We start from the raw sequence: 54,892 nt of genomic DNA on the forward strand, positions 1-54,892 counted from the left end.
AAAGATAAATTGATGTTTTAAGTCCACAACAATGCTTAAAAACCACATCAGGAGACAACTTTTGAGGTCTGGGAACAATATACAGTGGGGAAAAAAAGTATTTAGTCAGCCACCAATTGTGCAAGTTCTCCCACTTAAAAAGATGAGAGAGGCCTGTAATTTTCATCATAGGTACACGTCAACTATGACAGACAAAATGAGAAATAAAATTCCAGAAAATCACATAGTAGGATTTTTATGAATTTATTTGCAAATTATGGTGGAAAATAAGTATTTGGTCAATAACAAAAGTTTCTCAATACTTTGTTATATACCCTTTGTTGGCAATGACACAGGTCAAACGTTTTCTGTAAGTCTTCACAAGGTTTTCACACACTGTTGCTGGTATTTTGGCTCATTCCTCCATGCAGATCTCCTCTAGAGCAGTGATGTTTTGGGGCTGTCGCTGGGCAACATGGACTTTCAACTCCCTCCAAAGATGTTCTATGGGGTTGAGATCTGGAGACTGGCTAGGCCACTCCAGGACCTTGAAATGCTTCTTACGAAGCCACTCCTTCGTTGCCCGGGCGGTGTGTTTGGGATCATTGTCATGCTGAAAGTCCCAGCCACGTTTCATCTTCAATGCCCTTGCTGATGGAAGGAGGTTTTCACTCCAAATCTCACGATACATGGCCCCATTCATTCTTTCCTTTACACGGATCAGTCGTCCTGGTCCCTTTGCAGAAAAACAGCCCCAAAGCATGATGTTTCCACCCCCATGCTTCACAGTAGGTATGGTGCAACTCAGCATTCTTTGTCCTCCAAACACGACGAGTTGAGTTTTTACCTAAAAGTTCTATTTTGGTTTCATCTGACCATATGACATTCTCCCAATCCTCTTCTGGATCATCCAAATGCACTCTAGCAAACTTCAGACGGGCCTGGACATGTACTGGCTTAAGCAGGGGGACACGTCTTGCACTGCAGGATTTGAGTCCCTGGCGGCGTAGTGTGTTACTGATGGTAGGCTTTGTTACTTTGGTCCCAGCTCTCTGCAGGTCATTCACTAGGTCCCCCCGTGTGGTTCTGGGATTTTTGCTCACCATTCTTGTGATCATTTTGACCCCACGGGGTGAGAATTTGCGTGGAGCCCCAGATCGAGGGAGATTATCAGTGGTCTTGTATGTCTTCCATTTCCTAATAATTGCTCCCACCGTTGATTTCTTCAAACAAAGCTGCTTACCTATTGCAGATTCAGTCTTCCCAGCCTGGTGCAGTTCTACAATTTTGTTTCTGGTGTCCTTTGACAGCTCTTTGGTCTTGGTCATAGTGGAGTTTGGAGTGTGACTGTTTGAGGTTGTGGACAGGTGTCTTTTATACTGATAACAAGTTCAAACAGGTGCCATTAATACAGGTAACGAGTGGAGGACAGAGGAGCCTCTTAAAGAAGAAGTTACAGGTCTGTGAGAGCCAGAAATCTTGCTTGTTTGTAGGTGACCAAATACTTATTTTCCACCATCATTTGCAAATAAATTCATAAAAAATCCTACTATGTGATTTTCTGGAATTTTATTTCTCATTTTGTCTGTCATAGTTGACGTGTACCTATGATGAAAATTACAGGCCTCTCTCATCTTTTTAAGTGGGAGAACTTGCACAATTGGTGGCTGACTAAATACTTTTTTTCCCCACTGTATATTGTTCCCAGACCTCAAAAGTTGTCTCCTGATGTGGTTTTTAAGCATTGTTGTGGACTTAAAACATCAATTTATCTTTTAGTTTTTCTATAAAAAGTGTGATTTTGAGTGAAAACCTCAAACAACTCGGAAACCTTAAACAAAACTGGGAACTGATTTTATAGGGCCATACAACTGTAGACTAACAATAACACGCTTTTTGAGATTATTCCAAACAATCAATGTAAATATGATATCGTCAAATTGAAATGTCATTTTTTGGTGTATGGATTTGTATTTAGTATGGATCCCCATTAGTTCCCGCCAAGGCAGCAGCTACTCTTCCTGGGGTCCAGCAAAATTAAGGCAGTTATACATTTTAAAAACATTACAATACATTCATAACAGATTTCACAACATATTAAGTGTGTGCCCTCAGGCCTCTACTCTACTACCACATATCTACAATACAAAATCCGTGTGTGTAGTGTGTATAGTGTGTATGTTATCGTGTGTGTGTATGCATGTGTCTGTGCCTATGTTTGTGTTGCTTCACAGTCCCCGTTGTTCCATAAGGTGTATTTTTATCTGTTGTTTTTTAAAATCTGATTCTACTGCTTGCATCAGTTACCTGATGTGGAATAGAGTTCCATGTAGTCATGGCTCTATGTAGTACTGTGCTCAGGCTCAGCCTGCAAATTAAAGATGTGCGCATCATCCGTTTTCCCGGACCAGTATTCTTTTCAATTGGGACAGTAGTTTAACGTTGCCACTGGCAAATCTACTTAGTTAACATATGGAATTGTTTTAAGATGGGGTGGCAGGTAGCTTAGTGGGTAAGAGCGTTGTGCCAGTAACCGGAAGGTCGCTGGTTCTAATCCCCGAGCCGACTAGGTGGAAAAATCTGTCGATTTGCCCTTAAGCAAGGCACTTAACCCTAATTGCTCCTGTAAGTCGCTCTGGATAAGAGCGTCTGCTAAATGACTAAAATGTCAATGTAAGATGGTCATTCAAAGGATCATTTAGCTATTTGATTTATATATATATATATATATATATATATATATATATATATATACAGTGCCCTCCACAATTATTGGCACCCCTGTTTAAGATGTGGTCTAAGACTTCCAAAAATTATCCTTTTTTTTAAAACAACATAGAACCCAAATGAAAAAAAGAGAAAAATTCAACCTTTTATTTAAGTACATTACTTTGGTGTAAAAAAAACAAATCACACATTTAGAAAAAAAAAAAACTTGAAATCATGTGTCCCACAATTATTGGCACCCCTGATGTTAATACTTTGTACAACCCCCTTTTGCCAACAAGACAGCACTTAATCTCCTCCTATAACATTTCACAAGATTGGAGAACACAGAGAGAGGGATCTTTGACCATTCTTCTTTGCACAATCTTTCTAGATCATCCAGTGTCCTGGGTCCTCTCTTATGCACTCTCCTCTTTAGCTCGCCCCACAGGTTTTCGATTGGGTTGAGGTCTGGGGACTGAGATGGCCATGGGAGGACCTTGAGTTTGTGACTGCTGAACCATTTTTGTGTAGATTTTGCCACGTGTTTTGGATCATTATCCTGCTGAAAGACCCAATGACGACCCATCTTCAGCTTTCTGGCAGAGGCCATCAGGTTTTTATTTAAAATGTCCTGGTAGTTCAAAGCGTTCATAATGCCATGCACCCTAACAAGGTTCCCAGGGCCTTTGGAAGAGAAACAGGCCCACAGCATCACAGATCCTCCACCATACTTCACGGTGGGCATGAGGTGCTTTTCGGCATACTCATCTTTTGTTTTACGCCAGACCCACTTAGAGTGTTTGTTGCCAAAAAGCTCAATCTTAGTCTCATCTGACCAAAGCACACGATCCCAGTTGAAGTCCCAGTGCCGCTTAGCAAACTCCAGACGTTTACGTTTGTGAGTGTTAGTGAGAAAAGGCTTTTTCCTTGCATGCCTCCCAAACAGCTTGTTGGCATGTAGAGATCGTCTGATGGTTGTTTTGGAGACTTTGTGACCCCAAGATGCCACTCTTTGATGCAATTCTGTGACAGTGAGTTTAGGACTTTTTTTTACTTCTCTTACCATCCTCCTCACTGTGCGTTGTGGCAAGATAAACTTGGGACCTCTTCCAGCCTTGTTTGTCACTGTTCCAGTTGTTTTAAACTTCTTAATGATTCCTCTGACTGTAGATACGGGCAAGTTAAGGCGAGTGGCTATTTTCTTGTAGCCATTGCCTGACTTATGAAGGTCGACACAAATCTGCCTTACTTGAATGGTGTGTTCTCTTGTCTTTGCCATGTTGACAAATGGGTAAGATAATTAGTCCTCTGTGTCACGTCATATTTATACCCCAGGGAAACAGGAAGTCATGAATTACTAATTAAAAGTTCCTAGATACCCTGACCAACTTTAGCAACTACAGAAAAATATATTTAAAAAAAAAATCAATTAAAATTTTCAGCGGAATTGTTAGGGGTGCCAATAATTGTGGGACACATGATTTAAAAGGTTGGATTTTTCTCTTTTTTTGCATTTGGGTTCTATGTTGTTTAAAAAAAATAGGAGAATTTTTGGAAGTCCTCGACCACATCTTAAACAGGGGTGCCAATAATTGTGGAGGGCACTGTGTATATATATATATATATATATATATATCTAAATCAAATAGCTAAATGATCCTTTGAATGACCATCTTACATTGACATTTTAGTCATTTAGCAGACGCTCTTATCCAGAGCGACTTACAGGAGCAATTAGGGTTAAGTGCCTTGCTTAAGGGCAAATCGACAGGCACTGTGTGTATATATATATATATATACACACACACACACACACACTACCGGTCAAAAGTTTTAGAACACCTACTCATTCAAGGGTTTTTCTTTATTTTTACTATTTTCTACATTGTAGAATAATAGTGACGACATCAGAACTATTTAATAACACATGGAATCATGTAGTAACCAAAAAAGTGTTAAACAAATCCAAATATATTTTATATTTGAGATTCTTCAAATAGCCACCCTTTGCCTTGATGACAGCTTTGCGCACTCCTGGCATTCTCTCAACCAGCTTCACCTGGAATGCTTTTCCAACATTCTTGAAGGAGTTCCGACATATGCTGAACACTTGTTGGCTGGTTTTCCTTCACTCTGCGGTCCGACTCATCCCAAACCATCTCAATTTGGTTGAGGTCGGGGGATTGTGGAGGCCAGGTCATCTGTTGCAGCGCTCCATCACTCTCCTACTTGGTAAAATAGCCCTTACACAGCCTGGAGGTGTGTTGGGTCATTGTCCTGTTGAAAAACAAATGATATTCCCACTAAGCCCAAACCAGATGGGATGGCGTATCGCTGCAGAATGCTGTGGTAGCCATGCTGGTTAAGTGTGCCTTCAATTCTAAATAAATCACACAGTGTCACCAGCAAAGCACCCCCACACCATAACACCTCCTCCTCCATGCTTTACGGTGGGAAATACACATGTTGAGATCATCCGTTCACCCACACCGCTTCTCACAAAGACACGGCGGTTGGGACCAAAAATCTCCAATTTGCACTCCAGACCAAAGGACAAATGTCCACCGGTCTAATGTCCATTGCTCATGTTTCTTGGCCCAAGCAAGTCTCTTCTTATTGATGTCCTTTAGTAGTGGTTTCTTTGCAGCAATTCGACCATGAAGGCCTGATCCACACACTCTCCTCTGAACAGTTGATGTTGAGATGTGTCTGTTACTTGAACTTTGTGAAGCATTTATTTGGGCTGCAATTTCTGAGGCTGGTAACTCTAATGAACTTATCCTCTGCAGCGGAGGTAACTCTGTGTCTTACATTCCTGTCGCGGACCTCATGAGAGCCAGTTTCATCATAGCGCTTGATGGTTTTGCGACTGCACTTGAAGAAACTTTCAAAGTTCTTGAAATTGTCCGTATTGACTGACCTTCATGTCTTAAAGTAATGATGGACTGTTGTTTCTCTTTGCTTATTTGAGCTGTTCTTGCCATAATATGGACTTGGTCTTTTACCAAATAGGGCTATCTTCTGTATACCCCCCCAACTTTTCACAACACAACTGATTGGCTCAAATGCATTAAGAAGTAAAGAAATTCCAGAAATGTACTTTTAAGAAGGCACACTTGTTAATTGAAATGCATTCTAGGTGACTACCTCATGAAGCTGGTTGAGAGAATGCCAAGAGTGTGCAAAGCTGTCATCAAGACAAAGGGTGGATATTTGAAGAATCTCAAATATAAAATATATTTGGATTTGTTTAACACTTTTTGGGTTACTTCATGATTCCATATGTGTTATTTCATAGTTTTGATGTCTACACTATTATTCTATAATGTAGAAAATAGTTTTTTTTTTTTATAAAGAAAAACCCTTGAATGAGTAGGTGTGTCCAAACTTTTCACTGGTACTGTGTGTATATATATATATATATATATATATATATATATATATATATATATATATATTGTGATGTCACGAGAGGCTGTGTCCTGGAGGGACGTTACATCCCCCTGAGGTGGCTGCAAACCCAGACAGCTATGGCTCCATCTGCTGGTATGGTCGGGAACTCCACCCCTCTATGGCCAATCTTCCCACGCAGCTGAAACAAATGAGGAGCTGATGAGCTGAAGGTTTGGGAAGGGAAGAGACACTGAGGGAGCGTGTGGGTGGTGAAGAAACACAGTCTCCAACCTGGGCTCTCTGGAGGACAAGAGTGCTGCACGTCCACTTCCATGAGGAATATAAGGATTTGGAGATACTTACCTTTGGGAAATACTCACCTTTGGATATATGCACCTGTGGAAATAAGTGAGAGACATTTGGAAGGACTTTTTGCTGGGTTGGCCACTAGCTGCAACGTGGACTACAGTAAGGCTGGGGAAAAGTTATCTGAGCGAGTGAGAATTATGATTCTGGATGTGGAAGAGACATCCCTGAACTGTTAACCCTTAAAGAGCCACAAGAGAACAGAATTTTGTTATATTTTCGTTAATTTCCCAAGACCTATAATAAAATCCTTGTTTTGTTTGAACCTTGTCTCCTTGCACTACTTGAGCAATCCCGCTGAAAGCTGTGTAGCCTCTCGTGACGTCACAGATGGTGGAGAATACAGGCACGCTCAAGCGTTAATAGTGCATGTCAGAGGAGGATACCGAAGGTTTGATCACCCAGTTTTCCAAGTTGGCCGTAGGCTCCCCGCCGACTGAAATGGAGGACATATTGAAAGCCCTTGTTGCTGGCCAGCAAGCCCAGATGCAAGCAAACGTGGCTCTCTTGGAGGAGCAAAAGAAAGCCAACCTTCTGAAGGCAGAGGAATTGCAGTTGCAGAGACAGAGGGTTGTCCAAAATACCCGCCCAATAAAGGCAAGTGACTTTATATCTAAGATGGGAGCTACCGATGACATTGAGGCATACCTGCATGCATTTGAGGCCACGGCCACTAGGGAAGCCTGGCCCAAGCAACAGTGGGTTGGTCTGTTAGCCCCCTTTCTAACCGGGGAATCGCTGAATGCTGTCCGGGACCTGGGCCCTGACCAGGTTACTGACTATGATGCCCTGAAGTCTGAGATCCTCAGCAGATATGGACTCACAAAGTTTGGTATGGCCCAGCGCTTTCACAGCTGGACCTTCCAACCAGACCAACCTCCTCGGGCGCAGATGCATGAACTTGTCCGATCGCAAGGAAATGGCTGGATCCGCAGAGGAATACAGCAGCGGCGGTGGTGGAGGCCGTTGTGGTGGATCGTTACCTACGCGCCCTGCCTTATGAGGCAAAACGGTTCATCAGTCAACAGGCCTTGACCACGGCTGATCTGACCGTGGAAGCTGTGGAAAAGTACCAGGCCACAGCGGAGATGCTGAATGCTTCCCGAAAAGACCCCAGGAGTGCGGCCCCACCACAAATGGGAAGAACCCGTCCAAAGGACCCCCAAGGTCTCGAACCCAGCCACGTCAGGACTTATCCCGGCTCCAGGGGGAGCCAGAAACCAGGCGGGTCCAAGAAGAGTACACCAGGAGGGGGAAACTCGACAGTGTTACCGGTGTGGGGAGATGGGACATATCTCCTGGCAGTGTGGGAAACCAGCCGATGAACCTATGCCCACTGCGGAGTCCTCCAGCTCAGCACCCACACACCGTTTTGCCTCGCTCTTGGGAGTCGTAGATGGCGGCCCAGATCGACCCCCCACCTGCCCGGTAACTGTGAATCACCATGATGTGGAGGCCTTACTGGATTCTGGTAGCCGGGCCACCCTGGTGCGTAAGGATTTGGTGGGCCCAACGTGTCTGACCCCGGGGAAAGTCCTCCCAGTTTCCTGTGTCCATGGGGACACCAGAGAATACCCCATTACTGAACTTACAATGACCAGCACACGGGGAACCATACACACGACGGCGGGGGTGGTTGATTCCCTCCCCGTCCCTGTCCTAATTGGACGAGACTGCCCAGCCTTTTACCCACTCTGGAGAGAGTCTCAGGAGAGGATAACCCGAGTACCTCGGAAACGGAGAGGCAAGACTCATCCTGGGAAGGCTCCGGTGCAATCCTCCGAGTTACTCACTCCCGCCCGGGCTCTGATAGGGATGGCAGGTGCCCAGACCGACACAGAGACGGAGCTACAGAATCTGGACAAAGAACTGTCTGGTCTGAAGGGGACCGCTGAGAGGTATCGTTTGTTAAAGCAACAGTTAGACATGAAGACAGAAGAGTTAGATATCCTCCAGGCTAAACTCCAACAGAGCTCCTTCCATAAGCAACAGGAGGAGCTGGAGAGGCTGCGCAGGACCATCGAGGAGTGGGAGGAGACCCTGCGCAGTAGTAAGGAGGTCCAGAAGAAGGCAGAGGAGAAGTACAAGGTGTTGGAGAACAAGATGAAGAATGCGGAGGCAGAGAGAGAGAAGGAACTGAAAGCTGCTCAACAGAAGCTAAACTCTGCTAAAACCAAGGCTGATGCGTTCAGTAAGAAACTCAAGGAGAGACAACAGGAGGCTGAGTCCCTGGTCCTAGAGGTGGAGGAGTTGAAGAGAGAGCAGGCTGGCAAGCACCACGGCAATGCGGACGCCCTCTCCCGGCGTGATGCCTTCTTCGCTGCCTTTACCCGACGAGGACGTCGGTCCCGAGGAGGGGGATGTGTGATGTCACGAGAGGCTGTGTCCTGGAGGGACGTTACATCCCCCTGAGGTGGCTGCAAACCCAGACAGCTATGGCTCCATCTGCTGGTATGGTCGGGAACTCCACCCCTCTATGGCCAATCTTCCCACGCAGCTGAAACAAATGAGGAGCTGATGAGCTGAAGGTTTGGGAAGGGAAGAGACACTGAGGGAGCGTGTGGGTGGTGAAGAAACACAGTCTCCAACCTGGGCTCTCTGGAGGACAAGAGTGCTGCACGTCCACTTCCATGAGGAATATAAGGATTTGGAGATACTTACCTTTGGGAAATACTCACCTTTGGATATATGCACCTGTGGAAATACGTGAGAGACATTTGGAAGGACTTTTTGCTGGGTTGGCCACTAGCTGCAACGTGGACTACAGTAAGGCTGGGGAAAAAGTTATCTGAGCGAGTGAGAATTATGATTCTGGATGTGGAAGAGACATCCCTGAACTGTTAACCCTTAAAGAGCCACAAGAGAACAGAATTTTGTTATATTTTCGTTAATTTCCCAAGACCTATAATAAAATCCTTGTTTTGTTTGAACCTTGTCTCCTTGCACTACTTGAGCAATCCCGCTGAAAGCTGTGTAGCCTCTCGTGACGTCACAATATATACATACAGTGAGGGAAAAAAGTATTTGATCCCCTGCTGATTTTGTACATTTGCCCACTGACAAAGACATGATCAGTCTATAATTTTAATGGTAGGTTTATTTGAACAGTGAGAGACAGAATAACAACAAAAAAATCCCGAAAAAAACGCATGTCAAAATGTTATGAATTGATTTGCATTTTAATGAGGGAAATAAGTATTTGACCCCTCTGCAAAACATGACTTAGTACTTGGTGGCAAAACCCTTGTTGGCAATCACAGAGGTCAGACGTTTCTTGTAGTTGGCCACCAGGTTTGCACACATCTCAGGAGGGATTTTGTCCCACTCCTCTTTGCAGATCTTCTCCAAGTCATTAAGGTTTCGAGCCTGACGTTTGGCAACTCAAACCTTCAGCTCCACAGATTTTCTATGGGATTAAGGTCTGGAGACTGGCTAGCCCACTCCAGGACCTTAATGTAATTCTTCTTGAGCCACTCCTTTGTTGCCTTGGCCATGTGTTTTGGGTCATTGTCATGCTGGAATACCCATCCACAACCCATTTTCAATGCCCTGGCTGAGGAAGGAGGTTCTCACCCAAGATTTGACGGTACATTGCCCCGTCCATCGTCCCTTTGATGCGGTGAAGTTGTCATGTCCCCTTAGCAGAAAAACACCCCCAAAGCATAATGTTTCCACTTCCATGTTTGACGGTGGGGATGGTGTTCTTGGGGTCATAGGCAGCATTCCTCCTCCTCCAAACACGGCGAGTTGAGTTGATGCCAAAGTGCTCCATTTTGGTCTCATCTGACCACAACACTTTCACCCAGTTCTCCTCTGAATCATTCAGATGTTCATTGGCAAACTTCAGACGGGCATGTATATGTGCTTTCTTGAGCAGGGGGACCTTGCGGGTGCTGCAGGATTTCAGTCCTTCACGGCGTAGTGTGTTACCAATTGTTTTCTTGGTGACTATGGTCCCAGCTGCCTTGAGATCATTGACAAGATCCTCCCGTGTAGTTCTGGGCTGATTCCTCACCGTTCTCATGATCATTGCAACTCCACGAGGTGAGATCTTGCATGGAGCCCCAGGCCGAGGGAGATTGACAGTTATTTTGTGTTTCTTCCATTTGCGAATAATCGCACCAACTATTGTCACCTTCTCACCAAGCTGCTTGGCGATGGTCTTGTAGCCCATTCCAGCCTTGTGTAGGTCTACAATCTTGTCCCTGACATCCTTGGAGAGCTCTTTGGTCTTGGCCATGGTGGAGAGTTTGGAATCTGATTGATTGATTGCTTCTGTGGACAGGGCTCTTTTATACAGGTAACAAGCTGAGATTAGGAGCACTCCCTTTAAGAGTGTGTTCCTATTCTCAGCTCGTTACCTGTATAAAAGACACCTGGGAGCCAGAAATCTTTCTGATTGAGAGGGGGTCAAATACTTATTTCCCTCATTAAAATGCAAATCAATTTATAACATTTTTGACATGCATTCTTCTGGATTTTTTTGTTGTTATTCTGTCTCTCACTGTTCAAATAAACCTACCATTAAAATTATAGACTGATCATGTCTTTGTCAGTGGGCAAACATACAAAATCAGCAGGGGATCAAATACTTTTTTCCCTCACTGTATATATACACAAAATATTTGATGACACATTGAATTTGGCCTTACTGCTATTAGCCCATAGAAACACATTGAATAACAGATTCATACATGGATAAACAGATAGCCCGTGCAAAAAACAGATCTCTAGCTTAAACTGACAGATTTATATGGGGATTTTTCATTAAGCTAATAAGATTCCCATGTGGCTGCGGCCATCGACAACATTTTTTAAAGACCCTACCTGTGGACAATTTGTATGTCTTCAGTTGTAGATCAGCATGCTGTAATAACTGCTTATGTATGTAATATTCTGCTTTATCTTCCTCTTTCATCAGGGCTATTCCACCAAATCCAGACTAGGTTTCCGTCGTGGGAAAACTGCCAAGGACCAGCTCCAACAGGCAGCTTTCGAGCCAGCCACTGACACTGCCATCAGAAGTGAATATAATGACTTACTAAAGCACTTCAATCTCACCTCACAACACAAACATCTGCGTGCCGGGGGGCGGGGAATTATGTACCTCACGTGTAAACATAGCTGAAATCAGCATAGGCCCATCTCACCCCCCCACAGTTACATAATGAAGTCAGGACCCTTACATGTGCTAGTCAGCACCAGGTTTTAACTGGTATGTATGTACTATGTATTCCTTCCAGTGGATAACATGGGCAGGATGTTCCTGGCTGGAGGGGCTGCTGTAGGCCTGGGAGCGCTGTGTTACTACGGACTCGGCATGTCCAATGAGATCGGTGCCATCGAGAGAGCAGTGTAAGTGCAGCTGCTTCCATGGTAGTGTGTGTGTTGTACTGGTGTTATCCCATGGTAGTGTGTGTGTTGTACTGGTGTTATCCCATGGTAGTGTGTGTGTTGTACTGGTGTTATCCCATGGTAGTGTGTGTGTTGTACTGGTGTTATCCCATGGTAGTGTGTGTGTTGTACTGGTGTTATCCCATGGTAGTGTGTGTGTTGTACTGGTGTTATCCCATGGTAGTGTGTGTGTTGTACTGGTGTTATCCCATGGTAGTGTGTGTGTTGTACTGGTGTTATCCCATGGTAGTGTGTGTGTTGTACTGGTGTTATCCCATGGTAGTGTGTGTGTTGTACTGGTGTTATCCCATGGTAGTGTGTGTGTTGTACTGGTGTTATCCCATGGTAGTGTGTGTGTTGTACTGGTGTTATCCCATGGTAGTGTGTGTGTTGTACTGGTGTTATCCCATGGTAGTGTGTGTGTTGTACTGGTGTTATCCCATGGTAGTGTGTGTGTTGTACTGGTGTTATCCCATGGTAGTGTGTGTGTTGTACTGGTGTTATCCCATGGTAGTGTGTGTGTTGTACTGGTGTTATCCCATGGTAGTGTGTGTGTTGTACTGGTGTTATCCCATGGTAGTGTGGGTGTTGTACTGGTGTTATCCCATGGTAGGGTGTGTGTTGTACTGGTGTTATCCCATGGTAGTGTGTGTGTTGTACTGGTGTTATCCCATGGTAGTGTGTGTGTTGTACTGGTGTTATCCCATGGTAGTGTGTGTGTTGTACTGGTGTTATCCCATGGTAGTGTGTGTTGTACTGGTGTTATCCCATGGTAGTGTGTGTGTTGTACTGGTGTTATCCCATGGTAGTGTGGGTGTTGTACTGGTGTTATCCCATGGTAGTGTGTGTGTTGTACTGGTGTTATCCCATGGTAGTGTGTGTGTTGTACTGGTGTTATCCCATGGTAGTGTGTGTGTTGTACTGGTGTTATCCCATGGTAGTGTGGGTGTTGTACTGGTGTTATCCCATGGTAGTGTGGGTGTTGTACTGGTGTTATCCCATGGTAGTGTGTGTTGTACTGGTGTTATCCCATGGTAGTGTGTGTGTTGTACTGGTGTTATCCCATGGTAGTGTGTGTTGTACTGGTGTTATCCCATGGTAGTGTGTGTGTTGTACTGGTGTTATCCCATGGTAGTGTGTGTTGTACTGGTGTTATCCCATGGTAGTGTGTGTGTTGTACTGGTGTTATCCCATGGTAGTGTGTGTGTTGTACTGGTGTTATCCCATGGTAGTGTGTGTGTTGTACTGGTGTTATCCCATGGTAGTGTGGGTGTTGTACTGGTGTTATCCCATGGTAGTGTGTGTGTGTTGTACTGGTGTTATCCCATGGTAGTGTGGGTGTTGTACTGGTGTTATCCCATGGTAGTGTGGGTGTTGTACTGGTGTTATCCCATGGTAGTGTGTGTGTTGTACTGGTGTTATCCCATGGTAGTGTGTGTGTTGTACTGGTGTTATCCCATGGTAGTGTGTGTGTTGTACTGGTGTTATCCCATGGTAGTGTGTGTGTTGTACTGGTGTTATCCCATGGTAGTGTGGGTGTTGTACTGGTGTTATCCCATGGTAGTGTGTGTGTTGTACTGGTGTTATCCCATGGTAGTGTGTGTGTTGTACTGGTGTTATCCCATGGTAGTGTGTGTGTTGTACTGGTGTTATCCCATGGTAGTGTGTGTTGTACTGGTGTTATCCCATGGTAGTGTGGGTGTTGTACTGGTGTTATCCCATGGTAGTGTGTGTGTTGTACTGGTGTTATCCCATGGTAGTGTGTGTGTTGTACTGGTGTTATCCCATGCTAGTGTGTGTGTTGTACTGGTGTTATCCCATGGTAGTGTGTGTGTTGTACTGGTGTTATCCCATGGTAGTGTGTGTGTTGTACTGGTGTTATCCCATGCTAGTGTGTGTGTTGTACTGGTGTTATCCCATGCTAGTGTGTGTGTTGTACTGGTGTTATCCCATGGTAGTGTGTGTGTTGTACTGGTGTTATCCCATGGTAGTGTGTGTGTTGTACTGGTGTTATCCCATGCTAGTGTGTGTGTTGTACTGGTGTTATCCCATGGTAGTGTGTGTGTTGTACTGGTGTTATCCCATGGTAGTGTGTGTGTTGTACTGCTGTTATCCCATGCTAGTGTGTGTGTTGTACTGGTGTTATCCCATGCTAGTGTGTGTGTTGTACTGGTGTCATCCCATGGTAGTGTGTGTGTTGTACTGGTGTTATCCCATGCTAGTGTGTGTGTTGTACTGGTGTTATCCCATGCTAGTGTGTGTGTTGTACTGGTGTTATCCCATGCTAGTGTTGGTGTTGTACTGGTGTTATCCCATGGTAGTGTGTGTTGTACTGGTGTTATCCCATGGTAGTGTGTGTGTTGTACTGGTGTTATCCCATGGTAGTGTGTGTGTTGTACTGGTGTTATCCCATGGTAGGGTGTGTGTTGTACTGGTGTTATCCCATGGTAGTGTGGGTGTTGTACTGGTGTTATCCCATGGTAGTGTGTGTGTTGTACTGGTGTTATCCCATGGTAGTGTGTGTGTTGTACTGGTGTTATCCCATGGTAGTGTGTGTTGTACTGGTGTTATCCCATGGTAGTGTGGGTGTTGTACTGGTGTTATCCCATGGTAGTGTGTGTGTTGTACTGGTGTTATCCCATGGTAGTGTGTGTGTTGTACTGGTGTTATCCCATGGTATTGTGTGTGTTGTACTGGTGTTATCCCATGGTAGTGTGTGTGTTGTACTGGTGTTATCCCATGGTAGTGTGTGTGTTGTACTGGTGTTATCCCATGCTAGTGTGTGTGTTGTACTGGTGTTATCCCATGGTAGTGTGTGTGTTGTACTGGTGTTATCCCATGCTAGTGTGTGTGTTGTACTGGTGTTATCCCATGGTAGTGTGTGTGTTGTACTGGTGTTATCCCATGGTAGTGTGTGTGTTGTACTGGTGTTATCCCATGCTAGTGTGTGTGTTGTACTGGTGTTATCCCATGGTAGTGTGTGTGTTGTACTGGTGTTATCCCATGGTAGTGTGTGTGTTGTACTGCTGTTATCCCATGCTAGTGTGTGTGTTGTACTGGTGTTATCCCATGCTAGTGTGTGTGTTGTACTGGTGTCATCCCATGGTAGTGTGTGTGTTGTACTGGTGTTATCCCATGCTAGTGTGTGTGTTGTACTGGTGTTATCCCATGCTAGTGTGTGTGTTGTACTGGTGTTATCCCATGCTAGTGTTGGTGTTGTACTGGTGTTATCCCATGGTAGTGTGTGTTGTACTGGTGTTATCCCATGGTAGTGTGTGTGTTGTACTGGTGTTATCCCATGGTAGTGTGTGTGTTGTACTGGTGTTATCCCATGGTAGGGTGTGTGTTGTACTGGTGTTATCCCATGGTAGTGTGGGTGTTGTACTGGTGTTATCCCATGGTAGTGTGGGTGTTGTACTGGTGTTATCCCATGGTAGTGTGTGTGTTGTACTGGTGTTATCCCATGGTAGTGTGTGTGTTGTACTGGTGTTATCCCATGGTATTGTGTGTGTTGTACTGGTGTTATCCCATGGTAGTGTGTGTGTTGTTCTGGTGTTATCCCATGGTAGTGTGTGTGTTGTTCTGGTGTTATCCCATGGTAGTGTGTGTGTTGTACTGGTGTTATCCCATGGTAGTGTGTGTGTTGTACTGGTGTTATCCCATGGTCGTGTGGGTGTTGTACTGGTGTTATCCCATGGTAGTGTGTGTGTTGTACTGGTGTTATCCCATGGTAGTGTGTGTGTTGTACTGGTGTTATCCCATGGTAGTGTGTGTGTTGTACTGGTGTTATCCCATGGTAGTGTGTGTGTTGTACTGGTGTTATCCCATGGTAGTGTGTGTGTTGTACTGGTGTTATCCCATGGTAGTGTGTGTGTTGTACTGGTGTTATCCCATGGTAGTGTGTGTGTTGTACTGGTGTTATCCCATGCTAGTGTGTGTTGTACTGGTGTTATCCCATGGTAGTGTGTGTGTTGTACTGGTGTTATCCCATGGTAGTGTGTGTGTTGTACTGGTGTTATCCCATGGTAGTGTGTGTGTTGTACTGGTGTTATCCCATGGTAGTGTGGGTGTTGTACTGGTGTTATCCCATGGTAGTGTGTGTGTTGTACTGGTGTTATCCCATGGTAGTGTGTGTGTTGTACTGGTGTTATCCCATGCTAGTGTGTGTTGTACTGGTGTTATCCCATGGTAGTGTGTGTGTTGTACTGGTGTTATCCCATGGTAGTGTGTGTGTTTTACTGGTGTTATCCCATGGTAGTGTGTGTGTTGTACTGGTGTTATCCCATGGTAGTGTGTGTGTTGTACTGGTGTTATCCCATGCTAGTGTGTGTTGTACTGGTGTTATCCCATGGTAGTGTGTGTGTTGTACTGGTGTTATCCCATGGTAGTGTGTGTGTTGTACTGGTGTTATCCCATGGTAGTGTGTGTGTTGTACTGGTGTTATCCCATGGTATGTGTGTGTGTTGTACTGGTGTTATCCCATGCTAGTGTGTGTTGTACTGGTGTTATCCCATGGTAGTGTGTGTGTTGTACTGGTGTTATCCCATGGTAGTGTGTGTGTTGTACTGGTGTTATCCCATGGTAGTGTGTGTGTTTTACTGGTGTTATCCCATGGTAGTGTGGGTGTTGTACTGGTGTTATCCCATGGTAGTGTGTGTGTTGTACTGGTGTTATCCCATGGTAGTGTGTGTGTTGTACTGGTGTTATCCCATGAAGTTACTGTGGTTTAACGATTCACTGGTATCAAGTACATGTGTCTTTGTCATTACTGTAGCTATTGCTGGGTAGTTCCATGGGTATACCCACAACTTAAAGGAAAGGGTTACCTTCCCTGTCTCCCAAATGGCACCCTATTCCCTACATAGTGCACTCATTTTGACCAGAGCCCTATGGACCCTGGTTGAAAGTAGTGCACTCTGTTGGGAATAGGGTGCTGTTTTGGAGGCATATCAACAAGCGTTGTCCTCTGTAAAAAATGTTTCTGTTCTTTTCCCTGGGTCTCGGCCCAGTATCTGGCCCCAGTACGTGAAGGACAGGATCCACTCCACCTACATGTACTTTGCAGGCAGTGTGGGCATGACAGCTCTGTCGGCTGTAGCAGTCAGCAGGACCCCAGCCCTCATGGGTCTCATGATGAGAGGATCCTGGCTGGTGATACACCTTTTTATTGAACCTTTATTTAACCAGTCAAGTCAGTTAAAGGTAGACTCAGCGATATGACGTTGCCACGAGCAGCACCGCAGATATTGAGATGAGCGAGATGCAAGACTTCGCTCTCACACAGTCACACACAGATCTGCACATTTGCATGGGTTTGCTTCACGCTGTAACAGTATGGTAGCCACCGGGGACCAAAACAGCGGAGAAGTTGAGCCTCACGATTCAACGCTTTTAGTTGTTGCGGAAATGGACCCACTATGCTGTTTACTTTCTGCATCTACGTCATATCGCTGAGTCTACCTTTAAGAAAATATTCATATTTACAATAACCACCGCCACCGGGCCAGTGACTTATGACTAAAATGTGCTTCCAGTATTCTTCAAGTATATCTGCATCCACTGTATATTATTAACCCTTTAAAAAGGAAATTAGTCATTTGAGGGCCCACCAAACCTCAGGGTTTTGTATTGATAAATATGGTGCTGATTTTCAATGGCAAACCATTGTGTATGATTTGGAGACACTTGCATTACACCTCAATAGCCACATTAGACATTTTTTTTTAAATAATACAGAAATGTGTACATTTTTCACCAGGCAATTGGAGCTACCTTTGCAGCCGTGATTGGAGCAGGCATGCTGGTCAGATCTATCTCCTATGACCAGAGCCCAGGAACCAAACATCTAGCCTGGATGCTACATGCAGGTGCTGGACTGCTTTACCTGCTCACTTTACCAAGCGTTTGTCAATTGAAATGTCCCACTTGCTTATTTTCACCACTAGAGGGCAGTACTATAGAGTTTCAGAATACCAACACTATGCAGCAGCAGTTTACATGAATGGATCAGGTTTTTCTAGTGCTTACAACACTGGTGCTGTGCCTGGGAGAATATTCAGAGCAGACTGTTAAATACCAGATCCTTTTTCTTTAAATATAACATCTTGTGATATATAACCGCTTTATTTGGACCTCAGATGAGAAATAGCTGTGTAGCTAAAATCTGGTGCTTTTTCACGTTTGGGGTACGTACATGGTCCCTTTTAAACTAACCGAATAAATAAATAAATCCAGTTTGTTCCTGTTTTTCCAGGTGTGATGGGAGCGGTCATAGCCCCCATGACTCTGCTAGGTGGGCCCCTGATGATGAGGGCAGCCTGGTACACAGCGGGCATCGTGGGGGGTCTGTCCACCGTGGCCATGTGTGCCCCCAGTGAGAAGTTCCTCAACATGGGAGGACCCCTGGCGGTGGGCTTCGGAGTAGTCTTCGCCTCTTCCATCGGTTAGTACGTTTAGATCAATAACCCTGGCTGTGGGCTTCGGAGTAGTCTTCACCTCCATCAGTTAGTACCTTTAGATCAATAACCCTGGCTGTGGGCTTCAGTGGTCTTCACCTCCTCCATCGGTTAGTACCTTTAGATCAATAACCCTGGCTGTGGGCTTCAGTGGTCTTCACCTCCATCAGTTAGTACCTTTAGATCAATAACCCTGGCTGTGGGCTTCAGTGGTCTTCACCTCCTCCATCGGTTAGTACCTTTAGATCAATAACCCTGGCTGTGGGCTTCAGTGGTCTTCACCTCCATCGGTTAGTACCTTTAGATCAATAACCCTGGCTGTGGGCTTCAGTGGTCTTCACCTCCATCAGTTAGTACCTTTAGATCAATAACCCTGGCTGTGGGCTTCAGTGGTCTTCACCTCCATCGGTTAGTACGTTTAGATCAATAACCCTGGCTGTGGGCTTCAGTGGTCTTCACCTCCATCGGTTAGTACCTTTAGATCAATAACCCTGGCTGTGGGCTTCAGTGGTCTTCACCTCCTCCATCGGTTAGTACCTTTAGATCAATAACCCTGGCTGTGGGCTTCAGTGGTCTTCACCTCCTCCATCGGTTAGTACCTTTAGATCAATAACCCTGGCTGTGGGCTTCAGTGGTCTTCACCTCTTCCATCGGTTAGTACCTTTAGATCAATAACCCTGGCTGTGGGCTTCAGTGGTCTTCACCTCCATCGGTTAGTACCTTTAGATCAATAACCCTGGCTGTGGGCTTCAGTGGTCTTCACCTCCATCGGTTAGTACCTTTAGATCAATAACCCTGGCTGTGGGCTTCAGTGGTCTTCACCTCCTCCATCGGTTAGTACCTTTAGATCAATAACCCTGGCTGTGGGCTTCAGTGGTTTTCACCTCCATCAGTTAGTTGCCTTTTCTTCACAATCTGTTTATTATGGTCAAATTCACAAAGGAACATGGACATAAAATGCAGGGTTGTAAACTTCATACTTTTAGAAGACAACTAAATGGTTATTGCATGTTAAAATGTTTATCAATGAAAAACAACATCACTGAAGTCTATTGGACCGTAACCTTTGGTTCCAGGAAACCCAGTAAATTGTTAATGGATTGTTCAAGATACTAGTGTGCTGGAGTTTCTTCTTTTTCAAGTAGCATTATTTAGGATTTGTCTCTCTGGTGACAAACACCTTTGAGCCCTTGTCAGATCATTTCCCCTCAGTTATTAATTGAACTTGAGGACATGGTATTAAACAATGTCCTCTCCACTCTCTCTGTCCCCAGGCTCAATGTTCCTGCCCCCTACCTCAGCGATGGGAGCAGGCCTGTACTCCATCGCTATATACGGAGGTCTGGTCCTCTTCAGCTTGTTCCTGCTTTACGACACCCAGAAGGTCATCAAGAGGGCAGAGACATACCCCATGTATGGGATGCAGAAATACGACCCCATCAACTCGTAAGTGACGTCAGCAGAGTCATCTTTCCTGCTATTTCTGATTTCTGTACCCTACTGTTCAAACAGATAGAAAGACAACTAGGGCGGCAGGTAACTTAGCGGTTAAGAGCGTTGTGCCAGTAACCGAAAGGTCGCTGGTTCTAATACCCGAGCCGACTAGGTGAAAAATCTGTCGATGTGCCCTTGAGCAAGGCACTTAACCCTAATTGCTCCTGTAAGTCGCTCTGGATAAGAGCGTCTGCTAAATGACCTATTTATAGTCCTTTCTGTATCTTACTATTCAAACAGATAGAAAGACAACTAGTCCTTTCTGTACCTTACTATTCAAACAGATAGAAAGACAACTAGTCCTTTCTGTACCTTACTATTCAAACATATAGAAAGACAACTAGTCCTTTCTGTTCCTTACTATTTAAACATATAGAAAGACAAGTCAATTTCTGTACTTTACTATTCAATCAGATAGATAGAAAGACAACTAGACCATTTATCCTGTTATTTCTAATTTCTTTATCCTGCTTTGATATACACTGCTCAAAAAAATAAAGGGAACACTAAAATAACACATCCTAGATCTGAAATACTTTTTTCTTTACATAGTTGAATGTGCTGACAACAAAATCACACAAAAATTATCAATGGAAATCAAATTTATCAACCCATGGAGGTCTGGATTTGGAGTCACCCTCAAAATTAAAGTGGAAAACCACAGTACAGGCTGATCCAACTTTGATGTAATGTCCTTAAAACAAGTCAAAATGAGGCTCAGTAGTGTGTGTGGCCTCCACGTGCCTGTATGACCTCCCTACAACGCCTGGGCATGCTCCTGATGAGGTGGCGGATGGTCTCCTGAGGGATCTCCTCCCAGACCTGGACTAAAGCATCCGCCAACTCCTGGACAGTCTGTGGTGCAACGAGATCTTGGCCAACAACCTCCTGTGATGCTCTGGTTGGTGGATGGAGCGAGACATGATGTCCCAGATGTGCTCAATTGGATTCAGGTCTGGGGAACGGGCGGGCCAGTCCATAGCATCAATGCCTTCCTCTTGCAGGAACTGCTGACACACTCCAGCCACATGAGGTCTAGCATTGTCTTGCATTAGGAGGAACCCAGGGCCAACCGCACCAGCATATGGTCTCACAAGGGGTCTGAGGATTTCATCTCGGTACCTAATGGCAGTCAGGCTACCTCTGGCGAGCACATGGAGGGCTGTGCGGCCCCCCAAAGAAATGCCACCCCACACCATGACTGACCCACCGCCAAACTGGTCCTCTGTAGCTCAGCTGGTAGAGCACGGCGCTTGTAACGCCAAGGTAGTGGGTTCGATCCCCGGGACCACCCATACACAAAAAAATGTATGCACCCATGACTGTAAGTCGCTTTGGATAAAAGCGTCTGCTAAATGGCATATTATTATATTATAAACTGGTCATGCTGGAGGATGTTGCAGGCAGCAGAACGTTCTCCACAGCATCTCCAGACTCTGTCACGTCTGTCACGTGCTCAGTGTGAACCTGCTTTCATCTGTGAAGAGCACAGGGCGCCAGTGGCGAATTTGCCAATCTTGGTGTTCTCTGGCAAATGCCAAACGTCCTGCACGGTGTTGGGCTGTAAGCACAACCCCCACCTGTGGACGTCGTGCCCTCATACCACCCTCATGGAGTCTGTTTCTGACCGTTTGAGCAGACACATGCACATTTGTGGCCTGCTGGAGGTCATTTTGCAGGGCTCTGGCAGTGCTCCTCCTGCTCCTCCTTGCACAAAAGTGGAGGTAGCAGTCCTGCTGCTGGGTTGTTGCCCTCCTACGGCCTCCTCCACGTCTCCTGATGTACTGGCCTGTCTCCTGGTAGCGCCTCCATGCTCTGGACACTACGCTGACAGACACAGCAAACCTTCTTGCCACAGCTCGCATTGATGTGCCATCCTGGATGAGCTGCACTACCTGAGCCACTTGTGTGGGTTGTAGACTCCATCTCATGCTACCACTAGAGTGAAAGCACTGCCAGCATTCAAAAGTGACCAAAACATCAGCCAGGAAGCATAGGAACTGAGAAGTGGTCTGTGGTCACCACCTGCAAAACCAGTCCTTTATTGGGGGTTTCTTGCTAATTGCCTATAATTTCCACCTGTTGTCTATTCCATTTGCACAACAGCATGTGAAATGTATTGTCAATCAGTGTTGCTTCCTAAGTGGACAGTTTGATTTCACAGAAGTGTGATTGACTTGGAGTTACATTGTGTTGTTTAAGTGTTCCCTTTATTTTTTTGAATACACTGAACAAAAATAGCAATAAAATGTTTCATGAGCTGAAATGTAAAATCTCCAAAATGTTCCATACGTACAATAAGCTTAGTACTCGAAGTTTGTGCACAAATTTGTTTACATCCCTGTTAGTGAGCCTTTCTCCATTGCCAATGTAATCCATCCACCTGACAGGTGTGGCATATCAAGAAGCTGATTAAACAGCATGATCATTACACAGGTGCACCTTGTGCTGGGGACAATAAAAGGCCACTCTGATATGTGCAGTTTTGTCACACAACACAATGCCACATATGTATCAAGTTTTGAGGGCGCGAGCAATTGGCATGCTGACTGCAGGAATGTACACCAGAGCTGTTGCCAGAGAATTTGTTGATTTCTCTAACAAAAGCTGCCCCCAAAGTCGTTTTAGAGAACTCCCAACCGCAGACCACGTGTAACCACTCCAGCCCAGGACCTCCACATCCGGCTTCTTCACCTGTGGGATGGTCTGAGACCAGTCACCCGGACAGCTGATGAAACTGTTAGTTTGCACAACCGAAGAATCTCTGCACAAACTGTCAGAAACCATCTCAGGGAAGCCCATCTGCATGCTGGTCGTCCTCACCAGGGTCTTGACCTGACTGCAGTTCGGCGTCGTAACTGACTTCAGTGGGCAAATGCTCACCTTAAATGGCCGCTGGAGAAATATGCTGTTCATGGATGAATCCCGGTTTCAACTGTACCAGGCAGATGGCAGACAGTGTGTATGGCGTCGTGTGGGCGAGCGTTTTGCTGATGTCAACGTTGTGAACAGAGTGCCCCATAGTGGCGGTGGGGTTATGGTATGGGCAGGCATAAGCTACAGACAACGAACACAATTGCATTTTATCGATGGCAATTTGAATGCACAGAGATGCCGTGATGAGATCCTGAGGCCCATTGTAGTGCCATTTATCCGCCGCCATCACCTCATGTTTCAGCATGATAATGCACGGACCCATGCCACAAGGATCTGTACACAATTCCTGGAAGCTGAAAATGTCCCAGTTCTTCCATGGCCTGCATAATCACCAGACATGTCACCCATTGAGAATGTTTGTGATGCTCTGGATCAATATGTTCCAGTTCCCGCCAGTATCCAGCAACTTCGCACAGCCATTGAAGAGGAGTGGGACAACATTCCACAGGCCACAATCAATAGCCTCATCAATTCTATGCGAAAGAGATGTGTCACGCTGTATGAGGCAAATGGTGGTCACACCAGATACTGACTGGTTTTCTGATTCCCACCACTACCTTTTTTTTAAGGTATCTGTGACCAACAGAGGCATATCTGTAATCCCAGTCATCTGAAATCCATATATTAGTGCCTAATTAATTTATTTCAATTGACTGATTTCCTTATGAACTGATTTCCTTATACAAACATTAACTCAGTAAAATCTTTGAAATTGTTGTATGTTGTGTTTACATTTTTGTTCAGTGTAGAATACCATCACGATACAGTGTAATTCTATCAATACCATCATGATGCAGTATAATACTATCAATACCATCATGATGCAGTATAATACTATCAATACCATCATGATGCAGTATAATACTATCAATACCATCACGATACAGTGTAATTCTATCAATACCATCATGATACAGTGTAATTCTATCAATACCATCATGATGCAGTATAATACTATCAATACCATCATGATGCAGTATAATACTATCAATACCATCATGATGCAGTATAATACTATCAATACCATCACGATACAGTGTAATTCTATCAATACCATCATGATACAGTGTAATTCTATCAATACCATCATGATGCAGTATAATACTATCAATACCATCATGATGCAGTATAATACTATCAATACCATCACGATACAGTGTAATTCTATCAATACCATCATGATACAGTGTAATTCTATCAATACCATCATGATGCAGTATAATACTATCAATACCATCATGATGCAGTATAATACTATCAATACCATCATGATGCAGTATAATACTATCAATACCATCATGATGCAGAATAATACTATCAATACCATCATGATGCAGTATAATACTATCAATACCATCATGATGCAGTATAATACTATCAATACCATCATGATGCAGTATAATACTATCAATACCATCATGATGCAGTATAATACTATCAATACCATCATGATGCAGTATAATACTATCAATACCATCATGATGCAGTATAATACTATCAATACCATCATGATGCAGTATAATACTATCAATACCATCATGATGCAGTATAATACTATCAATACCATCATGATGCAGTATAATACTATCAATACCATCATGATGCAGTATAATACTATCAATACCATCATGATGCAGTATAATACTATCAATACCATCATGATGCAGTATAATACTATCAATACCATCATGATGCAGTATAATACTATCAATACCATCATGATGCAGTATAATACTATCAATACCATCATGATGCAGTATAATACTATCAATACCATCATGATGCAGTATAATACTATCAATACCATCATGATGCAGAATAATACTATCAATACCATCATGATGCAGTATAATACTATCAATACCATCATGATGCAGTATAATACTATCAATACCATCATGATGCAGTATAATACTATCAATACCATCATGATGCAGTATAATACTATCAATACCATCATGATGCAGTATAATACTATCAATACCATCATGATGCAGTATAATACTATCAATACCATCATGATGCAGTATAATACTATCAATACCATCACGATACAGTGTAATTCTATCAATACCATCATGATACAGTATAATACTATCAATACCATCATGATGCAGTATAATACTATCAATACCATCATGATGCAGTATAATACTATCAATACCATCATGATGCAGTATAATACTATCAATACCATCATGATGCAGAATAATACTATCAATACCATCATGATGCAGTATAATACTATCAATACCATCATGATGCAGTATAATACTATCAATACCATCATGATGCAGTATAATACTATCAATACCATCATGATGCAGTATAATACTATCAATACCATCATGATGCAGTATAATACTATCAATACCATCATGATGCAGTATAATACTATCAATACCATCATGATGCAGTATAATACTATCAATACCATCATGATGCAGTATAATACTATCAATACCATCATGATGCAGTATAATACTATCAATACCATCATGATGCAGTATAATACTATCAATACCATCATGATGCAGTATAATACTATCAATACCATCATGATGCAGTATAATACTATCAATACCATCATGATGCAGTATAATACTATCAATACCATCATGATGCAGTATAATACTATCAATACCATCATGATGCAGTATAATACTATCAATACCATCATGATGCAGTATAATACTATCAATACCATCATGATGCAGTATAATACTATCAATACCATCATGATGCAGTATAATACTATCAATACCATCATGATGCAGTATAATACTATCAATACCATCATGATGCAGTATAATACTATCAATACCATCATGATGCAGTATAATACTATCAATACCATCATGATGCAGTATAATACTATCAATACCATCATGATGCAGTATAATACTATCAATACCATCATGATGCAGTATAATACTATCAATACCATCATGATGCAGTATAATACTATCAATACCATCATGATGCAGTATAATACTATCAATACCATCATGATGCAGTATAATACTATCAATACCATCATGATGCAGTATAATACTATCAATACCATCATGATGCAGTATAATACTATCAATACCATCATGATGCAGTATAATACTATCAATACCATCATGATGCAGTATAATACTATCAATACCATCATGATGCAGTATAATACTATCAATACCATCATGATGCAGTATAATACTATCAATACCATCATGATGCAGAATAATACTATCAATACCATCATGATGCAGTATAATACTATCAATACCATCATGATGCAGTATAATACTATCAATACCATCATGATGCAGTATAATACTATCAATACCATCATGATGCAGAATAATACTATCAATACCATCATGATGCAGTATAATACTATCAATACCATCATGATGCAGTATAATACTATCAATACCATCATGATGCAGTATAATACTATCAATACCATCATGATGCAGTATAATACTATCAATACCATCATGATGCAGTATAATACTATCAATACCATCATGATGCAGTATAATACTATCAATACCATCATGATGCAGTATAATACTATCAATACCATCATGATGCAGTATAATACTATCAATACCATCATGATGCAGTATAATACTATCAATACCATCATGATGCAGTATAATACTATCAATACCATCATGATGCAGTATAATACTATCAATACCATCATGATGCAGTATAATACTATCAATACCATCATGATGCAGTATAATACTATCAATACCATCATGATGCAGTATAATACTATCAATACCATCATGATGCAGTATAATACTATCAATACCATCATGATGCAGTATAATACTATCAATACCATCATGATGCAGTATAATACTATCAATACCATCATGATGCAGTATAATACTATCAATACCATCATGATGCAGTATAATACTATCAATACCATCATGATGCAGTATAATACTATCAATACCATCATGATGCAGTATAATACTATCAATACCATCATGATGCAGTATAATACTATCAATACCATCATGATGCAGTATAATACTATCAATACCATCATGATGCAGTATAATACTATCAATACCATCATGATGCAGTATAATACTATCAATACCATCATGATGCAGTATAATACTATCAATACCATCATGATGCAGTATAATACTATCAATACCATCATGATGCAGTATAATACTATCAATACCATCATGATGCAGTATAATACTATCAATACCATCATGATGCAGAATAATACTATCAATACCATCATGATGCAGTATAATACTATCAATACCATCATGATGCAGTATAATACTATCAATACCATCATGATGCAGTATAATACTATCAATACCATCATGATGCAGAATAATACTATCAATACCATCATGATGCAGTATAATACTATCAATACCATCATGATGCAGTATAATACTATCAATACCATCATGATGCAGTATAATACTATCAATACCATCATGATGCAGAATAATACTATCAATACCATCATGATGCAGTATAATACTATCAATACCATCATGATGCAGTATAATATTATCAATACCATCATGATGCAGTATAATACTGTCGTACTATACAGTAGAATACTGTCATACTATATACTATACAGTATAATACTGGCCTACTATACAGTAGAATACTGGCCTACTATATAGTAGAATACTGGCCTACTATACAGTATGATACTGGCCTACTATACAGTATAATACTGGCCTACTATACAGTATAATACTGGCCTACTATACAGTATAATACTAGCCTACTATACAGTATGATACTGGCCTACAATACAGTAGAATACTGGCCTACTATACAGTAGAATACTGGCCTATCATACAGTAGAATACTGGCCTACTATACAGTAGAATACTGGCCTACTATACAGTATGATAATGGCCTACTATACAGTAGAATACTGGCCTACTATACAGTAGAATACTGGCCTACTATACAGTTTGATTCTACAGCAGAATACTGGCCTACTATACAGTAGAATACTGGCCTACTATACAGTTTGATGCTACAGCAGAATACTGGCCTACTATACAGTAGAATACTGGCCTACTATACAGTATAATACTGGCCTACTATACAGTATAATACTGGCCTACTATACAGTATAATACTGGCCTACTATACAGTATAATACTGGCCTACTATACAGTAGAATACTGGCCTACTATACAGTATGAAACTGGCCTACTATACAGTAGAATACTGGCCTACTATACAGTAGAATACTGACCTATTATATAGTAGAATACTGGCCTATCATACAGTAGAATACTGGCCTACTATACAGTAGAATACTGGCCTACTATACAGTAGAATACTGGCCTACTATACAGTATGATCCTGGCCTACTATACAGTAGAATACTGGCCTACTATACAGTAGAATACTGGCCTATCATACAGTAGAATACTGGCCTACTATACAGTATGATCCTGGCCTACTATACAGTAGAATACTGGCCTACTATACAGTAGAATACTGGCCTATCATACAGTAGAATACTGGCCTACTATACAGTATGATACTGGCCTACTATACAGTATGATGCTGGCCTACTATACAGTAGAATACTGCTCTACTATACAGTATAATACTGGCCTATCATACAGTAGAATACTGGCCTACTATATAGTAGAATACTGGCCTACTATATAGTAGAATACTGGCCTACTATACAGTATAATACTGGCCTACTATACAGTAGAATACTGGCCTATCATACAGTAGAATACTGGCCTACTATACAGTAGAATACTAGCCTATCATACAGTAGAATACTGGCCTACTATACAGTATGATACTGGCCTACTATACAGTAGAATACTGGCCTACTATACAGTAGAATACTGGCATACTATACAGTATGATACTGGCCTACTATACAGTAGAATACTGGCCTACTATACAGTAGAATACTGGCCTACTATACAGTAGAATACTGGCCTATCATACAGTAGAATACTGGCCTATCATACAGTAGAATACTGGCCTACTATACAGTATGATACTGGCCTACTATACAGTATGATACTGGCCTACTATACAGTATAATACTGGCCTATCATACAGTAGAATACTGGCCTACTATATAGTAGAATACTGGCCTACTATATAGTAGAATAATGGCCTACTATATAGTAGAATAATGGCCTACTATACAGTAGAATACTAGCCTACTATACAGTAGAATACTGGCCTACTATACAGTATGATACTGGCCTACTATACAGTAGAATACTGGCCTATCATACAGTATGATACTGGCCTACTATACAGTAGAATACTGGCCTACTATACAGTAGAATACTGGCCTACTATACAGTATGATACTGGCCTACTATACAGTATGATACTGGCCTACTATACAGTAGAATACTGGCCTACTATACAGTAGAATACTGGCCTACTATACAGTAGAATACTGGCCTATCATACAGTAGAATACTGGCCTACTATACAGTATGATACTGTCATATCATACAGTATGATACTGGCCTATTATATAGTAGAATACTGGCCTACTATACAGTATGATACTGGCCTACTATACAGTAGAATACTGGCCTACTATACAGTATAATACTGGCCTACTATACAGTAGAATACTAGCCTACTATACAGTATGATACTGGCCTACTATACAGTAGAATACTGGCCTACTATACAGTAGAATACTGGCCTACTATACAGTATAATACTAGCCTACTATACAGTATGATACTGGCCTACTATACAGTAGAATACTGGCCTACTATACAGTAGAATACTGGCCTACTATACAGTAGAATAATGGCCTACTATACAGTATGATACTGGCCTACTATACAGTATGATACTGGCCTACTATACAGTATGATACTGGCCTACTATACAGTAGAATACTGGCCTATCATACAGTAGAATACTGTCCTACTATACAGTAGAATACTGGCCTACTATACAGTATGATACTGTCCTACTATACAGTAGAATAGTAGGCTACCTGGCCTGCGCACAAATGCAGGCCATTGAGAATGACAATAGTTCCTCAACGTAGCCTACTTGAAAAATATTTCGGTCTCTCTCCCTTTCAATTAACCACTCAGCATGAAAGGGGAAAAAAATGTCATGCTCTGATCTGGTGGAAACGTCATAACATAGGCCTACCTGATTACGTCTTATCCCTTGGCAAATAGTCTACAGCTGTGTCTGTCTGTCCGGAGCTCACTGCCGCAGGAAACAGAATCTTTTATACAATATTGCAAGTTTGCTAGCACGATCGGGCTAGACCAAGTTAATAGTTGATACAATGTTTTAAGTTCCTTGCAGACAGGCTATGCATAGCCAATGTTATTTATAGGATATTTATTTTATCATGATATTTTCTACCTGCAGGCTGCAATGTTTTTATGTGTTGATTTATGTAGGCTATTTTTACGTATTGGCAATGGCAATATAAGATACTTTTTAGATGTGTATCGTTTTCATTTAGGTAAAATGTTGATTAACCACATGACATTGATTTTGAAATATGAAGACTTTTTATTATAAATGAAATGAAACTGTTCCACGTAAATGTGCATATAAAAATCAGAACTGGCACGCAGAAATGGTACGATAACTTGGCACTCCAAATGGAAAAGCTTGCCAACCGCTAGTGTAGCCTATTACCAGCAACTTTAGGAGCATAACGGCAGAATCTGTGAAGGGCAGCGGGAGGAAGAGGGTCAGGAACAGGTTTTTTTTCTTCTGGTTAGGCTATATTGATCTCTGGCTCCCTCTTTAGTCATTTGTCTTCATTTTTAATCGCAGTAATTAAAGCATCAGACAAGCTCAGTAGCCAAACTATAGTTGATTGTATTCAAACAGAGGGTGTGTCTATATATGGAAAAATACACGTTTAAAAATATAGACCAGTCGATAGAATAGACGACTCTCGGTCGACCATGATTTTTTTTAGTCGGGGACAGCCCTAATGGTGTTATCCCGTCTTGCATTGCGTTATGAAACTGACGGTTGGTGCTTTGTGGTGTTATCCTGTCTTGTATTGCGTTTTGAAACTGACGGTTGGTGCTTTGTGGTGTTATCCTGTCTTGTATTGCGTTATGAAACTGACGGTTGGTGCTTGGTGGTGTTATCCTGTCTTGTAGGTGCATGGGGATCTACATGGACACTCTGAACATCTTCATGAGGATGGTGATGATTCTGTCTGGTGGCGGAAACAGAAAGAAATAAAGACTTTCCAGTCTGACTTTCCATCTTCAATCTTCCAGAGTTGAACAACAACGATCTATTCTACAATTAGCACCATACACCAGCTGTTAACTACTTTTAGTTTGAAAACGTATTGTCAACTGGCACAATAACATTTTTTGCTTTTGTGTGAAGAAGGGGATTGTAATTTCCTAGTGCATATTGCCACTCATACAAGTAAAGAAAGAAGAATACTTGCTCTGTTCTATGTTAAAGAAATGCTTTTGTCTTGATTCTGAGGGAGGCATATTTTGATTAAAGTCAGGATTGCTCATGGTGATATCAGTCAACATCACATATCTCCCCTCAGTCTTCTTCTGTAATTTAATCCTTATATTTTATATATATTTATTTACACTTGAGGTGGGTGTTCCCATTTCTGACAAGCAAAACAAAAGTTGGGCATACAACAGATATTTATGTCATGCCTCGACACATACAATACATGTGAATGTGTGGTTAACTCCTGGACAAACACTGAACTTGCATGCGTTGTATATGTTGAGCCTTGGAAGGGTGGGACTTTGGAGATTTGTTTCTGTAAGAATGAAAGTGATTGAAAGTGATCAATGCTGTTATGGTATAATTCAATAAAGTGAAAGCGAATGCAGTTGGTGTTGGTATGTTGTTGAGGTATTTAATGAAAACAAATGGACATTTGAAGCATATTGATCAGTTTTATTCACTGAACAATTTATGGATACTGTCAAGGCTCACCTGACTAATTTCAGTAACATCTTGGTCAGGAGAATCTCCAGTAAGTGTAACAGTACTAGGAAAATAATCAGAATCACCTTTATTCACCATTTACATGTACCAGGAGGAAAGCCTAACCCGTCTGGATAAAGATCACTGACAGGAGGAAAGCCTAACCCGTCTGGATAAAGATCACTGACGGGAGGAAAGCCTAACCCGTCTGGATAAAGATCACTGACGGGAGGAAAGCCTAACCCGTCTGGATAAAGATCACTGATAGGAGGAAAGACTGGTAACACTGGACTATGTTATAACAGCTGTCATAATATGGTAATAACACTGTCATGACCCATATATTTACACCTGTTGTGACATATATTGCGTTATGTTATGGCTGGTTATGACACCAACATAAGTGTAAAAATCCACATTTCATCAAATGCGTTATTTCCCTTTCAAGAAGTTTCCTTTCGTTTGAAAGTTTAAGTAATTTGTTTTGTTACTGTCCATATGTAGCTTATTTTTGCTAGCAGGTTCAGGAATGGCTGAAGAATTGCAACATTCACCTTGAGCTAACTCTGCAAATAGCACTGCTGGGTGATTTAAAAAGTCAGTCAATCGATCAATAATATATTACTCTTTGCCAAAAAAAATTATCTTTAATTTATAATATGTATAATCTATGAGAATAGAAAGGTTCAGAACTTTTGTGAAACATCACAGCACAGTTGAAAAATATATGGCAAATAGAAATCAAAACTGGATGGTGTTCAGAGATGGGTGGGAGGGGTTGAGTAGAGCTGAAGGATGGGACTAAAAACAAACAAAAGATAGATATTGTAAAATATACAGTGTCTGTAAAATTTCTATAGTATGTATAAGCTGGAAGTACAAGCTAAAGTGTTGACCATTAGTTTACTCAAATTAGGGGAGGGGTGGTAGGGTTAGGGGAAAATAATATATATTTACAAAACAAATATGGGGGATTGGAAATGCTGCAGACAATTACATTGATGGAAGCCACAATCTATCTACAATATTAAAGCTGATCTACCCCCTAAAAAAAAAGGCGTTTGTTGTAATGAATTCTTTACAGTCATGTTTTTCTTTCATCACATTTTAAGTAACTTGTAGAAAATACACTATATGAAACTGTCGTGAAGCATTGACCATCCTTTACTTGGACTAAGAAAATGCACTCCATGACACTGTCAATAGGCATTATAAACATTGTGTGTCACTTTACTTGGACTAAGAAAATACGCTTTATGACTGTCCAGAAGCATTATGACCATCATGATCATATAAGCCAGATAGGCCTATCACGTACAGTGGGGGAAAAAAAGTATTTAGTCAGCCACCAATTGTGCAAGTTCTCCCACTTAAAAAGATGAGAGGCCTGTAATTTTCATCATAGGTACACGTCAACTATGACAGACAAAATGAGATTTTTTTTTCTCCAGAAAATCACATTGTAGGATTTTTAATGAATTTATTTGCAAATTATGGTGGAAAATAAGTATTTGGTCAATAACAAAAGTTTCTCAATACTTTGTTATATGCCCTTTGTTGGCAATGACACAGGTCAAAGGTTTTCTGTAAGTCTTCACAAGGTTTTCACACACTGTTGCTGGTATTTTGGCCCATTCCTCCATGCAGATCTCCTCTAGAGCAGTGATGTTTTGGGGCTGTCGCAGGGCAACACGGACTTTCAACTCCCTCCAAAGATTTTCTATGGGGTTGAGATCTGGAGACTGGCTAGGCCACTCCAGGACCTTGAAATGCTTCTTACGAAGCCACTCCTTCGTTGCCCGGGCAGTGTGTTTGGGATCATTGTCATGCTGAAAGACCCAGCCACATTTCATCTTCAATGCCCTTGCTGATGGAAGGAGGTTTTCACTCAAAATCTCACGATACATGGCCCCATTCATTCTTTCCTTTACACGGATCAGTCGTCCTGGTCCCTTTGCAGAAAACCAGCCCCAAAGCATGATGTTTCCACCCCCATGCTTCACAGTAGGTATGGTGTTCTTTGGATGCAACTCAGCATTCTTTGTCCTCCAAACACGACGAGTTGAGTTTTTACCAAAAAGTTCTATTTTGGTTTCATCTGACCATATGACATTCTCCCAATCCTCTTCTGGATCATCCAAATGCACTCTAGCAAACTTCAGACGGGCCTGGACATGTACTGGCTTAAGCAGGGGGACACGTCTGGCACTGCAGGATTTGAGTCCCTGGCGGCGTAGTGTGTTACTGATGGTAGGCTTTGTTACTTTGGTCCCAGCTCTCTGCAGGTCATTCACTAGGTCCCCCCCGTGTGGTTCTGGGATTTTTGCTCACCGTTCTTGTGATCATTTTGACCCCACGGGGTGAGATCTTGCGTGGAGCCCCAGATCGAGGGAGATTATCAGTGGTCTTGTATGTCTTCCATTTCCTAATAATTGCTCCCACAGTTGATTTCTTCAAACCAAGCTGCTTACCTATTGCAGATTCAGTCTTCCCAGCCTGGTGCAGGTCTACAATTTTGTTTCTGGTGTCCTTTGACAGCTCTTTGGTCTTGGCCATAGTGGAGTTTGGAGTGTGACTGTTTGAGGTTGTGGACAGGTGTCTTTTATACTGATAACAAGTTCAAACAGGTGCCATTAATACAGGTAACGAGTGGAGGACAGAGGAGCCTCTTAAAGAAGAAGTTACAGGTCTGTGAGAGCCAGAAATCTTGCTTGTTTGTAGGTGACCAAATACTTATTTTCCACCATAATTTGCAAAAAAATTCATTAAAAATCCTACAATGTGATTTTCTGGAGAAAAAAATTCACCACACACCAGGCCGTGGACACCACACACCAAGCCATGGACACCAGACCGTGGACACCACACACCAGACCGTGGACACCACACACCAGGCCGTGGACACCACACACCAGGCCGTGGACACCATGGTCGGGGCCAGGTCGGGGCAAGCATCAGTCAAAACCACACTCAGCTTAGAGGAGGTGGTGCAACCCAAGGGGCTGGTTCCTCGCTGGCCTGTACCACGTTTCCTTGGCCTCCTATCTGAAAGGATTGGATAGGTGGAAGCACAGCCTTATCACTTATTACTATGGACTGCTGGAGGGCAACTGACTAATTAGTCATTGTATAGGTTTTGTAATGCACACACATTTTTGTGCACAAATGGGAGTTTATCAATTTCAGTGTCTGGATTTCAATAATACAATCAGATGGAAGGAAAAAGTAGGAAATACACTTCAATCAGAACATCACAACATCAGAACATCAGAAGGTGATGTCAATGCTGATCAGACATGTCACCATGTTTAGAGAGTAGATAATTGGGTGGGTTTGTTTGGAAGTCTCTGTCTGTATTGGATACATCTTGTTTCTGTCAACTTCAACTAACAACTTTAAAGCCTCCATTGACGTGCAGTGCTCTCTTCCTGGAAGTTCATTTGGTAACAGCGTATATAACGCTCTCATTCTCTAGTTGCCTCTGGGGCAGTTGAGATCTTTGTTTCTGTTTGCGTTCTAAATGGCACCCTATACCCTACATATAGTGCACTACTTCTGACAGAGCCCTATGGGTAACAGGGTACCATTTGGGACGTAGACTTGGTCTTCATTTATTACATTCGGCAACAAATCAGTTTGTCCCTCTAATCAATAGCAGGAAGTAGTGATGTACTGTATGCTGGTTCCCCAGGAATGACATCTTTTCATCTTTTCCACAACTTTCCTCTTCTCGCCGTCTGTCTGTGGCCCAGATTACTGGTGACATTTGTTTAGCTGAGTTTCCTTCTTCCTTCGTCTCTTACTTTTTCACTTGAGTTGTTGATTCTACTCAGTTTAACGAAGTGTGTCAGTCCTCAGCCCGCCTCACGGTTGATCCAGGTCACATTCCAAATGGCACCCTATTCCCTATGTAGTGCACTACCTTTGACTGGGACCAATAAGCAATAGGTTGCCATTTGGGATACACACCAGTCTGCTCATAGGGCCTACATACATACCAGCATATTGGAAAAAATATGGATTTAATTTGTCTGCCTCTGAAGTCCCACTCCTTCCTCCATACCTCCTAGTGCTCCATGTGCTCAGTTTAGAAGGCATTAGGTCACTAACCAGGCATTTCAGTAGAAGCAAATTTGAACAAACAAACAGCATGTCAAACGGCATGAGGTAACAAGCTCCATTCTAGTTCTGCTGTGTTTATTTAACCAGTCTGTTTGGTATAGGAGCAGAGCGCTAGGCTAGCTATACTGTAGTGACAGAGAGAAGGGTTAGGTAATAGATTATTGAACCAGTCTGTTTGGTATAGGAGCAGAGCGCTAGGCTAGCTATACTGTAGTGACAGAGAGAAGGGTTAGGTAATAGATTATTGAACCAGTCTATTTGGTATAGGAGCAGAGCGCTAGGCTAGCTATACTGTAGTGACAGAGAGAAGGGTTAGGTAATATATTATTTAACCAGTCTGTTTGGTATAGGAGCAGAGCGCTAGGCTAGCTATACTGTAGTGACAGAGAGAAGGGTTAGGTAATAGATTATTGAACCAGTCTGTTTGGTATAGGAGCAGAGCGCTAGGCTAGCTATACTGTAGTGACAGAGAGAAGGGTTAGGTAATAGATTATTGAACCAGTCTATTTGGTATAGGAGCAGAGCGCTAGGCTAGCTATACTGTAGTGACAGAGAGAAGGGTTAGGTAATATATTATTTAACCAGTCTGTTTGGTATAGGAGCAGAGCGCTAGGCTAGCTATACTGTAGTGACAGAGAGGAGGGTTAGGTAATATATTATTTAACCAGTCTGTTTGGTATAGGAGCAGAGCGCTAGGCTAGCTATACTGTAGTGACAGAGAGAAGGGTTAGGTAATAGATGATTGAACCAGTCTGTTTGGTATAGGAGCAGAGCGCTAGGCTAGCTATACTGTAGTGACAGAGAGGAGGTTTAGGAAATAGATTATTGAACCAGTCTGTTTGGTATAGGAGCAGAGCGCTAGGCTAGCTATACTGTAGTGACAGAGAGAAGGGTTAGGTAATATATAGTGATACCTTCAGGGTAACTGACCTCCCAAACCTGAGGGGGCAGCGAGAGGTTATCTATCAGAGTTCAGCACAGAATCGTTTCACTCAAATAGAGTTTCTTTATTTAAAAAAAAAAGTATAACTACCTTAGACAAACGTCAACAAATGTGGGAGGCTGTTGACCTGGCTGAAAAATAAGTAGTTGCTTTGGCCGGTGTACTTAGGGGTTGGGAGGAAATGTGCTTTTACGGCTTGATTTCTGCGAATGCTGTTCTAGCAAGTCTGCCTTAAATTTCACAATCAGCCAGACCAGGGCTGCTACTTCACAATCAGCCAGACCAAGGCTGTTACTTCACAATCAGCCAGACCAAGGCTGCTACTTCACAATCAGCCAGACCAAGACTGCTACTTCACAATCAGCCAGACCAAGGCTGCTACTTCACAATCAGCCAGACCAAGGCTGCTACTTCACAATCAGCCAGACCAAGGCTGTTACTTCACAATCAGCCAGACCAAGGCTGCTACTTCACAATCAGCCAGACCAAGACTGCTACTTCACAATCAGCCAGACCAAGGCTGCTACTTCACAATCAGCCAGACCAAGGCTGCTACTTCACAATCAGTCAGACCAAGGCTGCTACTTCACAATCATCCAGACCAAGGCTGCTACTTCACAATCAGCCAGACCAAGGCTGCTACTTCACAGTCAGCCAGACCAAGGTTTCTACTTCACAATCAGCCAGACCAAGGCTGCTACTTCACAATCAGCCAGACCAAGGCTGTTACTTCACAATCAGCCAGACCAAGGCTGCTACTTCACAATCAGCCAGACCAAGGCTGCTACTTCACAATCAGCCAGACCAAGGCTGCTACTTCACAATCAGCCAGACCAAGGCTGCTACTTCACAATCAGCCAGACCAAGGCTGCTACTTCACAATCAGCCAGACCAAGGCTGCTACTTCACAATCAGCCAGACCAAGGCTGCTACTTCACAGTCAGTCAGACCAAGGCTGCTACTTCACAATCAGCCAGACCAAGGCTGCTACTTCACAATCAGCCAGACCAAGGCTGCTACTTCACAATCAGCCAGACCAAGGCTGCTACTTCACAGTCAGTCAGACCAAGGCTGCTAACTCACAATTGAAACATACTCCTCACTTAACCCAAACCACTTAGACTCAACGTTTGTGGACTCAGGTATCGAGTCTAATATTCCTATTGTACAGGAAGTGAACAGGTGACTACAATGGAGCAAAGTGAGCAAAAATAAATACATCTCTGTTTTGTTGAGTGCTCCAATTCCTTTTTCCTGGAATGAGTCCTTTTGGTAGTTTTTCTTGGGAAGCCATTCTCATGATTGTTGTTGTTGTCGTTGTTGTTGTTGAGCAACTTCCTTTCCTTTGTTTGCTGAGGTGTGAAGTCCTGAACTCTAATATTACTACTTCACACTGATATATGTGACCACACTGCTGGTGGGTTTGAATAAATTAGACCTGCCGGGTTCCCACAAGATAACAGTTGCAATGAAGAGAGAGAGAGAGAGAGAGAGAGAGAGAGAGAGAGAGAGAGAGAGAGAGAGAGAGAGAGAGAGAGAGAGAGAGAGAGAGAGAGAGAGAGAGAGAGAGAGAGAGAGAGAGAGAGAGAGAGAGAGAGAGAGAGAGAGAGAGAGAGAGAGAGAGAGAGAGAGAGAGAGAGAGAGAGAGGAGAGAGAGAAGAGAGAGAGAGAGAGAGAGCAGAGTCCCTGAGCGGTTTACACTAGCATGCCAAACATTCCACCCACGCATTTTGTACCACCTTCTATTCACCTTGCCCTGTGCAGACGCCCAGCTGAGTCATGATAAGACTTAGATTTAGCCTTCCCTCATCGAAGTGCACAGGACAAATTACAGGCTGGCTTCAGACCCAGACCACCTGACTGACAGAGCAGGCCTCTTTCTGTCTTATCCTCTCCCCCTTTCTTTATTGTTTACTGACACACTGTCCTCTCTCTCTCTCTCTCTCTCTCTCTCTCTCTCTCTCTCTCTCTCTCTCTCTCTCTCTCTTTCTCTCTCTCTCTGTCTGTCTCTCTCTCTCTCTCTCTGTCTCTCTGTCTGTCTCTCTCTCTCTCTGTCTCTCTCTCTCTCTCTCTCTCTCTCTCTCTGTCTCTCTGTCTGTCTCTCTCTCTCGCTGTCTCTCTCTCTCTCTCTCTCTCTCTCTCTCTCTCTGTCTGTCTCTCGCTCTCTCTCTCTCTCTCTCTCTCTCTCTCTGTCTCTCTCTCTCTCTGTCTCTCTCTCTCTTTCTCTCTCTCCCTCTCTCTGAGGACGTGCTGAAAGCTTGTACCCAGGGTTTCCCAACACCATCCATCTGACCCACTCACATCAGTTTGGTTTCTATTCTTTACAACATACTGTAGAGGCATCTCCAATCCATATACACAATTGGATCTAGGATCAGCTCACCCTTTCCTGATTCTAAACATAACCATTATGAGGACAAATAAGAACTGTCCTTAGATCAGCCTTTAGTAGAGTCAACTTTATCCAGGACTTTACCATAATATGTGCACCAGCCGTATAATGACGTTATGGTGTCATTCTACAGAACAGCTAACTCTGAGGATGTGTCCCAAATAGCACGCTATCTTGTCAAAAGAAGTGCACTACATAGGAATTAGGGTGCCATTTGGGACGCATTTACGGACTGTTGATTGATGTTTACCTTTGACTTCGCCCTGGCCTAGCCGGAAAAACCCCAAGCCCATATGGGTGCAACATGAAATCAGGGCTTTTCCATCTTAAAGCGTGGACTTCCTCAACACATAAAGAGTTGATCAGCTAGCGCCGTGGTTGGGGAATGCAGTGAAGGATAGACACGCACACACACTCTGATCTAGTTGAGGTGTGTAATGGATTTGATCCTCCTCATAATTCCTGGGACAGTGGTGTATTCTCTGTCCGTACAAGCAGATGGGACCACAGCTGTTGGGCCGTAAATTTCCAGATGAATTCTCCAACCTCTAAGTTGAAGGCCGTGAATGTGGAATTCTGCCCGGATGACAGATGATTGTTCTTAAGGAGCGTGTGTGTCTGTGTGTACACAGCTCTGTGGACCTGCTGAGAGTGTGTGTGTGTGTGTGTGTTTAGGGCTGAATGGTGTGTGTGTGTGTGTGTGTGTGTGTTTAGGGGTGAATGGTGTGTGTGTGTTTGGGACAGGGATGAAGTGGATCAGCCTGCTCTCAGGGGTCCTCTCTCTGTTGTCAGGAAGGGTGTGATGATGTTCCAACAGTTGGAGGAGCTCCACGGTTACCTCTCCAACTGCACCCTCTTCCCTATAGTTCACTACTGTAAGCAGCCACGGTTACCTCTCCAACTGCACCCTCTTCCCTATAGTTCTCTCCTTGTCCGAGCCAGGCTCCTGACCCCAGGGCCATTCTATCTCCTGTTTCTGTAGCGTGAGGCAGCTTGATGTACATTTTAGTCATTTAGCAGACACTCTTATCCAGAGCGACTTACAGTTAGTGCATACGTTATTCTTTTTAATTTTCATACCCCATGGGAATCGAACCCACAACCCTGGCGTTGCAAACGCCATGCTCTACCAACTGAGCTACCTCCCTGTGTGATGATGTTCCAACAGTTGGAGGAGCTCCATGGTTACCTCTCCGACTGCACCCTCTTCCCTATAGTTCACTACTGTAAGCAGCCATGGTTACCTCTCCAACTGCACCCTCTTCCCTATAGTTCACTACTGTAAGCAGCCATGGTTACCTCTCCAACTGCACCCTCTTCCCTATAGTTCACTACTGTAAGCAGCCATGGTTACCTCTCCAACTGCACCCTCTTCCCTATAGTTCACTACTGTAAGCAGCCATGGTTACCTCTCCAACTGCACCCTCTTCCCTATAGTTCACTACTGTAAGCAGTCATGGTTACCTCTCCAACTGCACCCTCTTCCCTATAGTTCACTACTGTAAGCAGCCATGGTTACCTCTCCAACTGCACCCTCTTCCCTATAGTTCACTACTGTAAGCAGCCATGGTTACCTCTCCAACTGCACCCTCTTCCCTATAGTTCACTACTGTAAGCAGCCATGGTTACCTCTCCAACTGCACCCTCTTCCCTATAGTTCACTACTGTAAGCAGCCATGGTTACCTCTCCAACTGCACCCTCTTCCCTATAGTTCACTACTGTAAGCAGCCATGGTTACCTCTCCAACTGCACCCTTGTCCGAGCCAGGCTCCTGACCCAAGGGCCATTCTATCTCCTGTTTCTGTAGCGTGAGGCAGCTTGATGTACATGTACCCCCCCGGACAGGACGCTAGAGCTCATAGATGGGTCGGTTGTTAAGCAACAAAATCGTTGCGTGCGTAACTATGGGGAAAACAGATGTGGTTGGCTTAGACTGTTGACAACATGTACACTATGTTTAGTCTCCAAATGTTTATTGAAAACATAAAGTACGTTTGCACAACGAGCACTTGCTGTCTCTCAAATACATCGTTACAGTTGTTGGTTGGCTGGCTAGCGACATTTTTTGCCATATAAGCGTTGACATGAAATCAGTCAAAACACCTGAAAGACAAGATAGAACAAGATAACAGTAGCTGCAACGAGTCAAAGCTAACCTGTCTGTTTGGGCTCTGGTCAAATGAAGTGCTCTATACAGGGAATAGGGGGGCTATTTGTTGCGCAACCCATTGGTAGTGGATCAGTAACACAGTGCGTGCACTGTGCTGTAATAGCATGATTATTAGCTGACACACACCTGCAACGTGATATGTTGTAAACAAAGCATTGTCTTGTAAGACCAATAGAATACAATACAATACAATATAAACTATTCTGTAATACATAGTAATAACCCAGTGCAGTGGATGAGTGTTCTATAGTGTTCAACTCTATACTCCTCCTCCTCCTCCTCCTCATCCTCCTCCTCCTCCTCCACCACCAATAAATAAAGGGTTTACAGCATGTCAATAACCCCACTCATCCTTCTTCCATCTCTCTCTCTCTCTCTCGTTCTCATCCTCTCTCTTCCTTAATCCCCCCCCCCTTTTCTCTCTCTCTCACGGCCGTGGTTTACTGCTGATGCGGGGGTGCACTCAGGCCTTGATGGGGAGGCTAGCTAGTAGCTAGGCTAACGGTAGCATGGGGGACAGTAAAGGCTAGGCTAACGGTAGCATGGGGGACAGTAAAGGCTAGGCTAACGGTAGCATGGGGGACAGTAAAGGCTAGGCTAACGGTAGCATGGGGGACAGTAAAGGCTAGGCTAACGGTAGCATGGGGGACAGTAAAGGCTAGGCTAACGGTAGCATGGGGGACAGTAAAGGCTAACGGTAGCATGGGGGACAGTAAAGTGAGGATGTTTTTACGATGATGTGAATGATGTTAGCTAGGAGAGTGAAAGGGAGAGAGAACAGCTTGTGTGTCCGTGTACAGCACTACAGTACATTCAGGCTGGGTGCAGATACATTGGAATATAGAGTCAAATCATTCTGGTGCAATTATATTATATTGTGAGATTGACTCTGGTTAGCGGCTGTGGAAGATGTAACTCAAAACATATGACATTGCATTCAAAATTCACAAACTGTAAAAAATAAATAATAATACTTTCATAAAAATTACTTTCATTCTTGTCGGCAGAGATGTACCCCACCCACAGTGACACACACACGTTTTACATTTTATTAATTTAGCAGACACTCTTATCCAGAGCAACGTACAGTTAGTCCATTCATCATAAGGTAGCTAGGTGAGACCACCACATATCACAGTACATGTTTCCTGAAGTGTTGCACTGAGAGAAGGATCAGACAGGATCCAGGCTCTGTCGTAGCCGGCCGCGACCGGGAGACCCATGGGGCGGTGCACAATTGGCCCAGCGTCGTCCAGGGTAGGGGAGGGAATGGTCGGCAGGGATGTAGCTCAGTTGGTAGAGCATGGCGTTTGCAACGCCAGGGTTGTGGGTTCGTTTCCCACGGGGGGCCAGTATGAAAAAAAAATACAATAAAATAATAATGTATGCACTCACTAACTGTAAGTCGCTCTGGAAAAGAGCGTCTGCTAAATGACTAAAATGTAAATGTAAACAGTACTGAGAAACATGCAGAGGATTCGTGCCAGCTGAAATTGCTGCAGTACCTCAAACACACCAGAAGATGGCAGTCAAAGACAGCTCTACTGGCCAGTCCGCTTCAGTCCGAGTTGAGGGAGAATGACGGTTTGCATTTACCCAACCACAGAGAGATATGGGCAGATTAGTTCCCACTTGGCTGATAATCACCCTTATCGTGCAGAGAAAAGAACAACAATACTAATAGTTTAATGATAGCGGTGGAAGTTATTTAGGAAAGAATGTGCTACGCTTCAGAACTAATGTGATAACACAACTCTGTGTGATGAATGGGTAGGGAAATGTATTGCTCTGCAAGAATGGGGGGGGATCAAGGGCGTTATTTAAAAACATTTATCCAGCAACTAACTTTCTCCTCTAGTTAGTTTGACTTAGATTGACTTCCAAAAGGATAAAAGAAAAGTGTTTCAGCTCGTTTTACTTCAGCCAGTGAAGTCCATTTTTGGCTTGTAAGTGAGGTTGGCACAAGGGAATGGGGGTTCACCATGCTAAAGATACTAGATTACTACTTGTTGCACCCCCCCAGCAATGTTCCCTCTAAACTTTGCGCGTGCGTGTGCGCGCAGTTGCTCCGAGACTGCAGAGCAGAAGAGATATCAGCCCAAAGAGAGACGCACGAGATTGAACTTCACTCAACTTTCTAGAGCAGTGGTCACCAACCGGTCGATCGCGATCGATTGGTCGATCTCCAAGGCATTCCTAGTAGATCACCAAACAGTAAAAAACCAAACGATAAAGCCTTGTGTTCCTTTTTTTTTTTTTTTATTCTTCTCGGGCTGTTGGCGGTAGGTGCACGCGATGCAGCTGCCCTGCGCACCGGTAGTGGAACTTTGTTGCCATTTTGAACTATTTCATGTCTGAAGGTACTATGGGTTTACCGCTGGCCAATAGGATGGCTCAGATTACCGTGTCTGCAGTAACGTTGCAGGCATAAAAGAAAGCTACAGCAAAATTGATACTGTGAGATTTCAAAATGTTTAAAACCATGAGTTTGACAGCAAATCTACTTGTCTTGCAGGCAGGTTTATCAGTTTTGAGTACTGACATCCATGTTTTGGCCCTGGAGCGAAAGCGTGACGTGAGAATGACAGTCTAGGGGCGGCTGGTAGTTTAGTGGTTAAGGGCGTTGGGCCAGTCACCGAAAGGTCGCTGGTTCTAATCCCCGAGCCGACTAGGTGAAAAATCTATCGATGTGCCCTTGAGCAAGGCACTCAACCCTAATTGATCCTGTAAGTCGCTCTGGATAAGAGCGTCTGCTAAATGACTAAAATGTAATGAGTAGAGAGAGACTGTCAACGAATACAGCAAAGGGCTGAGTTCATGTTTAAATTCTTACTCAGCGCTGTCAACATTTTTATAAGCCATAAAATGTGCGTTCTTCTATTTCCACTCAGCGCTACAACAAGCACTGCAGCAGTAATGAATGAGTATGGACGTGTATATATATATGCTTGCGTTGTTGTTATTATTAGCGGCTTGGGTCTTTTTTAATATCGAGGAATATTTCACTTTCTCTGTTCATAGGAGTAACAACATGAATGTGTGCATCAGGCAGAAATAATGCGGTGCGAGTCGAGTTTTTCGCCATCACTTTTTGGTCAGTGTCAGTGAATGAAAGGTGGAGTGGAGTGATGTTGAGAGGCAGACCCTCAGCCTGCTGCTCTCTCTGTCCGCTGAGACTGACCATCAGATGCAGGCACCATCAGCCCAGTACAATACAAATAAAAAGCGAATTATTTAAATGTATGCTCACTCAGCTGTGCCTCACAATCTATTACTGGTGTGATCATATAGTCTACCTCAAGTTTTGAAATATAATTTTTAAAAAATGTCCCCAACAGCAATGCATTGGCAGGGCAATTCAAGCAAAGCCAATATGCGGTGTTAATGTATTGGGCCTATAGCCTACTGCACAAACCTCATTGCTACAGTACTGTTTTTAATTGGTTAATGTTGCATAGGCTTTACGTTTTTCATGTCATGTAAAGAAAATCTAAGCGGTAGATCTCGGCTTGCGTTTTGACTCAGGAAGTGATCTGGACTCAGAAAAGGTTGGTGACCACCTGTTCTCTCTGTTAACACTATCCATGTTTCTCTTTACTGTGGCAATTGTGATCAAATCAACGCGATATTAGCCCACTTTCAATGCAACATACCGAAACAAAACTAACTATGGAAGAGATTTTTGTTGTAGGCGGAACGCATCGGAGTAGGATTCTATTGCATTGACACTCACTACTCAGCCCCTACTGCACACAGACTGGTGAGGCATAACCAATCAGAGCTGCAGTAGGCCTATTTAAGCAATAAGGTCTGAGGGGGTGTGGTATATGGCCAATATACCACAGCTAAGGGCTGTTCTTAAGCACGACGCAACACGGAGTGCCTGGATACAGCCCTTAGCCGTGGTATATTGGCCATATAAAAATACACAGTCCAATACACCACGGCTGTCAGCCATTCAGCATTCAGGGCTCAAACCACCCAGTTTATAAATGCAAATAGACCATTGCCATGGATCTGTGCCATTTACTTTGAACTGGACTGTGTTTATAGCATGATCGGTCGTGAGTAGATGCGTTTTTTATTTTTTTCAGATCAAAGCGAGAGCTGCATGTAGCGACGTGTTCACATTTTGTTCATATCCTTTGCTAGGTAGTGAGTTATTAGCCCAGTTATAGATCATTTGTAGTCAGCAATAGGGGAGTGATTGCTTCCTACAAGAGTACAAAACGTGTGCATTTCTAGACATCTTTGAAAAGCGAGTCAGGTGAAGAGCTTTATTATGTCTTTAATGGGCAGTGCTGTATTTTGAGACAGGCTTGAATAAGCTAAGTAGCCAATAGGCAGAGGGTAGCATAATTTGTCTGATTCTCTGTAATAATGGTATGGGAATAATAATGTATTTTATTTTGTAAAGTCGTTTCTTTCATCAAACAACACAAGCAACATTTTCAGTCACCTCCTTGTCTGAAGGACAAGTGGATAAACAGGTTAATGTCAAGCCCTGCGTGTTTTTTTCAAAAGTCTACATTGAACACCACACATTGGCTGCTACTGTAGGCTGAATGATAGCACAGCTATTTCCATGTTAAAATGTTATGGGATGCATTTTTCTCCATTGTTTTTGATGGTAGGCCACTCTGGTAGGCCTACATTATGATCAAATAGCCACAGTAGCCTACTTGACCACTGTTATAACTGTAACTTAAAGCGGGTACAGCCTCAGTGTTCACAATAAACGCGCGCTGGAAGTTGCACAGAATTTTCACAACGTTCAAGTTTGCACTCAGCAGACCTGAAATTTGCTCAGTGGGAAGATGCCATATAACCAAACGAGTTAACATGTTTTAAAACCACCAGATACCAGGTACCCACTGGGAACAAACGTCTCTCCAACGGCTAGTTTTGATTTACGTTTAGTTGAGTTGTCAACTAACATGGATTCAATGTGAAATCAACAAAGACGTCACCATGTGGTTGGGTTTAGGTTACAAGTAGGGTAAAAATAAGACAGAATGCTTTATGTTGAGGACTTTTAGCAAATCCAATCCAATTTCCACGTTGATTCAGCGTTATCACATTGTTTTGGGGGGTTGAAATGACGTGGAAACAACATTGATGCAACCCGTTTTTTCCCAGTGGGTACCCCCTTTTTCTGACAACCCATTTAAATGATCATTGTCTCCAGCGTATTATGTAAAGGGGTAACTCCTACCTCTCCCAGTCTTCTGACCCCATGACTATGTCTACACATCAAACGTTGACTTTTACCCTCAATGAACTGTCCTTTGACAAGCAAATCTACTTGTCTTGCAGGCAGGTTTATCAGTTTTGAGTACTGACATCCATGTTTTGGCCCCGGAGCGAAGGCGTGACGTGAGAATGACAGTCTAGACTCTGCAGCTGTCTCAGGGTAAAGAGTTCCAAAAAGTTCACTCAAATATGTCTGCCCCTCCTCTGGAGAAAACAAGCCATTGATGTCAATCCAAGCGTAAAGGCTGCATATCAGATTATTCTTAAGTCATAGCTAGCGGGCCTGCGGCTTATCGTTTGTATGCAAGTTATCACATCCCTGATTGAAGTTTTTTCATGCCTATAAAACCACTGAATCCGTTGTAAGGTGTAATATTAACCTCCAATCAAGACCTACATTGCAAATCTTGCTCAAAGCAGGTTGACTGCATTGCATTCTCTATGCAGATTAAACATTTTGAATAGGAAACTTTAGGCGTGATAAGTGATGCTGATAAGACGGAGATGAAAAGGTATTAACACTACAGTGTGTGGGCTGAGTGAATGTACATTCTCCAAGTAGTGTCTTGACAGGTAGGCTTAATCAATGGTGATGGAGGTATGCGATGCACCCCCATAAGATTAGCAATGAGGCTGGTACAGGGTAGATATTAATTCATTATTCAACTCCTGTATGTCTCTATTTGTCTCAATTTTCTAATGTTGGCTAAAGTGTGGGAAAGGTGTAGGGAGTCTTCCCATTGCTAGTCAATCAAATGTATTTATCAATCAAATGTATTTATAAAGCCCTTTTTACATCAGCAGATGTCACAAAGTGCTATACAGAAAACCCAGCCTAAAACCCCAAACAGCAAGCAGTGCAGATGTAGAAGCACGGTGGCTAGGAAAAACTCCCTAGAAAGGCAGAAACCTAGGAAGAAACCTAGAGAGGAACCAGGCTCTGAGGGGTGGCCAGTCCCCTTCTGGCTGTGCCGGGTGGAGATTATAACAGTACATGGCCATTAAGGCCAGATTTTTCTCCAAGATGTTCAAACGTTCATAAATGACCAGGGAGTCTTCCCATTGCTAGTGTAGGGAGTCTTCCCATCACCTAGAAGCATATTATAGTAACTAAAAGTGTCAATATCACCCCGACTTTCAGTGTTTATTCTTCCACATGCTTTCTTTGCATGACCAGCAAAAAACTAATAGAAAGCCTGAATCGCTCTGAAATACCAGGAATAATGTCTGTTCTGAGGCCTGGCCTGTTCCTCTCTCTGTAGGAAATACCAGGACTAATGTCTGTTCTGAGGCCTGTTCGCTCCTATTATGTCTAATTGAAGCAGAAGTGTCATTAGCTAATCAAGGGGTTATTTTCTTCTCCCCTTTCAAAACATCCAGCGGCCTAGCAGACTCTCTTCAAAGAGCCCCATTTAACTTCAGTGAGGGCAAACAGCGGCTTGCAAAAATGACAGTCTCCAAAGTTTAAAGCAACATCGTTTATCAATCTGCCAGGACCCGCAGGTGTGACCTCGTTCCCACACTCTAATTGACAGCCCTGGACCCCGTGGAAGAGTGTGTGTGTGTGGGGGGGAGGGGGGGGGGATCTGTGTGTGTGTGTGTGTGTGAGTGAGTGTGTGAAAGAGAGAGAGAGTGTGTGCCAATTGACCACCCCCAACCACTCATCAACTCTCCATTGTGCGTGTTTGTGGAGTGTGTGTGAGAGTGTGTGTGTCAATCATAAACCCCGTGCCCCTTCATGGCAAGGTGTTGGGAACACAATGTAAATGTCACCGCTATGGGATTCTGGGAATGTGGGCATACATGGCAGAGTACAATGGAAAGAGAACTATGTGGTGGAGGGTGAGAGAAGGGGGCAGAGAGAGCGAGAGAAACAGAGGGAATGAAGGAGAGAGAGAGAGAGAGAGGTTGAAAGGGATAAAGATGGAGAGAGAGAGAAGAGAGAGCATAAGAGAGAGAGAGAGCGAGAGAGAGCGTGAGAGAGAGAGAGAGAGAGAGGGGGGGGGGAGGATGTTGTACAAACAGTGTTGAATTAGAGCTTAAATTCTGGAATGGGCTAGTTGCCAAGGTGACCTGCCATGGCACAGACGAAAGCGAGAGGGTCTTCTATGTGTGTGTGTGTGCATGTGAAAGAGAGAGAGAGTGTGTGCCAATTGACCACCCCCAACAGCTCATCCACTCTCCATTGTGTGTGTTTGACTGTGTGTGTGTCAAAGTTCAAGGATGACGCCCTGTTACAGGTGTAATGAACACCAAGGCCAAACATCCCTCTGGTCCTGTTGACATTTTGATAAGAGGACAGGAAGTGAGGAAGGGATTGCTATACAAAGAGAGTCTGTGCCACAACATTTGTTCACTGTTACAATATTGGATGTACTGCACCACACTACTCCGCCCAGTCAATCACAAAACTATTTGATAACCGGAAAACCAATATCCCTTATATTAATCCTATCTGTATGGAAATACGGTGAGACCATGTCAATACCTTGGTCTCAATATGGTGAGACCATGTCAATACCTTGGTCTCAATATGGTGAGACCATGTCAATACCTCGGTCTCAATATGGTGAGACCATGTCAATACCTTGGTCTCAATATGGTGAGACCATGTCAATACCTTGGTCTCAATATGGTGAGACCATGTCAATACCTTGGTCTCAATATGGTGAGACCATGTCAATACCTTGGTCTCAATATGGTGAGACCATGTCAATACCTTGGTCTCAATATGGTGAGACCATGTCAATACCTTGGTCTCAAATGGTGAGACCATGTCAATACCTTGGTCTCAATATGGTGAGATCATGTCAATACCTTGGTCTCAATATGGTGAGACCATGTCAATACCTTGGTCTCAATATGGTGAGACCATGTCAATACCTTGGTCTCAATATGGTGAGACCATGTCAATACCTTGGTCTCAATATGGTGAGACCATGTCAATACCTTGGTCTCAATATGGTAAGACCATGTCAATACCTTAGTCTCAATATAGTGAGACCATGTTAATACCTTGGTCTCTGTTTACATACCTTGTGAGTGGCTGTACACATTAACTACTCTGTTAAACACACTTTCCCGGCAAACGCTATGTCAATCAATAGTGGCAGTGTGTGTGTGTGTGTGGTCAGTATATACCGTGTGAGACAGCAGCACTGTCATTGACCCTCCACCTGCTCTGCTGTTTCCGTCCATCACCTTGACCCCAATGGGTGGTGTTCACATGACCTCATTAATCACACCTAAACACACACACACACGTCTTTACCCAAGGATTGCAGGGCTGCAAACCTTGCCAGATGAAACAACGTAAATGGAACCAACCCTCCCATCCTGCTTGATGCCTCCTCAACATTAACTCCCCCTTACTCCCCCATTAACTCACCCTTGAATAATGGCGCCAGAGGGGATGGCTGCCGTTTTACGGGCTCCTAACCAACAGGATATTTTGTAAGGTTTTTTTTTCATTGTTTGTAACTTCTGGACATCAAAACAGCAATTACTCACCTCGAACTGGATGAAGATTTTTTCTTTAATGAGTCCGATGCGAAGGATATACTGCTTCCCGGAGACCAGGCCCAATCCCCATCATTCGCGTGAAGAAAAGACGGAGATACAGGGGTTGAAGGTCGGGGTGCCTTGTGAGGATTCGTAGGCGAGTGAGTAAATCGCCACTACCATCGGTTCTATTGGCCCACTGGAAAACTAACTGGATGATCTACGGTCGAGACTATCCTACCAACGGGACATTAAAAACTGTAATATCTTAAATCTTATGTTTCACCGAGTCGTGGCTTAACGACGACACGGATAATACAGAGCTGGCTGGGTTTTCTGTGTATAGGCAGGACGGAGCAGCTACGTCTGGTAAGACGAGGGGCGGGGGTCTATTTGTCAATAACAGCTGGTGCGCGATGTCTAATATTAAGGAAGTCTCTAGGTTTTGCTCGCCTGAGGTAGAGTACTTCATGATAAGCTGTAGACCAGGACTGCCCAACCCTGTTCCTGGAGAGCTACCCTCCTGTAGGGTTTCACTCCAACCCCAGGTGTTACTAACCTGATTCATCTTAGCAACCTGCTAATTATTAGAATCAGGTGTGCTAGATTAGGGTTGGAGCAAAAACCTACAGGACGGTAGCTCTCCAGGAACAGGATTGGGCAGTCCTGCGGTAGACCGCACTATCTACCAAGAGAGTTCTCATCTATATTATTCGTGGGCCGTCTATTTACCACCATAAACCAATGCTGGCACTAAGACAGCACTCAACAGGCTGTATAAGACCATAAGCAAACAAGAAAATGCTAATCCAGAAGAGGCGTTCCTAGTGGCCGGAGACTTTAATGCAGGCAATCGTAAATCCGTTTGACCTCATTTCTACCAGCATGTCACATGTGCAACCAGAGGGAAAAACTCCAGTCCACCTTTACTCCACACACAGAGATGCATAGAAAGCTCTCCCTCGCCCTCCATTTGGCAAATCTGACCATAATTCTATCCTCCTGATTCGTGCTTACAAGCAAAAACTAAAGCAGGAAGTACCAGTGACTCACTCAATACGGAAGTGGTCAGATGATGCGGATGCTACGCTACAGGACTGTTTTGCTAGCACAGACTGGAATATATTCCACGATTCATCCAATGGCATTGATGAGTATACCACCTCAGTCACTGGCTTCATCAATAAGTGCAACGACGACGTCTTCCCCACAGTAACCGTACGTACATATCCCAACCAGAACATCGAGCTAAAGGCTAGAGCTGCCGCTTTCAAGGAGCGGGACACTAATCCGTACGCTTATAAGAAATCCCGCTATGCCCTCAGACGAACCATCAAACAAGCAAAGCGTCAATAAAGGACTAAGATTGAATCTTACTACACCGGCTCTGATGCTCGTCGGATGTGGCAGGACTTGCAAACTATTATGGACTACAAAGGCAATCCCAGCCGCGAGCTGCCCAGTGACACAAGCCTACCAGATGAGCTAAATGCCTTTAATGCTCGCTTCGAGGCAAGCGACACTGAAGCATGCATGAGAGCACCAGCTGTTCCGGACGACTGTGTGATCACGCTTTCCATAGCCGATGTGAGCAAGACCTTTAAACAAGTCAACATTCACAAGGCCGTACTCAGAGCACGGGCAGACCAACTGGCAAGTGTCTTCACTGACATTTTCAACCTCTCGCTGACCGTGTCTGTAATACCTACATGTTTCAAGCAGACCACCATAGTCCCTGTGCCCAAGAATGCGAAGATAACCTGCCTAAATGACTACCGCCCCGTAGCACTCACGTCTGTAGCCATGAAGTGCTTTGAAAGGCTGTTCATGGCGCACATCAACACCATCATCCCGGAAACCCTAGACCCCCTCCAATTCGCACACCGCCCCAACAGATCCACAGATGACGCTACCCAATCGCACTCCACACTGCCCTTTCCCACCTGGACAAAAGGAACACCTATGTGAGAATGCTGTTCATTGACTACAGCTCAGTGTTCAACACCATAGTGCCCACAATGCTCATCACTAAAGGACCCTGGGACTCTCTGCAACTGGATCCTGGACTTCCTGATGGGCCGCACCAGGTGGTAAGGGTAGGCAACAACACATCTGCCACGCTGATCCTCAACACGGGGGCCCCTCACGGGTGCGTGCTTAGTCCCTTCCTGTACTCCCTGTTCACCCACGACTGCGTGGCCAAGTACGACTCCAACACCATCATTAAGTTTGCTGACGAAACAACAGTGGTAGGCCTGATCACCGACAACGAGGAGACAGCCTATAGGGAAGAGGTCAGAGACCTGGCAGTGTGTTGCCAGGACAACAACCTCTCCCTCAATGTGAGCAAGACAAAGGAGATGATCGTGGACTACAGGAAAAGGAGGGCCGAACAGGCCCCCATTAACATCGACGGGGCTGTAGAGGAACGGGTCGAGAGTTTCAAGTTCCTTGGTGTCCACATCACTGACAAACTATCATGATCTAAACACACCAAGACAGTCGTGAAGAGGGCACTACAACACCTTTTCCCCCTCAGGAGACTGAAAAGATTTTGCATGGGTCCCCAGATCCTCAAAAAGTTATACAGCTGCACCATCGAGAGCATCCTGACAGGTTGCATCACTGCCTGGTATGGCAACTGCTCAGCATCCGACTGGGAGAGGGTAGTGCGTACAGCCCAGTACATCACTGGGGCCAAGCTTCCTGCCATCCAGGACCTCTATACCAGGCGGTGTCAGAGGAAGGCCCAAAAAATTGTCAAAGACTCCAGTCACCCAAGTCATAGACTGTCCTCTCTGCTACCGCACGGCAAGCGGTACCGGAGCACCAATTCTAGGTCCAAAAGGCTCCTTAACAGCTTCTACACCCAAGCCATAAGACAGCTGAACAATTAATCAAATGGCCACCCGGACTATTTACATTGACCCCGCGCACATTGACGACTTTCCGGTACCTGTACCTCCTGTATATAGCCTCGTTATTGTTACGTAATCTTATTGTGTTACTTTTTATTACATTTTTTATCTTTATGTTATTTAGCAAATATTTTCTTTACTCTATATCTTTAACTGCATTGTTGGTTAAGGGCTTGTAAGTAAGCATTCTCACGGTAAGGTCTACACCTGTTGTATTCGGCGCATGTGACAAATAAAATTCGATTTTGATTTAATTTGATTTACTCCCCTTTACTCCACCATTAACTGCCCCCCCGCTTACTCACCCGTTAACTCCCCTTACTCCCCGTTAACTCCCCCTTACTCCCATTAACTCCCCCTTACTCCCCCATTAACTCCTCCCCCTTACTCCCCTCCCCCTTACTCCCCTACTCACCGTTAATTCCCCTTACTCGTTAACCCCCTCCCCTTACTCCCCCCATTAACTCCCCCTCCCCCTTACTCCCCCATTAACTCCCCCTCCCCTTACTCCTCCATTAACTCCCCCTCCCCCTTACTCCCTATGAAAAGCCCCTCTCATCGTCTACTACATACACAAACTTCCAGGAATGAAAAACCTGATGCAATAAAGGCACCATTTTTCATAATTTTCACTTGATCTCCACATCAGACAGGTTCTAGCGAAGACACACAGAACACAAGTAGCTCCGCTGAATCACACTGAATTAACCCTCTGGTCTCCTGCTCAGTGGACGAGCTCGCTAGGTGGAGGAGAGGCTGAATTAACCCTCTGGTCTCCTGCTCAGTGGACGAGCTCGCTAGGTGGAGGAGAGGAGAGGAGAGGAGAGGAGAGGAGAGGAGAGGAGACGAGACGAGCGAGCGAGACGAGCGAGGGAGGAGGAGAGGAGAGGAGAGGAGAGGAGAGGAGAGGAGAGGAGAGGAGAGGAGAGGAGAGGAGAGGAGAGGAGAGGAGAGGAGAGGAGAGGAGAGAGAGAGCCTTGCCAGAACCTGGGGTAGTATTAAAGGGGTCTGCTAACCCACACACATAAACCATGTGAAAACACTAGCTAATTACTAAGAAAACAATGAGGGTAAAGCGCAGCGACGTGCCAATGCACACAGGCCCCGGTCGGTGTGTGTGATTGGGCCAGAACTGTTTGGGAGGGGGGGACAGCTTGATTTGGTGCTCTTCATTATTAAACACCGTTAGGGAACGAGCCACATCTGGGCCTGACTGTGGGTGGGTTTGTAAAGAAGCAAGAGTGGAAGAGGGTTCTGTTCTGTTCTCCTTTCCATGTTTTAATAAGTTGTTTTTTGGAGTTGGATGAAATACATTATTTTCTGGTAACCCCCCCAATCCTCCTCCTCTGCATATTGTGTGTGAAAGAACTAAGAAATAAGATCCATGAGTCACAGGTCCAGACGCCCATTTAGACTGTTAAAGTCCAGCTCTGAACATTGAGTGTGTCCCAAATGGCACCCTATTCCCTATATAGTGCAGTTACTTTGACCAGAGCTCTGGTCAACAGTAGTGCACTATATAGGGAATAGGGTGCCATTTGGTAAGCAGCCATTGCTCGCATTCCTCAATGTCTTTGACATGCAGACATGCTAACGCTAGCTGTACTGTAGCAGAGGTCACAGACTACAAGCACGGACGTCACCATAAAGGGGATAATATCGTTAGCATCAGGGCCAAAGCTTATAAAAGCCTGGCTCAACCACAATGCAACAGCTCCCAATGAGCCTCAAAAGCCAGGACAGCGCTGTCTATGAAAACGCTGACTGTTTTGGAATCGGGACTGGATGTTTTTGTATTGCTTCTTTCATGCATGATTAACAATCTGAGAGGGCACTTTGTACATCCCCTGTGCTTTTCGGTCTTTACAGAATCAAAAAGCGCTCTGTTG

General features: G+C 43.6%; 1 protein-coding gene across 1 annotated transcript; it reads left to right on the forward strand.

Annotated features, from left to right (window-relative positions):
- The first annotated feature begins 11,314 nt into the window (after positions 1-11,314).
- Positions 11,315-31,605, forward strand: LOC121574028 (growth hormone-inducible transmembrane protein). Its single transcript, XM_045223266.1, has 7 exons — positions 11,315-11,471; positions 11,691-11,802; positions 16,851-16,992; positions 17,600-17,708; positions 18,095-18,283; positions 19,571-19,742; positions 30,893-31,605. Exons 1-7 carry the CDS (start codon positions 11,330-11,332, stop codon positions 30,975-30,977), a joined length of 951 nt encoding a protein of 316 aa, XP_045079201.1. The 5' UTR covers positions 11,315-11,329; the 3' UTR covers positions 30,978-31,605.
- Positions 31,606-54,892: the final 23,287 nt, after the last annotated feature.

Source organism: Coregonus clupeaformis, chromosome 1, assembly GCF_020615455.1.
Source record: "Coregonus clupeaformis isolate EN_2021a chromosome 1, ASM2061545v1, whole genome shotgun sequence".
NCBI classification, from domain to species: Eukaryota; Metazoa; Chordata; class Actinopteri; order Salmoniformes; family Salmonidae; genus Coregonus; species Coregonus clupeaformis.

Coding starts and splice junctions, on each gene's coding strand:
- LOC121574028 (XM_045223266.1), top strand. CDS start 11,330: ATGTATGTAATATTCTGCTTTATCTTCCTCTTTCATCAGGGCTATTCC. Junction 16,993..17,599: donor TGATGAGAGGATCCTGGCTG/GTGATACACCTT, acceptor ATTTTTCACCAG/GCAATTGGAGCTACCTTTGC. Junction 18,284..19,570: donor AGTCTTCGCCTCTTCCATCG/GTTAGTACGTTT, acceptor CTCTGTCCCCAG/GCTCAATGTTCCTGCCCCCT.